Source organism: Phragmites australis, chromosome 7 (assembly GCF_958298935.1).
Source record: "Phragmites australis chromosome 7, lpPhrAust1.1, whole genome shotgun sequence".
NCBI classification, from domain to species: domain Eukaryota; kingdom Viridiplantae; phylum Streptophyta; class Magnoliopsida; order Poales; family Poaceae; genus Phragmites; species Phragmites australis.
The window spans coordinates 19,574,627-19,632,550 of record NC_084927.1 but is presented as its reverse complement, the minus strand read 5'-3'; the positions used below and the strand labels follow the sequence as shown (position 1 = coordinate 19,632,550).

The 57,924-nt window shown below is 40.4% G+C and overlaps 2 protein-coding genes across 5 annotated transcripts; one reads left to right on the top strand and one right to left on the bottom strand.

Moving 5' to 3' along the window:
* Positions 1–23,238: 23,238 nt before the first annotated feature.
* Positions 23,239–30,528, bottom strand: LOC133924111 (uncharacterized protein At2g33490-like). Of its 2 annotated transcripts, XM_062369499.1 has the most exons (12): positions 30,197–30,528; positions 28,892–28,964; positions 28,707–28,784; positions 28,326–28,387; positions 28,124–28,192; positions 27,918–27,946; positions 27,627–27,834; positions 27,310–27,540; positions 26,248–26,301; positions 24,725–25,673; positions 24,078–24,130; positions 23,239–23,858 (listed from the first exon to the last, which is right to left on the bottom strand). In XM_062369499.1, exons 1-11 carry the CDS (start codon positions 30,305–30,307, stop codon positions 24,120–24,122), a joined length of 1,875 nt encoding a protein of 624 aa, XP_062225483.1. In that variant the 5' UTR covers positions 30,308–30,528; the 3' UTR covers positions 23,239–23,858; positions 24,078–24,119. The 2 variants fall into 2 exon arrangements, with proteins under 2 accessions (XP_062225483.1, XP_062225482.1); XM_062369498.1 differs by lacking the exon at positions 23,239–23,858 and having other exon boundaries at positions 23,983–24,130.
* A 17,197-nt stretch (positions 30,529–47,725) lies between these two features.
* On the top strand, positions 47,726–51,828 carry LOC133924110 (uncharacterized). Of its 3 annotated transcripts, none has more exons than XM_062369497.1 (11): positions 47,726–47,856; positions 48,583–48,675; positions 48,751–48,812; positions 48,923–48,992; positions 49,066–49,108; positions 49,759–49,842; positions 50,051–50,094; positions 50,172–50,235; positions 50,318–50,406; positions 50,674–50,877; positions 50,964–51,828. In XM_062369497.1, exons 2-11 carry the CDS (start codon positions 48,613–48,615, stop codon positions 51,117–51,119), a joined length of 879 nt encoding a protein of 292 aa, XP_062225481.1. In that variant the 5' UTR covers positions 47,726–47,856; positions 48,583–48,612; the 3' UTR covers positions 51,120–51,828. The 3 variants fall into 3 exon arrangements, with proteins under 3 accessions (XP_062225481.1, XP_062225479.1, XP_062225480.1); XM_062369495.1 differs by having other exon boundaries at positions 50,608–50,877; positions 50,964–51,826; XM_062369496.1 differs by having other exon boundaries at positions 47,731–47,856; positions 48,596–48,675; positions 50,608–50,877; positions 50,964–51,827.
* Positions 51,829–57,924: the final 6,096 nt, after the last annotated feature.

The window sequence follows — 57,924 nt, the reverse complement described above, 5'->3', positions numbered from 1 at the left end:
TGGTCAAGGATCCATGGAGAAGTACCTAAGGTGGATGGTGGTCCCTTACCAGAAGACTGAGAGGCAAAAGCAGCATAACTTGAGGGTGTAGAAGCCGTAGTGATAGAACTAGCAGAGCCAACTGGTGTAGAAATAACAAGGCGACAAAGTAGCATAAGAATCTCATGTGTGTTAGAATGAGTAAGACCCTGCTGAGAACCTCCAGTGCCTGAAGAGCCACTAGCGCCCTTAGGAGAATGCCTTGTAAAAAAAAATCCTTCTTTTGGAAACAATAGGCCTCCACACATGACCATCCTTGTTGTAGTAGATGCAATGAAGCCTAGCACGACCCCACCACTACCAAAAGAAGACATCAGTAGTGGAGGGGTAGTAGAATGAGACATAGATGAATAAGCAGCTAACACTGAAGGTGGCTGTAGAAGACCAACAACAGAAAGAAGAGCCTCTTTAGCATGGACAGTAGTAAGAGCATCAATCAAAGACACAAAGGGATCACAAGCGAGCAGTTGAGCATGAAGAGGCTCAAGCTCAAACCGCGGACGTGTTAAGAAGTCGTAGGTATGACGAATCTCCATATGTATCTTTTGACCATGACAAAACTGACACATGCTAGGTCACACAACATACATATGGTCAAATAAGTCATGCTCTGTAGAATCACTTTGCTGCGAGGTCTCCTCCTGGCATACAATAGTAAGAAAAGTGGACTATCCAGTAGGCTCATAGCATCAATGAAGAAAATCCCACATATGTTGAGCAATGTCCAATCCAATGACATCACCAGCAAAACACTCATGCATACTAGCAACAAGAATAGAGCATGCACGAGCATCCCCATCCTGCCATGTTTTGTAAGCAAAAAATTGAGCTCAAAGGATTTCATGGTAGCTTCATGATCAAGAATCAATTTTTGTTTTGCTTCCTCAATAGCTTGAGCAGAGATCACAAATACGACAGGAACACGAGGACAAGTTGGACAAGGAAACTCTCAAGTAAGAAAATCCCAAAGCCGTAGCCCACACATGTAAAGGTGCATGTTAAGAAAAACCAAACTTGGATAGTTAGTGCCATTGAAAAGCACCGAACAATGAGGAAGCGAAACATGTCTAGAAGAGGATGTCATTTTTTTTCATTATTTATGGAAACAAAATGATGCTAATTTGAGTCCCCTAAAGAGAAACAAACATTGTCATGGATAGAAAAACCGGCGACAGATCCCATCTTCATCCCTACGCGAAGACAGCCCGACAACTTGATCCAGTCGATGGATGATGGATCTTGTCGAACAGTGAACAGCGATGGACGACATTGGGTGTGCGACGGGTTGGCATGATGGGTGAGCGGTTAACAACGACACACGGGCGCACAATCTACGATGGCGGACAGGCAGATGGTAATGCCCGACGGTGGGCGTGTGACAGGCCAGCATGACAAAGGTAACGAGTGTGAGGGATCAACTCAATCTCAATTTGGATGAAGTTGATTTGGAGGTGACAGATCTAAACAAGCAGATTCCGGTGAGCGAAATCCATTGGTGATGAGCGCAGGGCAATAGGTGATGACGAACCAACGATCCAGCGGCGATCAATACGGGAAATGTGGGTCAAGGAACGGGAAGAGTAGTAAGACCAAAAAAACCGCACGCATTGGCCAAAAGATGGATGTGAGCATCGACAAGATGGTGGTGGCTGTTAGGAATAGCAACTTGTATTTCCTGAAGGCCATAGGTTATTATAGCTGCATGTACATGTTTGCAATATGCAAAAAGGCCCTTATAAGATGGGGATATTACACATGCACACTAAAACACAAATATGTCTCTAACAGGCAGGCGCCGGTGCAACGCCAGGAGCGGTTACTAGAGAAGGAAAAAATAATCCTAATCCTTGCTTAGTCTCTTGATACCATGTAATGAATAGCACTTGTATTCATCATGAGGGCTCTAGGCCCATGTATATACATGTATAGAGTGTCATAAAAGATAGATAATTAGGTGTTATATAAGACAACTAATCAAGTGCTATTCTAGGCAACTGTCAGCACTATACAAGGCATGGAATAATATCTTATATCTCTAACAGTCATAACCCCATCCACTAAAAAGGTTAACTCTAGGACACCATAAACTACAAATTTCAGTAGATTAAAATAATTACCGTTGTCCCAAAAACAGCTTTCCTTGTTATTTTACTGGAGATAATACACTAAGAAGAAAGGTCAACAATGGCGAGTCACCCAGTCCAGTGTGCAAAGTTCAGTTGGATTTTACTGTTACCTTAACATTAGCACTAGCTGGTTTAAGATATGAAATATTACCAGCTTTACAAGATGACAACACATGAGATTCTTAACTATAATACTACATTATTGCTTCTTAAATAACTAATAGATGGGATAACTCAATCCTCGTGATTTGGTCCAATAAAATACTTAATTATCTTCTGCTGAAACATGAGCTCCATTTAAGAACGAAACAAAACAAATATTCATAGTATAATGACGAGGGTCATGCCACAGATGGGTGACAAAGATTTGATAAACTATATACTAGATTCTTACTTTTAGGATGTCAAAACTGTCAGTAGAGCATTCTCCAAAACAAAATATGCCAATTAAGCTTGTTTGTTAACATTTTGCTATAACTCTAGTGGTTAAAGTAGTTCCTACATTTTGCTTAGTTTGCTCAAGTGCCAGAACATTTAGGATAATATTCAATGTCATATAATTAAACCGTTTCCAATGGGTTGGAGGAATCATCAAACTCTCAAGCACTTGCCTAGGTAAGTCTCACTAGATGAGAATGGATGATATTCTGCAAATATTCCCTTTCATTTCACAAGGCTTGGTCAAGTCCTAGTGTCCTATACTAGATTTCTTTGCCTCATCTCCCTTTTAAAATACACTAATATCTCTACCATGATCAATTCCACTTCTGAGAATGTTACTCCCTCCATTTTAAAATTTAGGATGCAATTTGACTTGGTGCGGTGTCCGAGAATGCATTTTGAGCCTTTGTCCACTAATTTCTCTTATATTACATTGCATATTAACTATTTTTCTCTGGCCCTATCTACCTCATTGTTATGGTGCACAGGCCCCTCATACATAACACTCGTATGATTTTTCTTTCCCAGTGAACACAAAAGGACAAGTATAAGGGCATTTGCTTCAAATAGTATGTACAGACAAATAATCACTTTCGTTTACCAAAATAAGACAAAACTAATCACCTCATTATATAAGCCCCAAGTAGCAAGAACCATGGAAGCCACCAAGCCGTTATGGTTGCTGTTGCTCCGTCACGTACTCATATCTACTCAAGCATTGGAGTATGGGGTATAATATTAATGAATGTCACACCTGAAGTCTCTGCAAGTATATATACATATACCAAGAGGTATCTGGAAACCATTGACCTGCAGACTGCAACAAAAGACAAGCGAGGTCCCCATCATGCATCATACGGAGACATTGCACATTGTATGAATGGATAATATAACTCAAATCAATCAGATATGAAAGAGATAAATAAAGAGGTTCAACAAAAACGGATTTGACAGGTGTTACCTTGGCTGGAATAGTAGATTAGAGGCTATGACCACTCATTAGACTTGCTATCAATATATAAGAATCAGAGAGGGCTCAACATCAGCTTCGAATGTAGATATGGTAGTGGCGAAGAAAAATGGAAGGGAACCAATGGCTGCATTCCCATCATCCCATGCGGGTATTGACGTTGGAATCGACTTAGCACATAATGTTTGGTGAAAATAATTCAATTTTTTGATTACTCAAATGTATTCAATTTTATTTTTTGACGATAAATAATAGATAATTACCATATCCGGACACTTAGAGTTTTCTATAATTCTCATAACATATCTTTATCTCTATAAAAGGAATCCCTGAATGAAAGGAAACTACCTGTAGGTACTCGAGGTGTTCTGTAACTGAAAAGATTTATCTCCAAGAATAGAAATGAGAAATCCATATGACGTACGGCACCCCTATATATGCATAGCCAAGGGCCCTACGGAGGATAAGTCATTAGAAGCAATACAAGCCCAAATAAGTCGGTCAGAAGCCAGGCAAGAAAGTTGCCGACTAGGTTTAGATCCATATAGGCTAGCTGCATACCCCCTCGTAATAGGTTCGGATCAATACAAGATAAATATAATGTAGGGTTATTATCCTCTGGGAGATCCGAACCTGTCTAAAAATCCCTATATACCCTTATGATCTATCTACTTCAAGCATCCCCTATTTCATCAACAACTTTGTTAGATTGATGATTCACCGATCGTCAACAGTTGGCGTCGTCCGTGAGGAGGATTAAAAAAGGCATTGAAGAATCAACACACAAGATGTCGTCGACATCGTCCATGCTATTGTCGAAGGATGTGATTTGCAGCATGTCGCTGCCACTCTCGCTCAGACCCCCTGCTCCCCGTGATAAGAACATCATCTGGGTCTACAGCTGGGGCTCCTACGTTCTTAGCCTCTGGATCAGGCCCTCCACCTCTGGGAAGCTATCCAAGCTCACGATAGCTGTCACTACAGGTATGACTTCTCAAAATGAAAAAAAGAGTTGAGAAGGTTTGAGGCACTTACCGACATGATTCTTGCCTGAGCTTCGGAGTCCATCTCAATGATGGGAACCAGGGCGTTCTTATGGCTAGAAGAGGGGATGGCCTCGAAAAGAACCCTGACCCTCTTGTCGGTAGCCTCCAGTGAAAACACTGTAAGAAGAAGCAATAGACAATGATAATAGATCTTGCAGGTCCCTTAAATATGGTATTCGGGATCGGGAAGTAGCTATCTCAATATTTCAGGCCGGATTGAATCCGACTGGAAATTGCCAAGGACTATTAATCCTCGACTTCATAGGACTAAGATGGCGCTTGATGAAGTCCCTAGCAATGTCATACACCGTTAGATTCCTCTTCTTCAGATGCAGGATCTCCCCAATAAGGTTCCGACGAAGGGTGGCCATCATCGGCTCTTCTGTCCAGGAGGGCCTCGACGGCGGCGGCAAGCCCTTTCGGGCTAGGTTGGTAGTAGAATCACTTATTGTGCCAACCTAACTAGGAGGACTTGGCAATGCAGTCGATGTACTCTATCGACTTGACTTCTCATAACCGAAATTCGGTGCCACCAGCAAACTTGTTCTGGAGCCTCTTAAGGACATAGAGGTACCAAAAAAGGTCAAGGGATGGACGGAAGTCAAGAAATGTCTCACATAGATGTACACAGGCGCTCAGGATGATGATGGAGTTGGGATTGAGGTGGATGAGTTTCAGACCATAGAAAGCACGCACCTCGATGAAGAAACTGGAAGGAGGGAATCCGAAGCCAAAATGGAAGAAGTCAAGGAAGACCACCAAGTTCTGGGTGTCCGGGCTTGAGATTGTCTACCCTGCCGCCGACATGCAGGGGATCAGAACCTGGGGAGGAATCACCTCGTCACTCTCGGCCTTCTCTAGAGCCACTTTCGTGATCTCATATTCTTGCCACTCTAGGATCACGCTCGCCATCTCGTCGGCGGAGGAGCTCTCTTTCTCGATCTTCTTCTTGCCCATGGTGGCGGAGAGATTGAGGGAAGAGGGTTTTGGGGCAAGGGCGCAAGGAGGATGATGAGTGTGATAGAAAGCAATCAATGACGGAAGAATGGACGTTGAAGTAGGTTCTCCTTTTGCCTTTATGTAGAGTGAGGACTTCCAGAAATAGCATCTCAGTTGACGACGTGATTCAACTCGAGGTCACGATCTCCCTCTTTATTGACACATAACATTTAATGTCTAGCGCATGCAGGGTAGGTTGCGCCGTACCCCGAGGAGTTCGGTTCCTCACGCTACTACCGTAATCATAGTACTATAACAGGAAAAGATTCTCACTACTACCCGAAATCTCTACCGCGATGTTTCAATTTTTAAAATTAACCAGTGACAAATTTTTCTCCTTCCAAATGGCAAAGCAAACAAAAAACCTACTCGAATGAAATACCTTCTAGAGAACTCTCTTGGGGACTTGGAGGCGTTCGGGATCCTGAGTAGAAAACCAGAAAACTCGGTTAGAAGCTTCACCCTAATCGGGGACCCGAGTCCTACTCGATGACATGTTCAAACAAATAACTTATCTTTGCTGACCATATATTTGATACATTGACGCCTCATTTCATATACTGATGGGGGGCTTGACGATGAATAATTGATAGTTACCATATCCGTGTATCATAGGTTTCTCGTAATTCTCGGAACATATCTTTATCTTCAAAAATGGATCCCTAGATGAAAGGAAACTATCTGTAGGTACTCAAGACACTTCGTAACCTGGAAGGTTTATCTCCAAGAATAGAAAGGAGGATTTTAAAGGATGTATGACACCCCTGTATATATATACAAAGCCAAAGGACCCTACATAGGACAAGTCATTAGAAGCAATACAAGCCCAAACAAGTCGATCAGAAGCTAAGCAAAAAAGTCATCGACTAGATTTAGACCCATCAAGCCAATCAACACATCCCTTATAATAGTCTCAGATCAATACAAGACAAACATGACATAGAGTTATTATCCCCAGAGAGACTCAAATCTGTTTAAAAACCCCCTATGTGTTCCCTTGTGATTCTTCTACGTCAAATATCATATATTTCTTCAACAAGTTTGTTGAATTGGTGGTTCACCAATTATCGACAATTTCCACTAAAGATTATTCAATTATTCAGATAGATATTCAGATTCAGTTGAACTCAAATTCTGAATACTATAAATCTGTCAGATAAATGTAGAATTTCTTTTCAGTAGGCCAAAATTAAGTTACCCTCTAGAATTGTATGATACAGCGCAAGAATCAATAAGCACCATTATCTGCTTCATCCTCGATACCTATAAGAGCGGTTGTACTCAGATAATCAAGGGCATATCTAATAGATGGCAATCAAAGTTTGTTAAGGCACTGAGAAAACAATGAAGCAACCCCCGATTTTGTGCAAAGCAAAAATATTTGCTGCATTGACTGATGTAGAACCTCCAAGTCACATGTCTGAAGCTCTGAACTAAAAAGTATTGTATCTATATATTGAATTGATCTGAGATGTAAATGCTTTTATATATGTTTAAATAAAATTTTATGCTACAACATCATTTTCTTTTTTAATTAGTTTATTAGTTTAATATAATGATTTATGTACACTTTTTGTTAAACTATATTTAAACAGATTATAAATCCGAGAGAAATAACAAATTCAATATAATTGTCGTTTTATCTTCTTCTTGGTTCCATGTACACACGTACTATTTGGGGAAAATCATATGATGTCGGCTTCAAAGGCCTCTACATTATAATCATTTGTCCCGGATGAATTATTGGAACACCGAAGTTTCTTATAAATGTTAGGTAGTTGTACTCTCATTGTAGGCCATGTTGATTTAAGAAAGTTATATGATTTTTGTGTAATTATTGTGAGGATTGGGGGATGATTGCAGTAACGATAATAAATTTATGTGGAAGCCATCAATAACAATTTGAACGGCGCAATAGTTTTTCTTAATATCTTGGGATCCATTTCAATGCGTAACACAACACGTGATTATGTTTAGCATATTAGGTTATTTGGATTTCTCTGATTACGGACACATGAATTTTACATGCACGCTTACTAGTATAATTAAGTGTCACATATGTCATTCGTTTTATGGTAAATGTTAAATATGAGAGTTATGTTTCGTGATGAATAATAGGGATTATGCGGAAGCACAGTGTGATATAGTTTCTCTCAAATAAACTACCTACAGAAGTTCGGAGCTTCAAAATAATGTGACAAGCTGGTCGTAGAATACGAATCTCTACCATTTTTATTTTTTTATTTCTAGAATTTGTAAATATATATGTCTATTTTGAAAAACTGTACATCCATACTTTTGTTGGATGGGGCGACAGGACCTGTCGCCCATCTAATGGCCGATAGGTCCGTGTCCCGTCGTGGCGCATGATCTTCGTCAGGGTCATCATGGATCTGCACGTCTTCGTGCTGCCCATCTTCATCAAGCCAACATTGTCACGCTCCGACTTCGGGCCACCCAGTCCGTCGTTGTGCTCGCCCACTTATCATTTGTCATTCGTCGTGTAGGGTTCGAAAATTCGACAGTTACCGAGCAAAAATCGTGATAACCGGTCATCTCGGTCTGACTTGGTTTCAGAAACCGAATGGTAACTGAATTTGAATTCGAAAAAATAAAAAAAATCAAAAAAACTTTTAAAAAACTAGCTACAATCTAAGACCTTCTGTGGAAAAAAAATTCAAAAATAATATCGTTTGCATCATATTCTATAGAGAGGAAGTTTAAAAAAATGAAAAAAGTTGAAACGTGCGGCTCAGTTATTAACTCATGTTAAGAAAAAGTTTAACATGCAAACACATATTTTTCTTGTGTAGAACTTATCTTAAGAGGATCTTTAAAATTGATTTCACTTTATTTAGAGTTTTATTAATTTCTCTATAATTTTTACAAAGTTCACAAGCATAAAGTGAATATGATAAGAAACAGTACTGTAATTAACTTTTTCATGTCTACTATTATTTTTTCTACGTAAATCATAGTATAAATAAACTAATAAAAATGGTTTCACTAATTTTTGAGGTGTAATGGGTCAGTTATGAATTAATCTAGTCGTAACACATTTACACAATACTGCATGTTTCAATAACTAATTCATGAGTTCATATATTTTTAAAAGATATAGGATCATGTAAGAAGACTAACAAAATTAGTTTTATGATTTTTGATTAGCAAAGAGTAAACTATACATTTAACTTGGTTTAACAAATACATTTTCTCACATATACTTTTGAACTTTTTTATGAGTATAAATACTTTTATCATGTATATCATATTACAAGGAAACCAACAAAATTTGTTTCACTTGATTTGAAGCTTAGATGAATTAGTTATTGATTTTACAAGATTGAGATAATTTTTGAGTTTTTTTAACTTCACCGAAAATCGAGAAAACCGCTCGATAAATTGAGAAAACCGAGCGGTTACCGATAAAACCGAGTGGTTATCGATAATGCGGAAAATTTGAGAAAACCATTCGATAAATCACAAAAACCGCTCGGTAACCGGTCGAATTTGACCGGTTACCGAGCGGGTAAAATCGTGATTTTTTCTTTAAATTTTTCGACCGGTTACTGAGCGGGTAAAATTTCAAATTTATTCAAATAATTTTTTCTGAATTTTTTTATAATTCGACAAGTAACCGTGGTAATCACAAATTTTCAGTTACCATCGGAGTTTGATAACCGAGCTCCGGTCGGTAACGAAAACCCTGTCGTTGTGCCGCCACTCAGTTCCACCTGCCGTCGCTCGGGTCTACTCAAATGCGCTCAAATCTACTCGGGTCCACTCAGATCCGTCCGTTAGCATCGCCATCGTGCACGATACCTCGTCGCCAGCCTTCAACCAGGGTTCAAAAAACCGTCGGTAACCGCTCAAAAATCGCGGTTACCGACCTTCCCGGTCCGGTCCGATTTCAAAAACCGCTCGGTAACCGAAATTTGAATTCAAAAAATTCGAAAAAATAAAAAAAATTAAAAAAAATCACAAAAAATCTTAAAAAAAACTAGACACAATTCTAAGAACTTCTGTGAAACAAATTTTCAAAAATAATGTCGTTTGCATCATATTCTATAGGGAGAAAGTTTGAAAAAAATGAAAAAAATTGAAGCGTGCGGCTCAATTATTAACTCACGTTAAGGAAAAGTGTAACATGCAAACACATATTTTTCTTGTATAAAACGTATTTTAAGAGAACCTTTAAAATTGATTTCACTTTATTTAGAGTTTTATTAAATTCTCTATGATTTTTACAAAGTTCACAAGCATAAAGTGAATATGTTAAGAAAAATCACTGTAATTAATTTTTTCATGTCTACTATTATTTTTTCTACGTAAATCATAATATAAATAAGCTAATGAAAGTGGTTTCACTAATTTTTAAGGTGTGATGGGTCAGTTATGAATTAATCTAGTCGCAACACATTTACACAATCATGCATGTTACAATAACTAATTCATGAGTTCATATATTTTTAAAAGATATAGGATCATGTAAGAAGACTAACAAAATTAGTTTCATGATTTTTGGATTAGCAAAGAGTAAACTATGCATTTACCTTGGTTTAACAAATAAAATTTCTCACAGAAAATTTTGAACTTTTTTATGAGTATAAATACTTTTATCATGTAGATCATGTTACAAGGAATCCAACAAAATTTGTTTCACTTGATTTGAAGCTCGGATGAATTAGTTATTGATTTTACAAGATTGAACCCTTTTTTAGATTTTTTGTTGAACTGCGCTGAAATTCGATAAAACCGCTCGATAAATCGAGAAAACCGAGCGGTTACCGAGCCAAACCGCTCGGTAACCGACCGAATCGAAAATGCGAGAAAATCGCTCAGTAACCGACCCAAACCGCTCGGTAACCGACCCAAACCGCTCGGTTACCGAGAGGGCAAAAACATGATTTTTTCGCAAAAATTTAAAATTTGCCGAATGAATTTTCTCCGAATTTTTTTGAATTTTTGACCGGTAATCGCGGTTACCGCGGTTTTTTGGTTACCGCCGGAGGTCGGTAACCGACCTCCGGTCGGTAACGCGAACCTTGCCTTCAACGCCGCTCGGCCTCCTCGTAGGGCAGGGATCACCCACGCCGCAGAAGACCACGTCCTGAGAACACTGGCACCCACGCGCTGCTGGGCACCACTAGTGTGCTCGACTCTGTCCCGTGCCCACATGAACCTATCACCTATTGGATCAGCGACATGTCCTTGTGGCATATATTTGCAAATTCCGGAAATAAAAAATATAAGCAAAAAAATTCGAATTTTGTTGCCGTGCGTGGGGCGCTAGATCCCCACAACTGCCGCGCGGGGATCTGTGTGGCCCGTGACTCTTTCATTTGCCGGCTCGTCTAATTCTTGATTTGTGGGTCATTTTGCGACAACTTCCCTTTCTTCTGAACCAGTATAATTGTGCTCGGCCCATTAGCGAAGCATCTGCGTGGGGGTCTCGAAGCCTACGTCAACCAAGAATTCTTTTTATATTTTTTTCAATATTTGCAATATTATATGGCCGTTTCAATAAAATTCAACAATAGACTACCATCGTCTGTTTATCAGACGTATAGAGATAGAAAAAAATGAGCAACTACAGTAGCGACTGATTCCTCCTCTCCCCTCCTCTGCTCCTTCGGTGAACTCGGCTATTGATGATAGTGATATAGTTTTCACCCTACCAAGAGGAGATCGGAATAATCGACGTCCATATGAATGCTCTCGTTGTACATCTGAACGACGCAATCATAGCTATGGAAGCACTTGGAACATAACTCATTCGGATGCTCGTAAATCCTTAGGTGAGTTGAAAGACAAAAATCACTCATATCCTACAAAGAAAAATTGTAGAGAGGCAATTTGTACTCAGTTGGACCAAACGAACCCTCACATCTCACCACTAGCCGCCCCGCCCCGCTCACCTTTTTCATCGCCCCCTCCCACCCCTACCCTCCATTGATCATTGTGGCTTCAGTTTCTACATACCTTATCCTTTTATAGATACGTTGTAGCAGTATACGTCCTTTTACTGCGATGTAATATTACCGTCAAATTTATGTTACCCACACACATCGAACCATGATAATAAAACATGTACTTCATTTTCAAATATATCCTTTTCAGATATAGCCTTTTCAGACCAACCTTTTTCAGTCCTAGCCTTTTGATAAGTAACCTTTTCAGATGTAGGCTTTTCAGAAGTAAACTCGAGCGGCTAACCAAGGAGAGCGACGAGCGGCGAGTGGCGTTCTATAGCCAACTCAGCCGAGCCTTCACCCTCTTTGACTCGTTGCTTCGGTCTGTCGGCGTCCAGGTCCGTCTGGCCCCTAGGAACACCATGTCCGGTCATGTCGAGTGGTTCCTGGCGGCATTCGAGGAGGCAGGTGGCCTTGAGCAGTGGATTCGTGAGACCGTCGGAGACCATCTTTTCAAGGTCGGAGTCTCTGGCGCCTGCCTGGCCCTCGCCTGTGTAAGCGACCACTTCCCTAACCTGGACCTCCTATCGGCAGTCGGCACTGGTTTTGAAGGTACTCGGATGACCACGGAGGAACTCGATGCCCGAGCTGATTTGTTTTTGTATGTTGTTCGTTCCTGCCTGTGGACCGTCCGGTTCAACCCCCTCAGAGGTATTTTTGGGTCCTAGGAGGAATGTCGTACGCTTGTTTGGAACCAGCTCCTGGGCTTTGTAATGACAGGAATTTGACCCTTGTGTAGTTTTTCTCCGTGTTTGGATGATGAATAGTCTTTGGAGTGCCTGCATCGCTCAGGGAGGATCGCATTAAGCCGCTTGCGAGCAACATTCCTGAAGCTAAGGGAGACACTTAGCACAACGAGCCTTTCGGTGGCGACCATGGCTCGACCCGATTTAGGACTTATGGCAATGTGGTCATTAACCCTCAGGCGCTGTTACCCTGTCATCGTACGAGCAGGTTAGTTTTGGATCTCGTCCCGTCAACACGAGTGGGCAGGCTAAAAAATCTCAGAATGTGGTGGGAAAACACGTTCATCCATGGAGTCCTGCAACATAAAGGGTTTGATTACTTTAATTTGGAAAAACTTACAAGTCATGTCCACGCTCGTCCGGAAGGTCCTGCAAAATAGTCAAAATAGGCTTGTCTCCGAGCAGTCTCATACGTAGAGCTGGCATTCCGCGAGCCGTATGATTAGCGGCCGACCACCCTGGTCAACCCGACTATGCGAGGCTGGGGAACTGGAGGTCGTTACTGACCTACGACCAGTTCCGCGTGTGGTGGTCACGGTCATGCCTGAGGCTAGGAATTTATGGCTGCTTAGGGCTTTAGAGAACGGTCGCACGGCGTCCAGCCTCCAGACAGCGACAAGCCGAGAGAGTGGTACGGTGTATAGTCAGGCTAGTAGGCAGGTATTCCGGTTTTGGTGTTGGCGCAACTCGCACCCTTTCACCTGCTTGCAAGCACCCTGGAGGGCGGTGGGAGGCCCGACCTCCTCGTCTGCCTCTGATGGCGTTAGGGAGCACTATGCTCCCCCCATCCTGAACAATGTACTTCAGTAAAGGGTCGTTGCTCCCTTGGTGGTAGAAGCGTCCCTCTACCAAGGAGGATTCTCACGGTTAGCCTCCGTGACTTTTTCTGCTGACACATCGTCGTCAGGGGTTGCTTGATTTTGAAGGTAGTCCGAGATCTGATCCATCCAGGTCGTACCCGAATCGAGCAGGGCGTCCACATAGTGTCCACCCAAGGTCGATGGCACCGAGGGAGGTATTGCCTCCAAATGTGTTGCCTCTGGTGTTCCGTTTCTGAGCGGAGCATCCCTTCTGCTCCTGCCTAAGAGCACAGCGGGTGGCCGTGTGAGTCTTTTTCTCAAAGACTCCGACCGGGACAGGTTCGCGAGAAGGGGCTAGATGGGCCAGCCCATTGGTCAGGGAAGAAATCCTTGCGAGGGATGTGTGTAACTTCCCAGCCAATGGATCGTTGCTCTAGCTTTCTCACTTCGGAGAGGTATGTCGCCATCGTCCGGTCCGAGCATTGAAGACCCCTTGGCAATGGGGTTTCACCTAGCAGTGAGTCCCTCATCGCTAGTAGGTGTTTCTCGCTGCGTGGGTGATGCTCATGTTCCAGTTAAGAGGCCCACATACTCCGCTTCATATTTAACAACTGGAAAAAATGGAATTGAACCGGGAAGAAGCTAAAGGAAGGTTCTAGAAGGGGGGAGGGAGGATCTAGAGGAGGAAGCTGAATAGTATAGAGGAGGAGAACAAGAAGAGAAGGTCGGTTCCGTGTCTATCTTGTTAGATGCCGATTCCGATGTACTGCCTCCCTTTTGTACTGGTGGCCTAGCCGGTCAGGCTGGCACAAGCTGGGCGCTAGCAAGCACCTGAAAATCCCCTCTCCTTGAAGTACAACTTGCCCACAAGCTACTGGTGTCGCACCGCCTGGATCCCATAGAATGTCCGATAGCTCTGCAATCATGCAGTCCTCACCGAAGTAGCACTGCTTGATGTCATCAAGGAGCACGATGATGTCAGCGTCGGTGCATTTCATCGAATGAATGGTGGGTGTCTCCATGTTCACCATCCACCACATGTCTGTTGTGTCCTTGCGTGCATAGTTCCTCTCAATGTTGCATTCGTTGCTAATGTGCACGCCGCCGACTGCCAGGAGCACGTTGGGTGCCATCATGCAGTCATCGACCAGGAAGATGAGCACGATCGTGAATGGTGCTAGTGTTACGATAAGCATGGCTGCAAACTTGCCACTGTACTTGGCACCCACGACAAGTGTGCTCATGTCGAACACGATAAGGCAGACATCAATGAGGTTGCTTGGCACGTCATCGCGCACAACATGCCGTGTGAGGCTCTCCACAATGGTCGTCTTGCCCACGCTGGGCTCACTGATGAGGAACATCTTCCATGATGCTTTCCAGTCGTTGCTGCACGACCACAAGATCTTCACAGCATGCTGCTTCAAGTTCTCCATGAAGCGCGCTGCCACGTACGCATAGAACTCGCACTAGTGCTTGGGGAAGAAGACGACGCCCCAACTGCAGGCCGTGTTGGGATGCACCTTCTTGAAGGACTCAATGGCGTTCCACCTGGGCTGCTCCTTCACCACCTCCACCAACTGCGAAGTGTAGAACAAGATGGATGATAGCTCCGAGCATAGCAAGGAAGGGTCATAATGGTAGGCGAGCCGATCAAGAGCGCATAGGGAAGAGAGGTCCTCAGCTTGACTGACGACACCACCATGAGCGTGGTGGTCCTTGATGGCTCGACAATACGCTCCTTCATGGCGGACGAGGCCATTTTCATGAACAGCATGGACACCAATGGCGACAACATGCTACCCTGCACCAAGATCCATCGCGCACTCAAGTCCTTCCACCTCCTCGATGAAACCATCTTTGAGCAGATCGACACCATCGACGATGAGGGTGAGAGCTTCCCGCTTGGTGTTGTTGAGCACAAGGTCGCCATGATTGTCACAAAGGTCGAGGAGCATGGTGATGTCAGTGTCAGTGTCGGGGCATTTCATCGAACGGTTGGTGGACATCTGATGCTGCGGACAACATCGTTGACTATTGAAGCCTCGGGATGGTGATCGGGTTCAAGGACGGTGATGTATCTGCATGAGATGAGCTGCATCGGCACCGACAATCTGCGCATCCTTCCGCCGGTGATCACACCCACCTCACTGCCTGCCACCTAACGTCGGGGTTAGGGCATGACGCCCAGCGTGACCTCAATGCCATCAAGTCGCTGCTCGATCGCCCTGAACCTGTCGATGAGTCCGCGAAGTTTGTCAAGGATTAGCTTCATCCGCGGGTGCATGGCACCAAATGACTTCTGGAATCGAGTGAACTGGTGGTGGGACTCCGGATCGGTCATAGAAAGGTAGGCTCTAATACCAATTGTTAGCAACTCACAGAGGAAGAAGCTAGAGGAAGGTTCTAGAAAGGGAAGAGGGAAGACCTAGAGGAGGAAGATGAACAATATAGAGGAGGAGAATAGGAAGAGAAGGCTAGTTTCATGACTATCTTGTCCAATGCCCATTCTGATGGATTGCCTCCCTTTTGTACTGCTGGCCTAGCCGACCAAGCTGGCATGAGTCGAGCACCAGCAAGCACCTGACAAGGTGACACCATACAAGAATTCCTTGCGCGAGGGGAGCTAGAGGAGGCTTTACGGACTCCTCCCATTCTGCCAATCCGAGCGTGGTGCCAGGTGCCCTCGACTAGCGGTATGGGGCTACGAGTAGATTAGTATAGCGTGATGCTTTCTTTTTGGAGTTGTATACAACAGACACTAGTCAAATTTCCCGCGCAATTGCAATTGCGTGGATCTGGTGATTGTAATCAATTTAAAACTAAAAAAGATATAATTTTTGAGGAAAAAGGAAGATTGTAATCAAAGTAAAACTCAAATTGGTTATTGCCAGCTAGCAAAATCGGTTGCCCCTAGCCTCCTCTTCTCTTGGGTACTCTCAGATTTGCTAGAGACTGTCGCATGGTACTGTCTGCCACCAGTGACGGGTGGCCTCTTTGACGTCGTCTGCCTCCCGCATCTTACCATCCATGCCTCCCTAGTCTTCTCTGGCGTTACCGTTCCTCCAACACCCACTGACCCACCTCGTTTGTGCTATTCGGTTCTCTTGCTCGCCATCTCCTTTCTTTCTTCTTACTGCGAGCACAACACCCACTCCATTCCAGTGTACTAGCCATTACTTTTCGTGGTATGCCCGCAATGGAGCTCCACGCCTACCAACACCACCACAAACCAGCTCTTCACAACCCAGAGAATCCATTTTGCTAGTTCCAGCCCTCCTTCGTCGCCGGCAAACCCCAATAGTAGCACTGCTCTTCTCCGCATCTCTCTATGGCCTCTGCCACCACCAGTGTTGTTGTTCCTTCTCTCTCTCTCTCTCTCTCTCTCTCTCTCTCTCTCTCTCTCTCTCTCTCTCTCTCTCTCTCTCTCTCTCTCTCTCTCTCTCTCTCTCTCTCTCTCTCTCTCTCTCTCTATATATATATATATATATATATATATATATATATATATATAATCTGAATTGGCCTCCACATGACACCACTACCACAGAAAGTGTAATTTTGCACCCCTTTCAATGCCAGTTCAGTAATAACCAACAGTGATAATATATCATTATCAGTTCATAAGCTCAAAGAACACATAAAAAGTTGAGCTAGTAAGAACCGACAGTGATATACAAACCGTGATATACAAACCGTGATATATCACTGTCGGTTCGTAACACTAACCGACAGTGATATTAGTTCATAAAAAAAAGTGCATTTAATAACCGACAGTGATAATGGCTCTCACTATCGGTTGTATTTACGAACTGGCAGTGATATCGAAAAAACTATATGAATTCCTATGTCCACCTGCTTGGCTTCTCCTAAGTGGCTTTAAATATTTCAAACTCAATCGCAGACGCTCTCACTTAATCGCTCTTTCTCTCACCCTTTCCCCGCCTCCACCGCCGTGCAATGGATCCACATGATTCTTCTTCTGCTCCAGACACTCCACCGCTGCCTCCACCGCCACCTTCTTCTGCCACGCCACCCACACCCCAACTGTCATCTGACGATGAGGCGGAGACCCTAACGGAGAGCTCAGACGAGGTGTAGTCCTTGGACTTTGGCGATTCGTCGAAGTTCCCCTCCGAGGACGATGGCGTGCGGGACTTCTTCCTTGATGAACCGAAGGTGAAGAGGCCCCAGCCAAGCTCGGAGGAGGAGGAGGAGACCGTTGACAACGACGAGGATGAGGACGACGACGACTACGTCGTCATGGCCGGCCGGTAGACGCACATGACGCGCTGGGTTTAGGGTTTTTTGCATGTGATGTGCATGTCTTTTGTTTTGGTGTATAGTAATGGATTTAGTGACTTAATTATAGGTTAGTGTGATATAAAGCTCTAATTCTGAACATTAGTAATATAAAGCTCGGTTAAATTATTTCCTATATATTTATATTTTAATTTTTTTTCATGGATTAAGTATCACTAACGATTCATAACTAAAACTGGTAATGATAAGTATATAAATCAACAGAATAAGCTCAAAAACTGATAGTAACGGCAATGATGTGTACAATCACTATAGTTTTTAAACTAACAATAACGATCCTTACTGTAATAGTGCACGCATACAATCCAGCGCTGCTAAAACATGCGTAACCTTTTACACTCTCTAGGTTTAAACATAATCCTAGCACTTATAAAATTCAAATTAACCAGATTCTTTAACTCGCACACGAGATGTTCCCCATCCCCAAATCGATTGATGCTTGAACACCATGCATGCATGCAATGATCTCCGCTAGGGAGGAAAAGGCTCCATCCTCCTGACCCTGTGGCCGGACAGAAAGAGCCATCACAACTTATTTTTAGGGTTCCAGGATCCGGTTTCTCCCATAGCTGCTTCCGTTTGATACTGGTGTAACTTTCTTTCGATACTTTGGCATAAGCTTGCCGCCTCTCGTCTTCTTTCACCTTCACGAATGTTATTCCTCTCAGTCCACCACATCCACAAGCAAGTAATAGTAATTTGCAAATGCTCATCTTCTTTTTCTTTCAAAATATATTGCACTACCTCTCGTACAGACTGCATATCAGCCAGATTGCTTCGGACTGCTTCCATATTCAATCGTAGCCAAACATGTTCGACATACTTGCATTTAAAGAACAAGTGTCCACCATCCTCATCAACACGGTTACACACTGGACACTATATATTAATCTTCATACCTCTTCTCTACAAATTCATTCTCAATGCCAGGCTATTATGTAACAATCTCCATATAAAATGTTTCATCTTATTTGGACAGTGGAGTTGTCATATCTTGCGCCAAAAAATATCATCCTCCTGACCATTATTTACTGCAGATGCTTCTGCTCTCCTTGCAGTTCTCCTCCAGTTTGCACAACATAATTTATAGGGACAATTTCTTTTATAACATTGGAAAGTTGCCCAATCCTAAAAATACCACTGGAAACTGGTTAATACTTTAGGTGCCACTCTTCTTAGACTTTAGGCCCAGAAATGACATTTTTGACCATTTTCTGGTAGTCAAGCCGTGATGGACATGTGAAAAGACCATTTGCCCTTATGGCCCATGTGTCAACGACTTATTCATCTATTATGTATCTTCCTCATCTGCTTTGAGAATTTGCCGACCGCATCGCCCTCACCGTGCTCGTCGTCCCCAAGATCTGCCCCTCCCGCTAGGGCTCGTAGTTGGCTCGTACCTCATCCTGCTACTAGCCGGCACCGACGCGCTGCCTTCAAAGATAGTGGTGGAGTGGACCGACGGCTTCTTCTCTGAGGTCGGGCAGAGGATTGGCTGGCCCTAGCTACACATGTGGATCCAAGCCATTGCCGTCATGTCCAACATGGGACTCTTTGAAGCCAAGATCAGTAGCAACTCCTTCTAGCTCCTCCGCATGGCCAAGCCTCTCCTCCATAGCAGTTGCACGCCGCTGTTAAATCCATTGTGCTGCGAGCCAAAACCCACAAACCCAAGCCCAAATCCAGCGTGTCTGAGCCTCGAGGAGCTAAGGAGGAGGCCACGCCGAGACCAAGCGCCATCGAGTCGCGAACCGTCTTCTTTTTCGACACTAGCAAGTTTTCTTGTTTCTCCAAGGTTGTGTCACTTCTCTGCTACTCATCCATCCGATTCAAGCCCACGGTGAGCTTCGCAAGGTCACCCAGTGCCTTTTACACGTGCTCATTGGCCCTCTGCCCATCACTGGTACGCTCGTCCTCGCACACCAAGCTCTATTGTGCTGCCCCACTCGCCACCGGCCTAATTCCGGTTAGGCCCCCTAGGCAGAGACCCCTCAGATGGGTTCGCGTGCATGCACCGTGCTGTTTCCACCCCCACCCGCCGCACAAGCAACACCCATGCCACCAAGTAGCCGCATCGCGTCCAGGGGGCGCGCTGCAACCCTGGTGGCTACGCCAAGGGGCAACCCACGCCTAGATCCGGCCATCCCAGCCACCCGAGTGCTGCCGCCCTGCTCCCTACCGCCCCGCACACCGAGATTGAGCCTGGATTGGCAGCCACAAACGAATGGTTCAAGGAGGAAGCAAGGGTAGGATAGGTATTTTAAAGTTTGACTAATGGTCCACCCTAATAGAACTGATGGCAATGGTATTTTCAGTCATCAAATTTAAAAATCATAGCACCTATGGGATTAGTCAGTTTCCATTGACATATCCGGGATATGGTAAGTTTCCAATGGCATGGAAGGGATTATTCCTAATTTATAAGCAGTTTTGACCGAAAGCATACCATGCGAGTTGTAATGCCATGCAATAAGATCGTCCATCTCCTCGTGTACAGGTAAAGCCAGAATAATTTTTAAATCCTCTTCCCACAAAGTTAGTGTGATCAGCTCATGATCCCAATTACCAGTGATAGGGTTGATCAATTCCGAAACTCGCTGCATGATATTCTCACCTCTTGGTGTCCCATATATTAGATGGGAAGGAATTACACGTCTCCAAATTTAATACTATTCGTGTAGAATCATCCTATAATTATGCAAGTACAATTTTATTTCCAAAGGTTTAGCAGCGTTATGGATATAGGACTCTGATAACTAAATCTACCCTGTTATTATTTGGACCCACTTTAATAGATGGCGGTGGCGATCTTATCTTTTTTTCAGCGATTAACGTGAGATGTTCTAGCCCTTAAACGTAGAGGCTCTTTTTTTGGCCAATTACCAAGATAATAATAGATACGTACAACCATGGTCCATGGGCGATCTATCTAGCCACTCCGGCCGCTGGGGGTGTTCACCACACTGGAACCGTGGTCGCTCCGGCCGTGAGATCGACCGGCCGCCGCGTCCGACGGTTCCGTGGTCGAGCTCTCAAGCGATCTGAGGAACGACAGCGGCAGCACAAATTGTACGTACGTGTGCTCTCGTCCTCTGCCGACCGACGTCGACGTGCCTGCCAGCTAAGGACGCCGGGTAGCGTCTGCCTCAGCTCCGGCGCGGCCATGCGTGCTGGACTCTCTTCACAATGCCCACGAGCGCGTACACATAACAGAGTGGCAGACATTTAAATTTCAAAGATGGATGTAAAAAATTTATCATGTTCCTGCATATATATGCTTGGACCCTGGAGTTATAGGTGCTTGTTGTTGCTGGACATGGCTCTACTTGCAGGGAAATAATCCTATGAGACGTAGCCTTATATATTTGAGAGCTATACCCTATTCACGGCGCGTGCCATTTTATTTCCTCCCTTGTTTTTCTACCCGTGATGCATGTGTGTGCTGTTCTTCTATCAAGAGCGTGCCTTGTAGTACGTTGTATATATGCATGCAGATCAGATTCCTGCCTTATCGGGCTGTCTGGCTGAGTACATGCCTTGCTACAATTTGAGCGGAAACTGAGGGAACAGAATATGTGAAGGTACTCAACAAACACAGTTAAGTGTCTGCATGCCACAACCTTGTCGTTGACATGTCATTATATTAGCGCTGCTACAAAGGAGGCATATAGTTCCAAACCCTAAGGTCCAAGAGTATGTTGCAGTCTACTCCAATAAAAGATTACAAACACTCGTGTTCATTGTTAGAAGATTTGAAAAGGAAAAGGCACATTTTAATCCAAGTATGCATATGACCACTGAGACAACAAAAGTACTCATTAAGCAATACCAAAATGCCAAAAGTGAGCCAGATCATAGCTCTAGTACTAGTACCAAGTGTCCAACACATATTTCTGAAGAATCTGCAAACAAACATAGCAGCAGCAAACCTGAACTGAACATAGTCCGAACAACAATTCAGCATTGCATATGAATCAGAAATTCAGAATCACCACTGAACTGCCATACCTGACAAAACAAATATGAATCACCAGACGATACCATGAGAGTAACAGAGAAGAAGAGGCCTTCCATGACAGGCAAGAGCCACTCAGGCTAGCCAAGGAGACTGCCCACACACTCAGCTGAACCGGCTGGCCATGCAACCGGAACTCGCTAGGAGATGTAGGCAAGTCATCCTTGGCTACCAGAGGCAAGCTCTGGCCCTCATGCAAGGCCCCTCTTCTTCCTTCCTCCTACCACTACCAGTGATCGGTGAGGCACCACCCGCTTCGACGCCGTGGTTTTATAAGCAGGAAAGGGAGTTTATAAGACGAACCGGACGGCTCCACGGATGCCGACTCTATGCAAATCGGTTTACCCCATCCACAGCTTTCCCGGATACAGATTACCAATCGTTGACACAAATTATTCTGTACCGGAATATATTCAGCTAAGCTCGGCAGAGGCTGCGGCTTCAGGGCATGCATGAGAAACAAAAAGTTCCGAATTTCAGTTGAGGTGGAAGTGCAATCGGTTCCAGAACAATACCAATAGGCCACCCCATTTGCCATTTATGAGAAACGAAAAGTTCTTCCGGTAAAGCCACCCTCCATAGGAAACAAATTTTACACAACCTTCTTACGAAAGACTTTCGTGAGTCCCTGATCTAGCTACACGTCCTCTGATCCAACAACTAGACTGAACAGAAGAGAGAGGGAGGGGACACGTGTTATCATAGGAAATGAGATCTTTCGTAAGATCCGATCCTATAGAATTTGATTCCTCTCCATGGCTCCATATATGCAGTGATTCGTGCAATCGAGGGAAATCTCCATATTCTCTTTGGGAAGTATCATTGGAAAGGAATTCATCTAGCCGAGTCGCTTTTTCTTTTGTGAGGAGTCAGTGTCATGCACCACTATTTAAAGTTATTCGTTCCCTCTGATTTGAGTTTGACCCACGATGATAATACCGCGGTTAAGTTCTTTCATATGGTGATAATACAAGAATCACGTATCACAAGGTCTCTTTGATTAAAAAAACATTATTGCATAAATTTGTTGGTTAATGCAAGATCACAATGCAATGCAATGAACAGTCATAGCAATCAGTACAAAAATAATTTGTATTGTTTTGAGGATTTATGACCATCCAGGTGTTCGCAATTCTCACTTATCTGAAACCTTTTCCCTCCTTTTATAAGAGCATCTTGGACTTATCAAGTTAGTAAGGGGTAGTTGACTTTTTGACAACTTTCTGCTCAATTCCCAACTTTTTTATGTGTCAATCCAGAACGGAAATGTCTTATTCTTGCAATAGGAAGGAGGCATAAACCTAAGTATTTGGGAGGGGAATCTTCAAACTTTTGACGGAATGGTTTAATTGAATACTTTGTCTTCATGCACAGAAAATATGGACCCCATTGTCTTTGAAAATTAGCAAAAGTAAACATATTTTTCATAATTCTACCGCGGTAGAGCAACTTTGAAACTAAATCACAAAAGGAATAACCTAAAATGGTTGAGAATTTTGGTGAGTTGTAGTCCATCTATACTTCTCTTCATATGTCCATGTTCATTGCCCCATGTGGACCTAATTCACCAGGGATGCCAAAAATCAATGTCCGTCACCATTTCAACTCTGAACGTTCCTGCTATGATGCAAAAGTTATAGTTGTTTGGATCTCAGATTTTTTTTAAATACCTCCACTCTTTTCGAAATATTGTTTGAGGAACTTGTTTTTGTTTCGAAATACATGTCGTTTTGGAAGACTGTGCATCCTTTGTACAATAGCTAGGCAATTTTATGTATGGCATACATGATCAATTAGTTTCAATAGCAACATTATGCAGGCGACATCTCCATTTGGATATCAGCCATGGTCCCCATTTTGGCAGCAAATTATCCTTTCAACAGGAAAGGTTGGCCACACCATTTGGTTTTTCACCAATCCAAAGTGGCTTAGAAGAGCTAAGCTCAGTATGAACTATGAAGCCTTTCAGCTGGAGGAAATAACTGAAATCCACACTAATCCCGTCAGTCTCACTGATGCTTCTTTCATGGGTCAAAATGACCTTGGCCTTGGGATTCAAATTTCCCCGCATGTTCAGGCCAATACCTGCTTGACTCAAGCAGAATCTCCAGGCTTGCTGCTAGGAGCCGAATTGGTCAATTGGCGTCTGCCTTGCCGGTACACAAGTGTGCCTTCCTGACGACAACAGTAGTCACTGCAAGCATCCTCAACCAGGATCGTATCATATGGGCATGAGATTGAAAGATCAAACCAACCATTCTTTAGATCAAACACCACTTATCAAGTGAACATTTCTTGCTCCAATGTTTGCATCAAGGGCAATAACCGATCTTACCCAAACTCTGTAACTGGCCTTCATGGGCTAAACTCGGTAAAATCACCTGTTGTTTAAAGAATCCAAGAAATAGCTCAGAGAAGCAAAACGATGAATCAGTACCTTTCATATGTTAGTGATGGTAGACTAATACACTGAATCCAAGAAATAGTTCAGACAAGCGCAACAAAGAGATAAAATAATGTGAATTTTATTTACATTTTTCCTTCACAGTAAACATGAAAAATTATAAAGGGAATCCTAGAATGCACAATTAATTACATACAAAATTTCCTAAGATCATTGACAGGTTCGGTCATGCAAACACTCACAAGGCTTCTGCAAACAAAGGAGAGAAGATAGTCAGATATCAAATCAGAAATCATTTGTTATATTTGTAGAGTCAAGGTTGAATATGCATGTATATTGGAAGCTTGTCGTAATAGAGAGTGGATTGGATTTTATTCAAATACATGTGATACCTATTCCTTAGAAATTTACACGATAAAGTATATAAGCACTGCTAGTTTAATTTAGTATGATCATTTTAACTGATATATAACCTTGGAATTACTAATATTTGATGAAGAAAAATGAAAATGCTGCTGCTATTATTATTCTGAAGTAATACTGACTTCAGCAACCTGCAATCAGAGTAGTTGTAAACTCGACGTAATTACATGCATTAGTTATGAGCCAAGAAAACTTAAGGATCATCGTGTTTCCAAGCAAATAGCACATAAAGCTACCAAGCTTGTAGTCAATAAAACTTCATCTCTGATCATCAAAACCCGGATAAATGGCCAATGTTACATCATTTCAGGACAAGCATCAGCTTTTATCAATATAGGATGATTCTGATGGAATAGGCATACTATCATGTTTATAGACAAAATTATGATGAAAACCCATTATATAGTAGTAACAACTTACCCTTTATCATTTTGTTGTCTACAGTTGTTTCTGCTGTTGATTTGCGGGAAACATCTGCCAGTGATATAGGTGTTAGTGGGGGTGAGGAAACTTCGCTGCTCTCCCTGCTATGCATAGACTCCAACAGCTTGTTCACAGTAATAATAGGAGTTCGTTGACTATTTGAAGGTATCGAATAACTGCGAGTCATGGCAGCTGGTGGCCGTGGAAGTGGTGATGCTGTATGTGATGGTGGTGAGACACGGGTTGGTACATTAGGCATCTGCCGCCTTGATACCAGAGGCCCAGAATATCCAACCAAACCAGGATGGATGGTGCCTACATTTGCTGGAGGCCTAGGCAGCGCATGAAGCTCACTTATTCTGGGAGATGTTGGAAGTGAAGTGACCCTAGGGGTAACTTTTGGAGGCAAAGATGACTGCCAGCCTGAGCTATGTGGTTTTGTTGATATCACACGGTGAGCATAGTTCATTGATGCTCTTTGATTAGTTGCAGAAAACAAGGGCTTGCTCAATCCTGCTTTGCTCGAAATTGGGCCAGAAAAAGACTCCCTCTTCATTTTCTTAAAATCTGAAGTGGAGTATGAATAAACTAGTGGCGCTGATATCCCCTCATTACTTGACGGCATCTTAACAGGTCCACTATACATGGAGCTTGGCTTAAAATCTTTCACCAGTGGAGAGGAATGCCACAAATTTACTGCCACATGAGATTTACTTTCAGGTTGATCTGAATGAGGTGACGTTTTGGTGACTACTGAAGCAGAGTTCTTATCATCGACTGGTGTCGGAAGTTTGTAGGAATGAACAGTTCTGTTTGGTGGATTCATTTTCCGAAACCTCATAGATGGATCAAGCACATTCTCAGCAAAAATTGGTGCTGATTGGGTAACAATCTCAGGCTTCACATGAGGAACCGCTAAAGTAGCATTTATTTGTTCGGCATTTTCCTGTGTAAACATATGTTAGTTTGAAGAATTTCAGGAGTCAAGATGCAGTGCCATCAGGACATAAATGACAGAAGAACAGAGGTATGAAATATCAAACAAGGACTCAAACCTACAAAGGTACAGATATTTAATTTTCCAGATATAATTATCACAATGTTACTTAGACCTTAAATGGCAAGGAATTTCGCATTAATGTGCTCCATCAGGAGTGATATTATGCCAAAGAAGGTACAGACATTTTTGGTTGCCTTCATTAGATGCTATTCTGATTCTGATTCTATGAAACATATGGTAGAACATTTAGAACAGGGGCACTATACCAGAAAGATTTATTATTTAGCTGCCAGCAAGTGTGAACTTACAAATTGAATCTTCCATTTCAATAAAAAGTCTCAATGCCCAAAACATGTATATCTTATTACCCGAAAAGGCATTAGGAGGTGTACTAGAATAAAACACAGAACAATGATCACTCATTCTTTTGATATGTTCACCCTAGAGAATCCATGTCATTATGAATGACACTGAACTCGTTTATCAAGAAAATATACAGAGCATATGAGCTGAAGATTACCTGCTCATGTTCCTTCAAAGGTTTTGAGGAACTTGTCGGAGGAGCTTGGTCCAACTACACACAGAAACAAATAAATATTCAAAAGTTTCAGTAATCAGGCACATTTACATGCTTTAATTGAAACATTAGGTTGAAAAATCCAGGTGAGCAACATGTCTCAAATAGATAGATAATCTGCAGAGTCACAGGAAAAAGATTATTTAGCTTTTTGAACATCAACAGGAAATATAAAAATGTGCTTTCATAATGCCCCCCACTCAAAATTTCACAAAGACCCAGCACCGCTATGCTGAATTCGCCTAACAAATATACCAATGCAGCCAGGTTTCACCCTCGTTTCATCCTAAAGGACTAGCCCAGAGTTATTATTTTGGCCAAAAGAACTATAATACTATATCCTACTACTACAGTATGAACTCTCCATGTGGGATTCTCCTACCACTACCATACTTGGGCCACACACAGGCCACCACTGCTTCAGCAAGGGTATTCTGCATCAGACCCTACAGTTTCCAACCAACTCTTATTACTATATCAAGTCAATGCGAAACTGTGTGCCACAGGGCCACCACAGTTCTATTGCTTCTGTCTATTAGCCCAGGCAACATAATGTGGCCTCGGACACTAGACCAGAACAAATAACTGGCTCTTTGAATGGGCTAACTTCAAGCTGAAAACCAATTACATCCTTAATAGGTACAACTCAAGAAATAAAAATGATATAAATCTTCCTCACATGGTTATATTGATGTTTCTTGACCAATATTTGATGCAATTATTAGCAACCTCTCTTCTATTTATGTTGTAATTAAGTGACAGCTTGTTTCTTTCCACATGAAGGAACAAACGAACCAAGTTATTCTTTGAACTAAAGAAAACCAAATGACTAGACTATGTTATCACAAAGGAGCGATAACATAAGTACTTATCTACAAGGTGCCCATATTGCAAGATGTTGAAAAAGTGATTAACACTAAGAACCGGGAATGGACTTTGGTTTCAGTAAATCAAACTTAGCCACATAATATCAAATGAAAATTGATCAGTTGGAAAAGAACTTACGTCCATTGAACTTCTGGAAGCAGGAAGGTCTTTGTCCCTGTCATTTATCTTGTAGTCAAAACTTAACTCACTGTCATCACTATGATTATCCTGGTAAGAGCTGTAATCATCAATATCACTGTCATCATCCAGTCCACTGAAGTGATAGTCAATGTGCTGCTTCTCAGCAACTGCTTTTACATAAGGCTCTAGGGCCTCTAGATACTTCAGTCCTCTCCTGAAAAAACTCAACTGAAAGTCCAAACAGTGATAAGATAGTTCTGTATCTGTATGTGAGTCATCATTAGTCAAAGTTCTGTGAAGACAAGTTAAGCTACCTGAGCAGCATGATGACGAGCAGCCTGGGTCAAAATACTTAGAAATTGACCTTGCTTCAGCGATTTCAAGCGAAATATGAACAATGCTGCGTCCTCTTGGTACTCATGAAAAGAAGTTTGCAGTTGTTCTGAGGAGAATGATTCGATTTTGGAGTGCCTTGATCGTCCTTTCTCTCTATAGGTTGCCTGAATGGCTTCATAGTCCTCTCTGGAGGGAAAAAAAATACTATTTATTAGTAGGAAGGCGCATACTGTAAAATAAATAAGATATCATTCAAGTAAATTTTGTACCTTTTCTGATCGCATTGATCTTTCATTTCCTGCATCAGTAGGAAAAAAATGTAAAGGACAACATGCCACATGATCAACTAAATTAAGTACAAGGAATGAATTTTGTCTTTTATTTGGAAATGGTGATTAATACACTATGAACAACAAATTAGCAATAACATCTTTGAAGGTGAGAAACTGAGAATACACATATAAGGGGATCAAACCTCTACAACTTGTAGCTCCTTCAGAAATGACTCCGATGGATTTGTGATTGTATTTATTATATTTGTACGCTATAAAAAAGGGAAAAGTACTAGTCAGAATGTCAGTTTTAACAGTCCAAAGCATATACAATACATTGAACAATTTTGATGGATTCTAAGAATATGTATTGGTACTATTTCAAACGGTGTCACAGGAATTTACATAGCTATCCACAAACTTCTGCAGTTCAAACTGGGCTTTCCCTAGCATCATCAGCACTCTACCTGCAGGCAAAACTAAATGAATAAAGCGAAGAAAACCAAATACTTGTTGAAATAAAGAAGTAGCTATACAAAATGAACATGAGAATGTTTTCTATGTTCACTGAAAGTTTGAATATCAACACACTTTGAGACTCGACCCTAGAAGAAAAGTAGCATTGACTAACAATAGTTTTCAAAGAAGGATTTGAGTAAAATAAATAGCTACATGAATTAAAAGCATAGTTGGCTTTACAACACAAGATTGATTTGCTAAAAGGTACACCTAAGAATAATTCCTGGACAAGTTTCATGTCATATGTGCTTATAGATCCAGACTCACCACTTTCTTCATCATCGTTATCCAATGCAGTTTTTTCAAGTAAGCAAGTTCCCATTTCCTCCATAGCTTCTGCAAACTCTGCATAAATGGATTACATGTAATTATAAAAATATTACATGAACAAAATATCTGGCTGTAGTAAATGGGACAGAGTTTGTTCATTCGGAAGTTAAAACATTGATTACCATATACACTATTTGTTGTTGCAGCTGCAGCTGAAAGCAAGCTATCGTAACAGTTCCTCATTTCTTCCTTTTCCTGCAAATTAAGACTCCATTTTAAGTTACAAATTTTTTTTATTTCAATTAAAGGGCAGTTGTAGCGGTAATTGAGCACTCTCTGCTTTTCTACTAAAAAATAGGTGGCACTAGCAATAAGAATTGGAATAAAAAACTCTTAGTATATTAAATCTTCTCTTTTATCATCATCCACATGCAAAAGTGAAACTTATGACTCCTCGTCCAAAATTACAAACAGAATAGCTCAAAAACTTCTTACAGATATATCAGAACACAGCAACCTGATCCAACAGATTGGTGTACAACTCTAACCACGAACCCAATAATCAGCTGGTAGTTCATTCAAATTGTTATCAGAGGTAGTTCTTACAAACTGCCATTATATATGACCGTGAAAACTTCAACCATTTCCCTTTAAATCAGCCTAACGTCCATATCCGAACAGCTTTGACCATAATTTCTTCATGATGATCCATATAGCATCAGCAAGACAGGAACTGTTCATTGTCTCTGAGATGGAATATGCTGGAGAGACAGAGCTGTCCTAAATTTCAAAAACATATGTCGACACTAATGTTGAATATAAGAACGGCCAGCAGCCAACGGTAGCTTACAAAAAAATCTAGTCCTCTTATAACGACTTTAAAATGCTGACTGTGAGACCATTTCTAGATAGCAACTTTCTGCATACCAAGCTTCCAGCCGTGGACTTTGACCAGCAAGAAACAAGCCACAACATACCAAATGCCTCTGAATTCTAATGATCACAAGAACATATCAAAGCAATCCAATTCACACATTTAACAGATTATCTATAAATTATCAATCAACAATTTACTGAGAAGATTTTCCACAGTTTTTTTTTTTCCGAAACGGACGGCAAGAGGATTGTCGATCTTATATTAGAAGCAATAAAAAGGGAGAGGAAACAAAAAGTCTAAGATTGTCCACAGCTCAATTCACATAGACTGTAAAAAAGTACCCCAATGAAAAGGAAAAGGGCAAACCAACAAATAAACAAGAAAAAGGTCCATCCCTTGATGGTTCTCTCCAACTGTATTAGAGAGGAGCAAAGATCATTCCATACCAGATAATAACCGCGACCAAGAACAACTCATCGCACCCAACACGGGCCAAGAAAATATGCCAAAGAAGCACGCGGCGCGGCCAAGCCTTGCGATCCGAATTCGGCGCAACAGCGCGCCATAACCCAGAACGAAACAAGGAAAAATTCGGGGGCAAGAACAAAACCTGGGCGGCGTAGACGAGCTCGTCGAGCTTGGCGGGCGGCGGGCGGTGGTCCTTCCTCTCCCTGCGGTGGTGGAGGCCGAAGGCCCGGAACTTCCGCAGTGGCGATTTCATCTCCTTCCCGAATACCCAGACCGAAATCCCAACTGCAATTAGGAGGGGAGAGAGAAAGGCTGGCTCTCTTTGTTGCTGTTCTTGGGATTTGGATATTTGGGACACCAAAAATGAGGTCCGTCCTTATGCACGGCGTGGTTTTGGAGACAGTGATTAATTTTGGTCCATGTTTGACCAAACGAAACAAGCGTCAAATCGTATAGAAAAGAGATATTTAACTACCGGCGCTGCTACCGCTGGACGTTCTATGTGCTAGCTCCGAATGTTTAAACTATTGGATTGAGGTAGATTGGCTATTTCACTGTCGTACAATTAAATTCGAGAACTTCCACCGCAACCTCTAGGTATGTTGCTTGTAACATTCTAGGTAAATTACTTTTCTACTCTATTGGACGCTCACTCAGAGTTGTAATGATGAAAATTTCGAGGAACTTGACTCTTCTTATATGGATAGCAAAAATTATAAAAAATATATGTCACTATTAGTACAAAATATAGACTTTCAACCACTACAAGGTCTATCTACTCTTCTGTTGCATAAAAAATATCGAGTTTTACTTCTTTCACCATGCCACAACAAAAAATTAGAGAAAAATCAAACTCACCAACATATTCAACGAGCACAACAAAAAAAATTAATCTACAATATGAAAATCCAACGCTCTTACATGTGCAACAATATGAAATACAGTTTGTAACATCTAGAATTTACTGAAACAATTACTAATTGGGCAACATCTAAGTACTCACATTATAACTGGAAAATTACTCCTGTGTAAGAAGCCAAACGTATAGTTGCAACACCACCAAAATTACATATCTACGTGGCCTAAAATACGAAATGTTGCCTCCACATTTACAACAAGTTTTAACCATAATAGAGACAAATAATCACTGCAGCAAATCGAAAGGCCTAGTGCAACAAGTACCAGGACCAAGATGAAAATACAATAAAGAGAAAGTAGTGTTGCAACATGCTAAAATACCTAATGCAACATAAAGATAATACTAGTGCAATATATTGAAATGTAGTATTCAGAAATCTCAAGAAACAAATATAGGATAATACAACATAGAAAAACATAGGTGACAACATTGAGAAACCATAATTGTAACATATCAAAAAAGAAGGTGAAACATCTTTAATAAGTCATATCTGCAAGAGAGTGCTAGAATTGCAATAAAAGAAAATGAGAGGACAAAATAAAAAGGAGATCGTCATCAGCCACATTCTTCAGCGTTGCAACAAATCAAAACACTAATTGCCACATGTCAAAAAACTATTTGCAACGTGCCTACTCAGAGCATAGACGTTGTTCACGATGAATATAGCATCGAGCTTTTTAGAGGTTGCAATCGAGAATCCCCTAAGGGCCAATGGAGCCCCATCAAAATACGCATCTCACGAAGCCATTCTGTAAGGAATGAGCTAGTCGTCATCCAAATCAAAGCTCTGCCACCCACAAAGGCGTCGTCCTGCTAGTATCATGCTCCTCATAGTGCAAATCAAAGCCCTACCCTGGGATCAACCTCCTCGCCACTCGAATCGATGCCCTACCACCGGAATCAAGCTCCTTGCCACCCAAATTGATGTCCTACCGCCAGGATTCGAGCTCTTCTGAGCCGGATCGAGCTTCTCGTCGTATGAATCGAGCTCTTTAACATACGCCTAAATGGATGCTCCACTAGCGAGATTGAGCTCCTTGCAGCCAAAATGGAGGCCCTACTGCTGGGGTCCATGCTCATCCTCACGGGATCAAGCTTCTCTCCATGGGATCGAACTCCACGCAGGATAGGAGAGAGAGGGGAGATGGAGTGGTGAGTATGGGTCAGTCAAGGGAGATGACTACAAGGGAGCAACATCATTACGTGGATGAGAGTCGTCCACATAGTGTTTGTTTTTTTTCTTCATTGAGTTGAGTTCGAACATGAAATGTAAATTGTTTTTTAGAGAGAGTTCGGGTCTATCATTTAGATAAAGGATAACCAGCGTCGTTGGTTCCGTGATCAGCTGTGATGATAGCGTCTGAACTAATCATCAATGCCTAGATGTATGAAGGGAAGCATTCTCATTTAACTATTTGTTACTCGGTGGCAATTTACCACATGAGTTACTGACAGTAAATCAGAGTGACAAATTTATTGAACTCACATGATAAGAGTGATAAATAGTTAAACGCCCCATAGATAGAGGGGGTATTTGGAGGAAATTAATTCTTTGAAATATGTTTACTAATTGATAGGTTTACTGTACTATCTCTTGCTCAAAATAGATGAAATGCATGTAGTCCAAGGCCATCTCTAAAGTTTTTTTCCATACTAGGGTCCCATCGCACGACCAATCCATGTCTTAGCGACCATGATCCTTACTACATAAGGAGATCCCGCGATCAACCTTCGTTGGTCGCGGGACATGTACTCACCGAACCGACCTATTCTCATTAAATGATTTCCACTTAAGTGTTTTTTCTTCCCTAGGCACTCCTCCCTAACGGAAAGGTCGTGGCCGGCATAGAGGTGCCATGTCCTGTCTCGTAGCATTAAACGCTACGGGACGGGTGCTCAGGCATGTCAGGGTGCTTCACAAGCACGCGCGAGATTGATGATGGGACATGGCAGACCGGTTGACTAGGGTGAGGTAAGCATGGAGGTGTCCAGCAAAAGGGGCACATGCGCCGCCCATTATAATAGCCTAAGGGTGGAAAGTTTTAGAGGGATGGGGATGACTGCTTTGCACACTTATAAGTCCTCCTACTCTTGTATATAAAGAGGAGAACGGGTCCAGCAAAGGGGGACTCATCTATAAGCAATTCATAAACACTGATAACAAAATACACATAACGTATGGCTATTATTTTTCAGAAGATATGAACTTGGATAACCCTTATATTCTTGAGTTCATCACAAACTCATGCACACCGCAAGCGTTGTTCACATGCCCATCGACCGATACACCTCAGAATCATTATCAGAGACTAACCCTCGACAGTTGGTTCCACCTTGGTTTATGATTAAATGATCATGTAACATAGAATTTTTTATGGTGTGGTAAATAATTAAAAAGAGAAATAGGGTGAGTTAGTTTCTTCTGCAAGACATAAGCTAAGCACCAAATCCAACATAAGAAGTAAGCTAAAATGCATTAGAATGTTCATGTTTATGTGTTCTATGAAACAAAGGATAAATGTGAAGCAATAGAAAATTAGATTAGATGTAACACATCTTGTAAGATATGGAAGAAACTTTGTGTTTGAGGGAAAATTTCTGGACTAGTGTTCATATGAGGTGGAAAGGAACAAACATCACTCTAAGACATTTACATTGGGAGTAGCCTAACCGTCAAGACTTCAACATTTTCCTTTTAAATCTTAATTACTAAAAATGTATCTAGGTTCCCTATGTGAGTCTTGATTATTGACAACAAACAAATAAGAGACTAATATGAGTATTTGAGTAGGTGAAAGTCCCATTGACAAAAGCATCATGACGTTGGTAACCCCCAAAAATTGAAAAAATAAAGATGGCAAATGGTCTTACCTTTTAAAGTACTCTTTTAAAACAAAAAATTGAATATATGAACATCATACTATTAAAAGGGATGCAACTCGGTACTTTAGTCATGAGCTTAATGCTAAAAAAGATCTACACTCGGTTTAGAGAGCTACACAAAGTTCACAACATGAGCACCGAGTCAATGCTTCTTTGTGAGATCGAAAGTTTTGATGTCTACATCGGATGTTCCAATCTGGTGGAATAGTCCAAAATTTGAGAATACTAGGTTTTCGGTTTGCAATTTATTTTAACATCGGATGTTCCGTTGTTTTCATCGGAAAGTCCGATGTGGGTCAGAACCTCCGGTTTTCACGAACATGGTGTTCTCAGGTGTGACTTAAAGTCCTACATCGGAAGTTCCGATAGTTGGATCAAATGTTCCGATCAGGGTCAGAACATCCAGTTTTTGTGAACATGGGGCTCTTGGTTTTGAATTAATTTCTGGATCAAATGTTCCGGTCCATTTACATCCAATGTTCTAATGTGTTGTTTTCACTAGGTTTGGCTTGGGGCAGGAAGTTTAAAACTACCATTTTGAATACATCGGATGTTCCGATCTTGGGGATCGAAAGTTTTGGTGTGGGGTGAAAATGTGTCCAACGGCTAGTTTTTGGAGGGGTCTATTTATACACCCCTTCGCTTCTCCATTCCCTCAAGCTTGCCCATTTTGAATCTAAGCACATCTCTAAGAAAAATCTACTCTCCTCTCAATAGAAAGTGTTTCATCTTTAGAGAGAGATTTGAAAAGAGAGTTTGAGTGCTAGAAAGAAAAGAGTTGATCTTTGGGCACTAGGTTTCACCTCTGAGCTTTTTTACTTGCATTTGTTTCTCTTGAAGATTGAGGACTCCTGGACAACTAGGAGTTGCTCATGAGCCACCAACACATTTATGATGTGTCATGAGAAAGTTTGTAAAGGTCGAATTTCACCTCCGCAAGAAAAGAAATACCACAAGTAAGCTGAGGAGTGATTTGTGCAACCTTAAGAGAAAAATGGTTGAAAGAGACCTAACTCAAGTGTGATCCAACCTCTCAATGGAGACATAGGATCCCCTCAAGAATTCAAACTTTGGGAAAACATCGACTTGTCTCCTCCTTCAGTTATTTTGCATATTTTCTTACTTTATTGCAAGTTTATATATTGCTTAGTGTTAATCCTAGTTGTGTTTATCTCATATAGGATTGCATTTTGTTGCTAGCTTTAGAGTAGCTTTAATTTTGTAATTAATTTGTTTAAGGCAAAGTTTTAGCTTGTTTTGAGGAAAATTAGAAAAAGGTCTATTCACCTCTCCTATAGGCCGTCATCTTGATCCTTCAATTGCTATCAGAGCCTAATCTCTTTAATTAAGACATAGCCGTCTATCTGAGATGGCAGATAAGGAAGTTAGTTTTATGGAAGTGGGAGCTAAAATTCCTTATGATTACTCAACAAGCTCCTCTGACCCTTATTTGTGTATAGCTCCTCCGGTAGAGCTTCATATTTTGATGGTATACATTATGCGGCATAGAAGCATAAGATGACAATGCATTTGAAATCTATTAATGTAATGCCCTAGACATTGACTCATGTTTTCCTCAAATTTCGATGAATTCATAGAGTGTCCTCCTTGTTTCGGTGAATTGTGGGAGACGAGTTCATGTTGCGGGATTGTTTAAAAAAGAAAAAAAAATAGTCGATGGGCTGTCCAAAGAGGACACCGGCCTCCCACCCTTGGCAACTTGGGCCCAGACTGGACCAACCTAGGCCTAATCTAGGCCCGACTCCCTTTTCCCCTAAACCTTAGGCCCATCCAACCCTAGCCGACCCTCTCCCCCACGTCTTGCCACCCCTCCACGATATCTTCTCTCCCTCCATGTCTCTCCCATGGTGCCCCAACCCTAGAACTTCCCCCGCAGAACCAATCCATCAAGGGGAAATAGCAAAACGGGATAAGAAAGGGAAGGGGAAGAAGGAGGAGGTGGAAGATTGGAGAGAGGAGTTTCTCCTCCACGACTTGCTGCCCTAGGTCTTTGGGAAATCCAAGGTGAGATGAAATTCAACTTTTCCCTTGCAATTAGATGTTTTTTTTATGGTTTTAAGTTGTGGAGATTAGAGTATTTGTGTGCAGAAACCTCATTGGAGTTTGATTCTTGAGTTCTAGATATTTCAGTTTGTGCAGTCATGGTCGAGGCATGTGTTAGGTGACCTTAACGATTTCTTTTCTGAAAAATTAGAACTATAAAGTTGTAGATGACTTAGAGATCTACCTACTGTAAAAGTTTCATAAATTTTGGTTGTGTGGTTTATGAGCAATGGATGTCAGTTTCAATAGCAGATGATCAAGTCTGTATATGTGCACCCTAAAATCATAACCATATTTAGCCATTGCAGAGGTTCTTGTAGATCTCGTCAATAGATTTCCATAAAGTCTTAGTTTGCATTTTTTTTTTTGGCAAAGTAATTTATCAAATATCATCCTCTAAAGTTTACTATCTAAAATTTTAAGTAGATTTTTATGTCAGTTTTTAACTGCCAATTAGCCCTACTTAAGATCAGAAATTAAATAGTGTGTCCTCATGAAAGTAGTAGGTCTTGTTTTTTAGCTTCCAGAAGTGCTATTGTTTGTTATCATAGCTTATTCATTTTAAAAGATATGAAAAGGACAAGCAATATTGTTGTTGTTAAGCGAACAAGGTATTTGCTATTTCATTTGTTCGATGGGTTGTCGGGCGTAGGATTACGTTCCTTGCTATTTGTATATTATTTGGTGTGTAGTTGTGCTAATGTATAAGTGCTTTAGTAGGTGATGCTACGCCAAGGTGTGCATAGCTTGTCTTCGTCTTCGGTAAAAGCAAGTGAATTTACCGGTTGTGTTGTTACAACTTTAACTTGCTATTTTTACTACTTTCATCCATAAATGCAGTACACATGTTTAGATTTAATAATATGAAATATGACTTTAAGTGATGTTTTAATTATGTTAAGATGGTTGAGTATGTTCTATATGGTTATTTTCTGTTTGAGGGTTTTTGCAGTTTAGATCGTGGCTGATTTTATAATGCACATACATGCCATATGCATATATAGATTATTTTTATATGGTCTATTTTTGTTATATTTATAAAGATGACGTAATAATCCTTATTGGTTACATAGATGGTGGAATTTAATACAGTGGCGATAATACTTATTTATGGATTTTAGTTATTTTAGTGCATCCACACATTATGTCTTTCAATGGCTAGAATACATGAGGATAATAATGCGGGTTATGTAAAAGCTTACAGAAGTGGTCATACTATGACCTTTGATAGGGTAGTGAAGTAGGTTAAAAAACCGTACTAAATAAAATATAAAATAGATATGTTATCTCACTCATATCTAAATAAAGGTTATACCTATGTTCTTATAGCATGAAGGTAGGTTTCCAAGTGAATTTCATGACTTGGGCTGTTTTATATAGCCATAAGTAGTATTAATAATACAGTCTTGCTATTTTATACTTTATGTGAAGGATGAAAGGGGTTAATCATGAGTTAGCATAAGTGTAGTTTTTATCTTGTTGATGTTTTGCATAGAAATTGTTTTGTTTTGTATATATAAGATATTACAGTGGAGTAGTCTATTGGCTAATTTTGATGTATGCTATATTTATGTGGCTATATATGGAAGATCATAACTTATGTCATTTACCTTTATGCATGTCTTATATGTTGATATGTGGAGGATGTTGAATTATGTGGTTCTCTTTCTTGCAATTGCAATATATCATTTGCGTCACATTCCATTGCATTGCATTTGAGCCAGGTCGGTGAGAAAGCCTTATAACTATTCCGGAGTGCATATGCCAGATCGGTGAGAAAGTTATATGTACTGATACAACATCGTATATTGCTGTAATACGATGCAGCTTCATACCTTGTTCAGTATGACGGTAATGGACATATGCATTGTACTGCATACATGTGCATTTTATTTATAATCATTGAAGATTATTCATGTGAAAGCGTTATATATCAAAGTTGCTATAGAAGTGAATATTGTAACTAATACTTCTCAGAAGTTCATATGCAGTGTGCTTTAAATTGTGGATTTGAAGAGAATGTGAAGTGATATGTTGATATGCATTACATAGCATTCACATGCACCATATTACATTGCAGAAGTTTTTACATTGATTTTCGTTGTGATGGATCGCATACAGTTATTTAAGTAATACTATTACTTGTAGATGGTATGAGGTTATAAGTGGATGATCTCTGTGGAGTTGGTATATATTGTTCCATGTGATTTCAATTTTTTCATGATGCCCTTTCTAGGGTGATCCTCATGTCATATTATTTAAGTCTTAGAAGTTTGTATTTTCATTTATATGGTTCATACCATGGCATATGTTATGAGTGCTACTTCTAGTATCTTATGTTGTAGTTATTTTACTATGATCACCTAATGCTTATATAATAATTTTTTTAATAATATAAGATATATCTTTCCATATATTATATACAAAGGTTTTCTATTTAAATATATTTATATATCAAATATACTCCATATGGTATGGGGATAAGCCCTCATAAAAGATGGGGAGATAAAAAGAAGATAAATTTTAAATAGTTAATTAAGTTCAGAACGGTATTCCATAATTGAATTCCAATCAAAATAAAAAAATACTTAATCGAGAGGCCAGAGGAAACTCTCGAAAAGTAAGAAGAATTACTCATCTTTAAAAAAAGAGAGAAACCTTAAGCTCGAGAGCACCCTAAAGAGAAGGTGAAATATGACAATTTGTCTAAAATGCTTGAGTTACCTAAAATTTCAAATACTAAACTTGAGAGCTCAAACAAGTCACTTAAAAAAAAACTTTGACCGCTTGAATAAAGCAAACAAGTCTCTTGAAGTGGAAATTGAAACTCTCAAGAATAGTACCACTTTCTCTAGTAATGCAACTTGCTCCCCTAATGTCCCAACTAATAAGGTTTGCTTTAGATGTGAAGATATTGATATTGATACTTGTGCCACTAACTCAAAATCTATGCAAGCATTAGCAAGCAAAAATGAGAGGTTCAAGGGACTTCTTCAAAATATCTTTCTAAAATGCAATAATGGTAGTAAGGCCCTCAAGGAAGTCCTTGTCTCTCAAAAGGAAAATTTCAATCATGAAGGATTTTTATACACCCCACCTAAAAGGGAAAGGGGTAAGACTTAAGTGCAGAAGAATCGACATTACACCAAGTTCGTCAAGGCATAAAGTATCCAAAAGTTTAATTATGCATTTCATGGTATTTTGGTGCATCATATGTGCTTAGGAAATATTATTTTGGTAGAGTCTTTGCTAAGTATGTTGGCCTTAGTAATAGAAATATCCATATTAAGAGATCCATTTTGGTGCCTAAAGTGCTTGTGACAAACATAAAGGGGCCCAAGCAAATGTAGGTAACTAAAATCAGGGCATAATTTCTTCTGTAGGACTATACCTTCGGTGGAAGAAGTTAGGTAATCGATAGTGGTTGCACAAATTATATAATCGGGAAGAAATCTATGTTCTCACAATTTGACCTAAGTGGATCGCCACAACAATTGTTTTTGGAGACAGTGGTAAAAGAAAGGTAATAGGTTTAGGTAAAGTGGCTATCTCAAATTATCTCTCCCTATCAAATATTTTATTTGTTAAATCTTTGAACTACAATTTGCTATCCGTTTATCAATTTGTGAAATGAGATAGAATTGCTTATTTACTAATGTTGATGTGACGGTCTTTAGAATGGATGATTCCTCCTTAATCTTCAAATGTCAAATAAAAGACAAACTTTATCTTGTGGACTTTTCATCAAATAAAGCTAACCTTGAGACTTGTTTAATGGCTAAGTCCAGCTTGGGTTGGTTATGGCACCGTAGATTAACCCATATTGGTACGAGGAATCTTAGTAAACTTTTAAAGGGCGAGCACATTTTTGGACTAACATGCTCTACTTTTGATAAGGATAGAGTTTGTAGCGCTTGTCAAGTGAAAAAATAAGTTGGTGTTCCACATCCCGCCAAGAACATCATGACGAAAATAAGGCATTTAGAACTACTTCACATGGATCTATTTGGATCCATTACTTATATAAGTATTGGTGATAATATATATGGCTTTATAATTGTCAATGATTATTCTTATTTTACTTAGGTATTCTTTTTGCATGATAAAGGAGAAACTCAAGGAACATTCAAAAAATTTACAAGAAGAGTCTAAAATGAGTTCAACATGAATATCAATAACATTAGGAGTGACAACGGGAGTGAATTCAAGAACACGTAAATTGAAAAATTTCTTGATGAGTAGGAAATCAAGAATGAATTGTACGCACCCTACTCTCAACAAAATGGTGTGGCCAAGAGGAAGAACCGTGCACCTATTGAGACGGCAAGAACAATGTTGGATGAGTACAAGATCTTTGATCGTTTTTGGGCGGAGACTGTCAATACTGCTTGTCATAAACTGGATTGTATCTTCATCGGCTCTTGAAGAAGGCTCCTTACGAGATCCTCACCGGTAACAAGCCAAATGTCTTATACTTTCGAGTATTTGAGAGTAAGTGTTCATGGTGGATCTGCTAGGGACACTCAAACTGCAAATGTCCCTAGAGTTGGTCAGTTGCCATAAATGAGAACTAGAGGATCTGGTGCAAGCTCAAGTGCACAAAGTGAGATTCAAGCATATGCGGATATGGGTGGACAGAATGAACTTGGACCTTTCAGATTGACTAATCCTATGAGATCGACTGATCATAATAGGCATGTCACCAGCTATAAGTGGAGAACAGTAGATGTTAAAGGAGAGAGAAGAAAATCCTCAAGATTTTCAAAGACTTGCTACAAATAACTATTTTTTGTCACTCTTTCAGCAGGACTTCTGTGATACAGTAATCTTGCCAAGGAAGTCAAATATTTCTCTCATGCAACGGATCGACTGGTCATATATGGAAAATCAAGAGGATCCAATTTTCAATGAAGCAATAGCTGCCTATGAGCACCACAACCTAAAGTGGATCATGGCTTTTGAATATCTATGGTGCGATGAGATCATTGCTCAGTTCTATGCTACTTTGTATGTGGGAAAAGATATTGCTATGACCATATACTAGATGACAAATGGAACTTGGTACAAGGTGAAGTATGTTACCTTTGCTAGGATGTTGTGTTTCTCTAGTGATGATCTTCGCATCAAAGAAAGAATCCATGGTGACCATGTCATCTCAACTAGTACCATGGAATACATGTACAACCAAGAAGATGGATATGAGATTGGAACCACTAAAAGTCTCGCTCCTCTCTATGCCTACTTGAACAAGTTGTTTAGGAAGACTCTAACTCCTAAGGATGGTGATGCTAGTAGCATTCTTTCCTACACAAAAGAAACCTTCTGGACAGAATGAAGGAGAACCAGAGGACCTTTGATGTATTTGATTTCATTTGGGAGGAGATCAGGCTTATCTCCATTGACCCTAAGAGAGGATGTGGATATGCTCCATATATTATGTGCATGATTGAGAAGGTGATAAAACGGACCTTTCACAAGCAACAGAGGCACACATGCTTACAAATCTACCTCATCAAGCAATCCAAAACTAAAGTGAGAGCTCCATCTTCAGTGAGAAGGGATAGTCCACAATGGTATAGTCCACCTCAGTCAGGTTCATCTTCCTCTACTTGGAAAGCTCTGAAGGCAATATTATGCATGTGTAAGAATACCTCTAGGCGTGTTCAAAACGAGAAAGCTACTAGGAAGAAACTCACATCTCGAGTTAAGGAGATTCACATGCATCTCAACATTCAACCTCTTCGCTCTCCATATGGCTCCGAGGTAGTTTCTAGTGAGGAAGACGAAATTGAAGATCCAATCCAAGAATTCCCCGCTCGTGCCTCCGAGTCCGAAGAAGATGGTGATAAAGACACGGATAATGAACATAGCGAGGATGAGAGTGACAATTAGTCCAGCGGCTAAGTTATTTTCTTCCTTTTTTTGTGTCTTGTTGCCAAAAGGGAGAGAAAAGCTTAGTTTTTTGTCTTGTGTCTTGATGCCAAAGGGGGAGAGAAAAGCTTAGTTGTTTGTCTAGTCCTCTGTTTACTTTATCCATGCATTTTCTTAGTTTGTGTGTGAATCTGTTTAATTATGCTTATTTAATTTCATCATAACTTATTTAAATTATTGTAAGTCTAAACTTGTCTTAATGGTGTGCTACTTTAATGTGGATTCTATGTATGAATGCTATGGTATGCATGTGTTTATTGTTATTTGTTATGTATCCCTCTGTTTTATGACATGTTAGCGTCCATGCCTTATTTAAATTGAATCATATTTCATATGTGTTTAGCACCCCATGAATGTCAAGATATAGGGAGAATTCTCGCAAAAATATCTTTGAAGATGTGCATTTGTTTTTTAAAAATAAATTTCTTCTAATGCACACTTTTAAAGAGAGCTCAACATATATGTTAACATTCAAAAATATATTTCTTTAAATCTCTTGTAAGCTTTAGTCGTGTTGTCACCAATCACCAAAAAAAGGAGAGATTAAAAATGCATCTAGACCTCTATATGGGTTTTGATGATTGAGGATAAGTGATTAAGAGACTAATGCATTCAATGAGTATTTGAGTAGGTGAAAGTCCCATTGATAAAAGCATCATGATGTTGATGATCTCCAAAAATTGAAGAAAAAGAAGATGACAATCGGTCTTACTTTTTAAAGTACTATTTTGTTTTTAAAAATGAGTACAGAACTACCGTACTATTAAGAGGGGTGCAACACAGTAGTTTGGTCATGAACTTAGTGCTCAAAAAGATCTATACTCAGTTTAGAGAGCGACACAATGTTCACAACACAGGCACTGAGTCAATGCTTCTTTGTGAGATTGGAAGTTGATGTCTACATTAGATGTTCTGATCTAGTCGCATAATCCGAAATTTAAGAGCACTGGGTTCTCGAGTTGCAATTTATTTTAATATTGGATGTTATGATGTTTTTATCGGAAGGTCCGATGTGGGTTGGAACCTTTGGTTTTCACCAACATGGGGTTCTAGGGTTTGCTTTAAAATACTACATCAGAAGTTTCAATAGTTGGATCAAATGGTCCACTTAGGGTTGAACAATCAGTTTTTGTGAATATGGGACTCTTGATTTTGAATTAATTCCCAGATCAGATGTTTCGATCCATTTACATCGGATATTTCAATGTATTACTAGAAATAAAAGAGTTGATGTTTGAGCACTATGTTTCATCTTTGAACTTCTTCGCTTGCATTTGTTTCTCTTAGAGATTGAGGACTCTTAGATGATTAGGAGTTGCTCACGAGCCACCAACATATTTATGGTGCATTGTGAGAAAGTTTATGAAGATCGGATTTCGCCTTTGTAAGGAAAGAAATATCACAATGAAGCCTATGACTGCTTTATGCAACCTCATGAAGAAAAATGGTTGAAAGAAGATTCAAGTGTGATCGAGCTACTCAATAGAGACGTAGGATCCCCTCAAGAATCCAAACTTCGGGAAAAACATCGATTTGTCTCCGCCTTTGGCTATTTCCCATATTTCCTTACTTTATTGCAAGTTAATGTACAGCTTAGTGTTAATCCTAGTTGTCTTTATCTCATATATGATTGCATCTTGTTGCTTGCTTTAGAGTAGCTTTAATTTCATAATTAATTTCTTTAAGGCGAAGTTTTAGTTTGTTTTGAGAAAAATTAGAAAAATACCTATTCACCTCCCTCTAGGCCGTCATCTCGATCATTCAATTACATTTGTCAAAAAATGATTTTACTATATTTACCAATAAAAAAGAAATGTATAACATGCACATTAGAAAGTACTCCCTGCTTTTACTGAAATATGTTGGATATATGGTGTTAACGATGTAGCTTCGAACACTACTTTTTCTGTTCTAATATATTTATGAAACCAAATAAAATTATAATATTATGAAAGTACATTTCAAATTAAATATACACATATTATTTGTTTTATGTGCCTGGCAAAGTTTCGAACCTTAACTGTACCTATGTCCAAAATGACATGTTTTACAACCAGGACAGTACATCAATGACAATTGAATCAAACTTTAAAGGGCGATACAGTTGGATTATCATAGTAAATCACTTTTATGTATTTATAATGTTTACTTATGTTGATTTTTCGGATCTATACACTTCTTAATTTGACTGATAACTAAATAGTCGAATCCAAATGTTTTTACTACTTCAGAAACAATATCAAAAACATGTGATAACCTATTTACATAGTCATTTAGACCACCCATCTTCGATAAAAGGCACGTAAAAATACATAATTTTTATAAGCTAAAAAAAAATCATATGTGAAAACCGATTACTAGAGACAATTTAAGTAAGGAACCGCATATGATAATTCATATTTCCACATATAGTTCCTTAAACGGATCGTCCATACATCAGATTGCATATCGTTCACAAACTTTTACGACAATTTCGGTAAATCAAGGCAAAATTCACGGAACCCGAGTGGGATGCTTTTTTCCACAAAAATGTTATAGGCACCTAATTTTATATCCATCAAACTACACATTAATATTTGCAGCATGTAGACCCTGACTACGATGATGAGAACTTTATTTTTCGAGAACAGTCGATCTTTCCTCTGTTTTTTTTCTTACTCTTGCCAAAATCCGTGAAGAACAAGGTAATTAATCGCCCAGGGCAATTCTATGAATGGAACCCAGGTATTAGCGCAAAATAACCCCTATGAGGATAATGTAGATGACGACAACCAACAATAAGAAGACCACGATTACTTGATGACGATGAAGAAACGGATCATAAGCAATTGTGCAGAGTGTTTCCTAATAAACTTATTTGCTCTCTCTAGGTGCATGATCGCAAAGACGATTGGTTTTGAAGACCTGCTCTTCTGATCGACGGTACATTCCGACATAACGGGACGGAGTAGACTACATGTGGCGATGCAGGAGAGAGAAAGAGGTAAAATGCTAATTACGTACTACATCTGTTCTCTTTTACTTATCGTTTAATACATCGACACAGTCTCGATAAACACATTTAACTATTATTTTTGACAACTACCTTTTGGTAAAAATTGATAAAAATTAAAAGATGTTAAAGTATTTTTCTTAACAAATTCACTACTATCATTTTCATATGCCAAATCCTAATAGTTTTGTGTATATCAATAGTCAAAGTTTTTAAAATTTGGCTGCACGCATTTTAGGACGACATCTATTTAAGAACGGATGTAGTATATCTCTTGTGGTGACAACAGATAGATATATAGGGAAGATCATGTGATTGGGACATGTCACGATTTGACTATTAACTGGCACGATTTTCCTATATACCATATTTATCGTTTTCCCACACAGTAAAAGAATAAAACTGCAAAAGAATAGTGCAAATGTGCAGGAAACTGAATTTGATTTCATCGCACCATTTACGCATGTATCGTGCACTCACGCCCTTCTTCCCCGCGAGCACATATGTTCTTCTAATTCTCGTGACCTAATGAGCTAAGGGGTGAAGGAGAGAATTTATTTCTAAGTTGGTCTTACTTTACCTTCACTAACAATATAAGACTAAATAATTATTGTTTCCTTTCACCTGTTGGACATTTAAAATTTATTAAGAATTATTTAAATAAAAATAGACCAAAACCATAGTTAGATTCTAACAACGTCTTCGTTGCTTAGGGAGATTAGAATGTGTTCTGAGTAAAAAAAAAAAACAGATAGGTCATATCACTCTTATAGACTATAATGTACCGACGACAGTGGTATAGTATAGTGCAACCGATTTTTTTTGTTTTTTTACTCAGTTGCTTAGGCTCCAATGGGTTCGAAGAAGACAAGAAGAAAATAAGAAGAGAAAAATAGAAGAGGTTGACGCCCTAGCTTTAGATTCACCATTGACTACTATACTGCAGCCAATTTTTTTTTAAGGAACAACCGATTTTTTTTTTTTTAGGGAAGGAGCAACCGAATTTATTAATTAATAGATTCGAGAGCAGGTCGACTGGCACATCAACCATCGATCGAGGCTTACAGTTAGGTGGGCCTTAGGCCGTCATGCTGTTGCCTGCCCGCTACTGGACTTTTGTTACAGTGCCAATGGAGAGCGGCAGAGCGCCCACCCGAAAGCCCTGAGCCAGCCCATCTCGCAACATCTTCTTCTTGCTCCCGCCTCCATCTCCCTGCTTAGCCTGACCGCCGCTAAGGGTGAAAATAAGTAATATGTATGTGAATTATTTGAAATTTATAGAAATTCGTATAGTTTCAGAAATTTCAGAGGTGGATGAAATTGATATATTCCGGCCTAATCAAATTGCAACAAATTTTAGTCAAATTTGAAATTTAAATTTCAGATATGAATTTTGAACGAAATTTTTAAAATTTTGGTAATTTTAGTAAATTCCAAATATGAAAAAAAATTACACACCAAAATAAAAATTCTTGTCGTTAAAGGTGTAGGATATTTGCAATTTTGCATACAACCTGATCGAATAGATATCCAAATGTGGATTCATATTCGAACACATCGTATTCGTATTCGTATTCGAAGATATTCAGATCCGTATTTAAATTAAAATATAAATATCAATGTAAAAAGTGTACTATCCGATTTTTATCCAATCCGTTTTCACCTTTAGTTGCTGTCGACTTGGTGGAGCTTTCTATATTTTTATATTTTGAAAATAAAAAAGTGCAAAATTAGATGTCCATTTGAAAAATATGCTACTATCGCCCATTAAAAAAACGACATATTCTTGTCGCCCTTCGAACAAGCGATAGGTTTTAAAAAATAAAGATACCGTCCTTGCAATGAGTGACAGGTTAAAAAAACACCATATTTATTACTCTTAAAATTCAAAACACCATATTTAGCGCCGTGGAGAGGACCCACCGAACAGCCGCAGAACAGCCCGGCATGGCCGCCCGGTCTTGTTCGTCTGACATAGCAGGGCGGCAGGCGGGGCGCCTCGGGCCTTGCGATGCTATACCGAGGCGCGCCGGATGACGCGTGATGGGACCCGTGCATTAAATATCCCCACGCCCTTCTGCCAGAATGTGGCAGGGACTGACACCGAGCATGGCAGGAGCAATTGGAGGAGACAGGCCACGCGCCCTTTTAAATGCGGCATCGGGCCTTTCACCGGCTGACACCTCACCGCTGGCCCCCTGTGGGGGTCATCGACGAAGGACTTCTTAGGCCGTCGGGGAACCGAGTGCTCGGAGATCACTGTTCATATCTCCGAGCACTCCCGAGCACTCTCTCCCGGAATTGATTGTTCGGATCCTCGGGGGAACTAAGTGCTCGGGAACCGCTGCTCGCAGCCCCGAGCACTCTCTCCCGGAACTACCTTCCTTGGGTCCTCGGGGTACTTGGGTGCTCGGGGGTCACTGCTCGCGGCCCCGAGCACACCCTTTCCAGTACTCGGCTTTTCTAGTCGTCGAAGGACTTGGGTGCTCGGGGGCTACTGTTTATGACTCTGAGCACTCTCTTCCCAGTTACTTGGTCTTCGCAGATCATCGGAAAACCCGGGTACTCGGGGACCACTGTTCATGGCCCCGAGCGCCCTCTCCCGGGATTTAGTCTTTTCGTACCTCGCGGAGATAATCCCCGCAGAAGGGCGTCACGTGGTGGATTGCTGGTCTGGCCTTTGAATTCGGGGACCTCTGATTCCTGATTCACCGATAGAGTGATATCTTTATTTTTTTAATAGACGTCTAGTTTTGTAATTTTTTAATTTTCGAAATATAAATAAAATCGACCTGGTGCGGACGAGTGGGCCGCGCAGTTTGCAGCCCAATTCACTTTAACCCTGGTTGGAGGTTTAGGGTTTATAGAAGCGAGCAGCGATAACAAAACAGGAAAGAAAAGAAAAAGGGGTTGTAGGAAGGGCGGAGCCGTTCCCTTCGCCGCCACCACCGCGATAAGCGAGGCCACCGCCGCCTCCTCCTCGTCACGTCGTGCACGATCATCTCTCTCGCCGGTAATTGGATCGGCAGGCGTCCTCATGCCTGTTCTCTCTGTTCGGTCTCGTCTTGTTTTGGTTCTGTCACCGGGCAAATTAAACATTTGATTGGTCGGCATTGCGTTGCTCCGAGTTAGCGCCGCGTTTAGACCGTTGGAACCGTGAGGAGAGGGAAAGGGGAAGGGCTCTTCCTCGTCCCTGATTGCGCCGCCCAACGGCAGTAGGTAACTAAGGCCGGCGCCGAATCTGCGACCTGCATCCGTCTCTTTCTGGGAGGCCGACCAATGGGACAGCATGAGCTCCTATCACTACCCCTTTTGAGGATGCTGCTAGAATCGAGGGCATTTGATCTCCTCTCTTACCTTTTTTCTTCTCTCGAAGGGAGAGTTCCCCGGTAATGATCATCAGAGATATGTGACAGGAGTGGTTAAGTGGAGAACATCGCAATCTTTTAGCTATATGTAGGCTAATAGATGAATCTATTCTGGTGATATACGCCGAAAGCTGTGAGTTGTCGGCTGCCTGATGGAAGCGAAGGCTTAGTACATTCTAATATGTGGTATCTATGCCAACTGCCATTGTTCAAGTTTCTGATAATGGACAGGGGAGCTAAATGTTTTGTCTGTCTTGTGATTCTGAAGTTCTGACTGTGTCATAGTTGAGAAGCAATTTTGAGGCTTTAACTTTGTGCAAATTGCATACAAGTTCAATGCTGAAAATGTTGTAAGCCAGATCAGTTTGCAGTTTCATTTTTTAGGTTTTGTGCTTGTTATTATGGATGACAAGAGTAAAGTAAAGAAGGAAATAGATGGCTCCCTTGGACCCCCTCCTCGCAAGGTGAAACTTGACTGTTCACAATATTGGCTTCTCTCAGTCTAGTGCTTACCATTTTTTTCCCTTTTGCAATGTCAGGGGAGACTTAAATTCGCACCCAAAGTGCCACCAAAGAAAGCTGCAAAGGTTGTCCTGAAAACGTATGTGATTTAATCCACACTTACTTTCCTAATACGTGGATATCTTCCATTTAAGATTTTCTGGATTGCAATTTCGGTTATGTGGAATGAAATTTACTGTAACTTGACAGGGAACCGGTCGAGGAGAGCAAGGATGAAGCCGTCGATATGGAATTATTGACGAAACTTAAGACATCGCAGGTACTAATTGTTGTCTTTGGTCCTTTGGTCGTTTGTTGTACCTGCAAGCTTTTCACTTGAGTATTGGTTGCAGATCACTGACCCCTTTGCAAGAAAAGTTAAGACTGAGGATAAGCGTAAGAGTGCTGATTTATCTTCATTCCATGCTAAACCTCATCGCTACCTAGTAAATTTGTAGTTCCTACTCGCTGAGCTATGCTCAAGGCTACTTTCATCAGTTGTTATTGATTGTCAGTTAGTTTTGTTTCCAAAGATGCACTTCCTGATATGCTTTACATTTGCAGCCTAAAATATATGTATGTACGAATCTTGGAGGCTGTGAATAGAACATGTGTGACTAGTTCCTTACCACTCTGCAAAATTTGCCAAGAAAATGGCTACTTATGTCTTACATTTGTATGAGCAATCTTTATTTACTAGGTTTATGCTTATCTCTTTCTGTATTTCATTTAAAAGCATTGTTCTGCCAATGATCCTAAAAAGAAATGCATTGTGTAGGGCATTTGTAACTTTTTCTTGCCTATCTTAAATTAGTGTACTAAAAAATAGTGCATGTTGTACAAGGTAACCAAGGATTCGTTATAGAGAAGATATTCAGAAATCTTTCATAACTTGCTCTTGCTTCAGTGATGGATTAGATCATTATATCAGACTAGTATCTCTTTGGGTGTTGATAAATATACATAATTTCTAATATTGGTGAAATCTATTTTTTTTTAATTTCTGTTGCACATCTAGCTAATGATGTGTTGCTTTGTTGCCATAGCAAAAAGTTGTATACAGGTTGCATTTGGACATGGAAACTCTTCATATGCAAGATCTTTTCCCATGACAAAAAGTTCTTCAGCAGGTATTGGTGAAAGATATTTATCGTCATTCTTTATGACTAACTGAACCATCCACTAAGCGTAACTCTGAAAATTGGATTATAGTCTGTTGGCTGGGTTGCAAATTTTTCTTCTCTTTTTAAAATGAAATAGAGGATATGTAATACTTGTTTACCCATACAGATTGCTGAATTTGGACCTTAACACCCTTTGTTTCCATTGCATTTTCAGATGGATCAGCTTCGAAATTGCCAAAAGAATATGCAGAGCCTTGGGTGGGTGAAGATATCAAATTACTAATGTGGATTGCTTCCTATTCAGACCTTATACATTGATTTCCTTATTATTACAGGACTATACCCATACTAATTATCCTGTTACTCTCCCACTGAGGAGGCCCTACTCTGGAGATCCTGGTACATTGTTGGTCTTTCTAGTTGAAATTGCAAAAGATTTTCTTCAACTGACCCTTACACCCCTCCGACATCCCTAATGCAGAAATTCTTGATGAGGAAGAATTTGGAGAATCTTCTGCCGGCAGAGCTCAAGATGCTGAATTAACCGCAGCGGAAGAGCTTGGATTAATGGTATGCATTGTTGTATGGTTCCAGCGCCTTTTCACTTCTGGTCATATGCATTAAAGCAAAATCACTTTGTAAGCAACGCTATTTTCTAATAGAAACTCAAGTGTATACACATACGCTAGTATATATACTATCATTTAACTGTTGAAACCTCCTCGAGTTGTACAGGCCATATCTGCTCTCTTATACAGATTGTGTTGACAGGATCGGTCGGACACACCACAGCTGCTCTTCTTCCAGTTGCCTTCATCTCTTCCTTTACCAATGCAGCCACAATCGGTTACAGAGCCAAATAAAGGCTCCAAGGAGAATGCTAAACCTGCAAGTACAAGCTCCAAGGAGAGAGGTGAGGGCACGAGGCCATCATCGTTCCGTGGCTCGAAACTTAAAGAGCTGCCTGGAGGTTTCATGGGGAAGATACTCGTATATAAGAGTGGTAACGTGAAGATGAAGATTGGAGATACACTCTATGATGTGAGTATCAAAACTGTAAGTTTTTGTATTTTCTGTTTTGGTTCCCCATGCTGTACTAAAAATGTCAAAATTAACAAATTGTGCAGGTTTCGGCTGGCTCAAATTGCATGTTTGTCCAGGAGGTTGCAGCAATAAACACCAGAGATAAGCATTGCTGCACATTGGGAGAGATCAGCAAGCGAGCTGTTGTCACCCCTGATATTGACTATTTGCTGGGTTCTGTTGACAAGATGGAAGAATAGCCATTTCTTTTGTGCAAACTATGGCCAGATGCCATTGCATGGGAGGCATGTTTCTTCAAGAGAAAAGCGGCGGGTTTCACAAGGCGACAATTTTGTGTTTCAACAAAATAAATATAGAGTCAGACACAGGTTCCTTAAACAAAGAAGGCATTCACAAATAGGTCAGTGCTAAGCTGAGGAAAAAATAAATAAACTTTTGTTTATTGATTATGAAGTATTTGTGTCCTCCTATTCTTTTAGGCAAGTTTTCTAAGTGAAGTAAAGAGGCAAAATCCAAAAATAGATAACAGATTTGTCAAAATAGACAACATATCGACATATTTGTAAATCTAGCGCAAATATTCGGCACCTCAAACACCAAAAATCCGATTTCAGTACCTAAGACGTCGAAAAAGGATGAGTTTGTCCTATATTCGATATCTCAAGTGCCGAATATAACACTGTTCACTGTATTCAGCACCTTAGATGTCGAATATGGGTCGGCGTGCTTCACCTCTCCTGTTGTTAATTTGTTTAGGTAACTTTTTTGTGAAGGTAGTTGTGTAGGTAACTTTTTTGTGAAGTATCATATAACACGGTAACCAATGCTGAATACGGGTAGACGTGTTTCACCTCTCCCGTTGTGTAATTTGTTTAGGTAACTTCTTTAAGTTAGTCATGTACGTAATTTTTTTAAAGTAATGTTGGGAGGATATAAATTCTAATTTGTTGAATAATAATATTTGTAAAGGACGATTATTATATAACTCGGTATAGATGTTTCATATGTTGATAAATATTACATGGGATATGTGGTTTTTTATAACTGCGCGAATGGACGCTAACCATAAAGATAGGACGACATCAAATGTTGGCTTGTACGGTACGCTTAATGGTTAACTTAATAGCGTGTTGCTGCCAAATCAAATATGTTTTAGAGAATGAAAATCGATCGGATTATAATAAATGCTCTATATTGAGTGCATCTAGGATATTTGCTCTTTCGTAGGGCATCAAGGTCCTCCGATTTAGCGTGATGGGTTCTCTCCCGCTTCATTCCCCTCTTTGCTTTGTGTGCCTCAGTCGCAACGCGCTTCTTCGCTGCCTTCCTCATACGCTCCTCTTGACGCTAGAGCTGTAGTTCTTTTTGCTGTTGCTCGTACTTCTAGCGTTCATATGCTTTTCTCCTCTATCGCATGCTCATGTCGATCTATCGTTTTTGGACAAATGAAACAAGAGGGAAGATTAGTAAGACAGTGCATGAAATCGTACGGTTCATGTCGAGGTTTATTATACTGGTAGTGACACATATGAAGAAGCATAGGTCATAGTGTAGGAGATGTCTAGAGACTTGCGAAGCCTGCGAGGGTCACCATAGAAGTACATCGGTGGACAGGAAGAAGGACTCCCTCATCCTCATGTAGTCCTGAAGAGGGTTACGATTCCTCCTGTATGTGACATAAATAATTATAATTTATTAATATTGATCAACTAAGGTACTAATGCTACATATAATAACACATTTACTCATACGCCCGATCGATATCTCGTGGGGGGTACTGGTACCACCTGTCGGTATCTGAACTGTCTTTGTGCACGCTCAGGAGAATATACTTTCATGTTATTCATGTACAACAAGAAGCATCTGGTCATCCATAAGTTTGAGTCACGCCAACAATATAATGCGATGAGCCTCCAGTCGCAATTTTGGCTACTCGTGTCATACGCCATGGATCTCACTTCACGAGATCGGCGCTAAGGACGTCCAAATCATTGATCACCCGAGAATAGCTACCATAGTCTTGCTGCTAACTCCATCTTAGCCTAGCATGCATCCACCGATACGCCATCATAAGCCTTATATCATCTGCAATGTCATCGGATATTGGGACTAGATAGCAGCTCTTGAGCACCCAAGTTCGACAAACCGGGAGGTACTCTTAGTTCTATAGCTATAAAAGGTGTAGGTAGTATGTAACAAATCCTTTCTTCTTTGATCGCTGGGTTACATCACATAATCCTTTGTAGGTGGTAGCCAGCACAGCAGATCCTCAACTATAAGATATTAGCTCGTAAGGATGTGACGTGAACTGATTCGCTAATCATATAATATAGGGGATGATATAATCGTCTGTCGTGTTGTAAAACATGATGCCTCCTAGTAGGATGTACAAATATACTTCATAGTGTTGTATAACTGTAGCCTCGTCTGCATCTGAAGGACATGGACCGAATTGGGAAGCACATGAATCCAGTAAATGGAGAGATCAACATCCGTCTTGTCATATTGCACATCAAACATAAAAGATGCAGATGATCAATGAAGCTTGAATAGTACTACAATATTTGAAGTGTATTACATAACAAATAATAATCTGCCCTCAACGTAACCCTTTCATTGTTCCTTTGCTGGTCCCAAAACTACTAACGGGACACCTCTGATTGGTAGCCCGATCAGCATGGACACATTGCTCAATGTTACGGTCATCTCGCCAAAAGAAAAGTGGAACGTGTGTCTCAGGACGCCACCGGTCAATGAGACCTGTCAGCAGTGGCTCCTCAATTGGTGGGAGAGGTGTCCTGCCACCACCCACCATGTGAGCTCCGACCATCATTAAAGCAAAAGGTAGTAGACTTGCCCATGCGAGTGACTCGTGAAATCGAGGGTCTAACTCCTTAATCGTGTGGACACTCTAGGCTCGCAAAGGAAGTAACTGCAAAAGATATACAATACATATATTGAGTTATTAGTATATGTGGTGTTCCAGAATCAACATTCAAAGAGGGAAATTGTGGTGCTCAAGTTGGACTTTGAAAAAACTTTTGATACTGTTGAACATTCTTCAATTTTGAAGATGCTTCAACATCTGGGTTTCAACAACAAATGGCTTGACTCATAGAATTCTTGATTCTGGAACCTCAGCTATTCTTCTCAATAGTGTCTCTGGCAAATTCTTTCAATATAATAGGGGAGTGAGACAGGGCGACCCTTTATCGCCTCTTCTGTTTGTACTGATTGCTGAGTTGCTTCAATGCTTAATTAACAAAGCCCATGAGAATGGTCCGCTCAAACTTCCAATCCCGGCTGTGGGCACAAATGATTTTCCTATTATTCAGTATGCAGATGACACAATTCTCTTCCTGAAAGGAATCCTGAAATCTTTTACCCAATCAACTGGACTCAAAGTTAACTTCTCAAAGTCCTGCCTCATTCCTTTGTATCTTAGTCAGGAAAAGGCACAGTGCATGGCTGGTGTTTTTGGCTGTAAGTTGGGCTCACTTCCCTTCACATATTTAGGTTTGCCACTTGGAACTACTAAGCCTATAGTTGAACATTATGCTCCTCTTATGAATCAAACTGAAAGAAGGTTGAATTCTACTTCTTCTCTTCTCTCTCACGCTGGAAGATTGCAATTAACCAATTCTGTTATTTCTTCTCTCCCAACTTACACAATGTGTACCCTGGAAATTCTAGCTGCTGTGATTGATTACATAGATAGAGCTAGAAGACATTGTCTTTGTTGAAAGTCAGACATTAATGTCAAAAGCATTCCATTAGTTGCATGGAAAAAAGTGTGCAAGTCCAAATCCAAAGGTGGTTTAGGTGTTGTCAACCTTAGAAATCAGAACAATACTCTTTTGCTCAAACATCTTGACAAATTTTATAATCAAAAGGATTTATCATGGGTCAACCTTATTTGGGGTACTTATTATCAAAATGGTCAAGTGCCTCATGCTTTTTCTGAAAAAGGCTCATTTTGGTGGAAAGATGTCTTAAGACTTAATGCTTTGTTCAGAGGTATTGTAGCTTGTTCTTTAGGTTGTGGAAAAACAGTTATGTTCTGGTCAGATTTATGTAATAATCATCTCCTATAACAAAAGTTACCAAGACTTTTTCCTTTGCAAAGAACAAGAAAATTTCAGCGGCGGACTTTCAAACAAATAACAGTATAGAGGAATAATTTCACATTCCTTTGACAACTCAGGCTTATGAATAATATAATACTTTACAAGATCTTATCAGGATATATAGATGCAAGGAAATGCCAAAGATACTTGGAATTATCTTTAGGGTTTACTGGTCTATTCTTCCAAAAAATATTATAATTTGCCTTACAAGCACATCTCTCATCCACAACCCTTCAAATGGATATGGAATTCTAAGTGTTGTAACAAACTTAGAGTTTTCTCCTAGCTGCTTTTGATGGATAGACTCAATACAAGAAATATTCTTAAAAGTAAAAACTTCAAAGTGGACAATGACAATTACAATTGTGTTCTATGCAGCCTACATTTTGAGGAAACTGCCTTTCATCTATTCTTTGGGTGTAATTTCAGCCTGAGGTGTTGGAGCTCTATTGGCATGGTTTGGGATTTCTCCAAACCCTTCTTTGAAATGATGATTAAAGCAAAAGACGCCTTCAATCGATCTTTCTTCATGGAAATCTTTATAGTTGGAGCCTGGAATATTTAGAAGCAGGGAAATGCCTTCATCTTTGAACACAAGCAACCTAGTTTTCCTCTCTTGAAGAGGAATTTCAAGGACGACATTTTCCTTCAAGCTCACAGGCTTAAAGATGTTAATAGACAGGATATTTTGGACTGGTTTTCTTCCTTTTCTTAGTAGTTTATTTTTCCTCAACCGTGGGGCCTCTCTTCTCTTTCTCCCCGGTTTGGGTTCTTTGGTTTTGTATTTTCTGGTTTCCCTCTCTGTTGTACAGTTTACTTTCTTTTCTATATATTTTCTGCAGTAGGGGCCTCCCCTACTTTTTTCCTGTCAAAAAAAGTTATTAGTAAATTGTCATGACAATTAAAAAAGCACATATAATCATGGTATATGCTGCTCTGTGAAAATCATTCGTCTCCTATGGTTCTCGTTGTACCGCTGCTGAAGAAGCTTGGGAAGACTACTATGAACCATAACAATGATTTCAAGCTACATGGTTTAATAAGTAAGTGAATAACAAATTAGAATATATTATAAGTATCCTATTTCAATAAGTATGAATAACAAATTAGAATATATTATAAGCTTCATGGTTTATTATATAGGTGAATAACAAGCTTCATGGTTCAATGAAAAAACATCGTATGTGCTACTAGTATCATAAAATATATTATAAAATAAGTAGTACAACTAATAGTTGAATAAAAATTTAGAATACAATTCATGACTTCGAATAACTTCAAACAACAAACTAAAATGCAATAACTCTAATACACTATAGTTCGATTGTGGCCTCATAGTTTACTGCCGTGTCGGGTATGTTCTCCTGTTGTAGGATCGAGGAGGCCGACTAGAGGGGGGTGAATAGGTGGTTCTAAAAACTATCTATCAATTTAACCGATAAAGATGCGAAATTAAAATGATCGGTTACAACATATATAAAACTCTCAAACCCTATGTCTCAACAAAGTGACAAATTCTATATCTATATCAAGGTTTACAACCTAGGGTAACCTAGGGTGACATATAAGCAATTATGATTCTAACAATATAAATTGCACAATGTAAATTGCATGAAAGTAATTATCATAACATAGAGGTAAAAAGCGCGATGGCACCTGAAGTTTATCCTGTGCTATCGGTGATTTGCCGATTACCCCTAATCCACGTTGAGGTGGGTTCAAGACTTTAACCGCACCTCTATCAAGTATGCAATTCTCACCACGAGAAGACATTCTCCGCGAGCAACTTGATTTTGAGCCAGTTAATTGAATGAACCACTCCCTACTTCGATTCCACTAGAGTTGCACTTTACCTCTCCGGTAAGGTGTGCATAAAGCCTCTCACAATCACCATCGTGGCTCTTTCACAAGCTTCTTTGAAGGGCTCAACGGCGGAACCACCTCCAAGCTGTCTAGGAGGCGGTAACCTCCCAGAGTAAGAAGCTAAGACGAACTCGACTCTCACCAAGTGCCTAAAGTTCAATCATTAATGCAAATGCACTTGATTCTTCCTTCAAAACTTTCTATATGTGCAATACATGTACAAATGTGTGGGGAGAACTTTTTTTAGCTCAAGTATGCTCAATGGGGGCAGAAACTATTCTCCAAATCACTAGAAAAGGGTTATATATAGACCACACCACCCAAACTAATCGTTGTACCAAAAGCTAACATCTCTGCGCATCTGGCGGTCAGATTGCAGTACAACTGACGGTCAGACCGCCACTGGACAAACGGCTCTAAGATTAGCCATTACAGCATTTTCACCTTTTCAGCGGTCATATCGACCGTCTTGGCGATCATACCGCCACCTTGGCGGTCGGACCGCCATCCTCTCCAGGAAAACAGAGGTTCTCTGCAAGCTCTGGTGGTCAGACCGACCTCCTTGGCAGTTAGACCACCACCCAATCCAGAGAGATGAGTGTTCTCTGTTAGTTCCAGGAGTCAGACCACTCATCTTGGCGGTCGGACTGCCACTCCCAAAACAGCATTGCCGACACTTCGAGAAACGACGATAACTTTTGAACCTGATGTCCGATTTAGATGATCTTAGACTCTACGAAAAGCTTATCAGAGGGCTACACATCCCAACTTATTGTTTGACCTCAAACCCATTGGATCAAACCTAAAACATAATCCAAATATCCACCACAATGAAAACTACATGAACCTTAAACTTTTTCAAAATAAATTTGCAACATAAAGGTTCTATATGACCAAAGGTTAAGACCACTTGCAAAACACATTTACAAACTTAGTCCCCGTCCACACGAAGTAGGAATATGGACTTAAATCTATTTGCAAAACCCATTTGCAAACTATAACATCCTACTAAAGGGAGTATGCACATGCAAGATTGAGCTTATTGACACATGGT

What these genes read in the sequence shown, in the direction of transcription:
- LOC133924111 (XM_062369499.1), bottom strand. Translation starts at nt 30,307, where the DNA reads ATGAAATCGCCACTGCGGAAGTTCCGGGCCTTCGGCCTCCACCACCGC. An exon ending in CTCGTCATCATGCTGCTCAG is followed by an intron (nt 27,541 to 27,626) that starts GTAGCTTAACTT and finishes TTGGACTTTCAG; the next exon opens with TTGAGTTTTTTCAGGAGAGG. An exon ending in CTTCCAGAAGTTCAATGGAC is followed by an intron (nt 26,302 to 27,309) that starts GTAAGTTCTTTT and finishes TTCTGTGTGTAG; the next exon opens with TTGGACCAAGCTCCTCCGAC.
- LOC133924110 (XM_062369496.1), top strand. Translation starts at nt 48,613, where the DNA reads ATGGATGACAAGAGTAAAGTAAAGAAGGAAATAGATGGCTCCCTTGGA. An exon ending in TTGGACCCCCTCCTCGCAAG is followed by an intron (nt 48,676 to 48,750) that starts GTGAAACTTGAC and finishes TTGCAATGTCAG; the next exon opens with GGGAGACTTAAATTCGCACC. An exon ending in AAGAATATGCAGAGCCTTGG is followed by an intron (nt 50,095 to 50,171) that starts GTGGGTGAAGAT and finishes TTATTATTACAG; the next exon opens with GACTATACCCATACTAATTA.